The sequence below is a fragment of the Salminus brasiliensis genome, chromosome 15 (assembly GCF_030463535.1).
Source record: "Salminus brasiliensis chromosome 15, fSalBra1.hap2, whole genome shotgun sequence".
Classification (NCBI taxonomy): domain Eukaryota; kingdom Metazoa; phylum Chordata; class Actinopteri; order Characiformes; family Bryconidae; genus Salminus; species Salminus brasiliensis.
The window spans coordinates 31,150,492-31,220,995 of NC_132892.1; the positions used below are offsets into that span (position 1 = coordinate 31,150,492).

Below are 70,504 nucleotides of genomic sequence, written 5' to 3' on the forward strand. Positions count from 1 at the left end.
TCTTTTTTTTTTTTGGCACATGTACTTTAAAAAATATTAAATATTTCAACATTTATATTTTGTTTTTTTGTTTTCTTGTGTTTTTTTTGCACATCTATTCTTTTTTTATTATTATTTTAGGGTTTTTTTTGGTTGGTGTTTGTCATTTTGCAACACTTAACTGTTTAAAATAAATCTGTTTATTCAGACTCCCTACCTCTTATTTTGTTTTATTTTTTTTCTTTTGTAATTTTTTTTGTTTTGTTTTTTTGTCCCCCACTTTTTTCTTGTCCACTTCTAATCTCTACATTTAATTTAAGGTTTTGCTTTGTGTGCATGCATCTTCATGTATCCAGGCCATTCAGAGGGTGTATATCTAAACTGATCACATGCAGAAACACTGGAGCGATCCATTCTCAACACTGGGGAAAGTTGGTATGATGCCATTATCATGGTACGATTAGATATGTATCAGCTACCGTCACTCTTCCCCCACTTTGTTGCATTGGAACATCTGGGGTTTTTTGTTTTGTCTTTTTGTTAAATTACTTTTTGAAAAACAGGTGAATTACTTTTTTTTTTATTATTAACAGATGTCAACAGAACTGACGTTAACATGTCTTGTGGCGATGCACTGTATAATTTGTATGTAATGTATTTACTGATAAAAGATAAGCTATAACTGCACCATATTCAATTAAAACAGAGAAGACGCATTATTTTTTTTTTTCATCAAATAACAGTTTAATCAGGAATTTTGACAAACAGCACACAAATGTGTGTGAGAATACATCTTTTCAAACAACACAATGCAGGAAATAATCGACTGGTGATCTAAGGCATTTAATAGTGTTATTGATTTTACAACTGCAGCTACATTCCTTCTAGCTAATACTAGTCTAAGCTGTTTACAATACTTGCTCTTTTCAGAATGGCTAATTGCCCATTAAGGCAATTAACACTGTAAAGTGAAAGAACAAGAAAACTGATTGTTTTTTTTAATGCATATTTACCGTCCACAGATCCTTCAAAGTTATTTAGCCATTAATTGGATAGGCTTCATGATGCTGGAGCATATATTGCTAACATGCTACTGAGTTAAGACGATGTGCATAGCATCTCAAGTATTACCAGGCAGTCTGCCTCAAGCTGAACATTCTCACAATAACACCAAGTATCAGCTGACATTTTAACTAGAGAGTAAAAAGACAGGAGATGCTCAACGAGACCCCAGATGGACCCAGTTTTCACCTTACGCCAGATGTTAGATAGCTGATTGGCTAAGATTGGTTTGGTGCTTGACGTTACTGCTGATGTAGTTTTGCAATGGAGCGATAAAGCTAATCTAGGTAACTAATAGAGGTTGATCATGCAGAATTTTATATTTAAGCTCTAGGACTTAAATAAGAGGCCTTTGGAAACGTTCAGAGATGTCTTTGAACATTTGGGGTAAGATGGAGAACTGTACATGTTTTAATTTGGGAAGAACCTTTCTTTAAGAGAAATAATTACTGATTACTACACTACGGTAGTGTGCGATTGTGACCGCATGAGCAGAACTTAACCGAAAAAGGTCCGAAATTAGACTAAACAACACCTCCACCACTGGAAAGCCCTACTTGGAAGGTCCCAGAGTCAAAAATCCAAGATGGCCGCACCGTACGTCAACAGTAGTAAAAGCCGTAGGGCTGTACAGTCTATTAGCACTGCTATCTGTCTCTCCTTAAATCAGGCGTACCCACCGTACATGTGGACGCATTTGCATGGTGTTTGAATACGCAAAAGACAGCATAGCAATGCGTTATCAACTGGTATCGCTAACAATACTAACCTGGGACGTATAAAGTGGGCCATTTTTTTTTGTTGTTGTTGTTGGATTTGCCACAAAAGACAGGGCAAGGATCGTCAAACCAGACTCTTAAGTGTTTTGAAATAGTGTAAAAATAATAATAATGCTTAACTGAAACGCCATTAACTTCCGAGATAAATGGAACGCAGCAAAAGTATACGAGGCCCAGACAGAAATATTAGCGTGTGCTGGAGATCTGCTAGATTTAAATATGTCCCAAAAATCTGATTCGAAGTTCACAAAACATCTAAGAATCAAGCTAAATCTAATCTGCCTCAGAAACACTCAGAACCTTTACCACCACTATTGTAGACGAATCAGTGCAGTAGTGTAATATGGCTGTAGTGAACCGCTCAGGCTTTTGCACGAGCCATGCTAGTTAAACGGAGAGCTCAGCCCAAAAAAAGAAAATGGCTAACAGTAGCTAACAGGATGTGAAGGCCAGCAGTTGGTTGTTAGCTGAGAGCATGCTAACAAAATGCTAACTCCACTTTCCCCACTGATTAGAGATTGGACAAAATGCTAACTTGTATTTCTCAGGGAATGGATGCTAAAAACATGCCTGCTACTTTGTTTTTTAGTAAGTGGAAGCTAGCAAAATGCTAATTTTAGTTTTTTAGTGAAGGAAGGTTAACAAGACAATGCTAACTCCTTTTCTCAGTGATCTGAAGGACAAATTTGAGGAAAACCAAACCCAAAACCCTGTTTCTGACTGAACAGAAGCTAACAAGAAAATGCTAACTTAGTTTCCGTTCACAAAAAACTCTAATTCCAGTTTATCTTTTAATGAAAGCTAAAGGAATGGAAGCTGAAGTCGTCCATGTCTAGTTTCTCAGTGATTGAACACTGTTTTGTTAAATTCCAGTCTCATTTCTCAGGGAAGCTAATGCTAGCTAGTGTTTCTCACTGAATGGAAGCTAACATTTTAAACTCAATTTCTTAGGGACTGGAAGCTTAAAAAAAGGCAAGTTTACTTGTGTTTCTTAGTGAGTGGAAACTAACAAATTGGTAATTCCAGTTACTCACTGAATGCAAGTTAACAAGGAAATGCTAACTCTCGTTTCTCTGTGAATGGAAGCTAACAAATGCTTGCTAATTTGAGTTTCTCAGTGACTAGAAGCTAACACAGAAATGTTAACTCCTGTTTGTCAGTGAATTGTTTCTGGGTGAATGCAAGAAATCCTTTCAGTCCTTTCAGTTTCTCAGGGAACGGAAGCTAACAAGGAAATGCTAACTCACGTTTCTCAGTGGATGGAAGCTAAAAATGTCTAATTCTAGTTTCCCCATTTAAGGGACTCTTAAAGAAATACTTGCTATCTTGTTTCTTGGTGAATGATAGCTAACAAGGAAATGCTAATTCTTGTTTCTCAGGGAATGGAAGCTAAAAGAAATGCTAACTTGTGTTTTTTCAGGAAATTGACAACAACTAGACAATCCATCTTCTGTTTCTGACTGAATGCAAGGTCTCCTAACGAGGTCTCCTTCCAGTTTCTCAGGGAACGGAAGCTAACAAGGAAATGCTAACTCTTGTTTCTCAGGGTATGCAAGCTAAAAGAAATGCTAACTTGTGTTTCTCAGGGAACGGAAGCTAACAAGGAAATGCTAACTCTTGTTTCTCAGGGTATGGAAGCTAAAAGAAATGCTAACTTGTGTTTCCCAGGAAATTGACGACAACTACACAAGCCATCTTCTGCAAGCTAACGAGGTCTCCTAACGAGGTCTCCTTCCAGTTTCTCAGGGAACGGAAGCTAACAAGGAAATGCTAACTCGCGTTTCTTAGGGTATGGAAGCTAACTCGCATGCTAACTCGCGTTTCTCAGTGGATGGAAGCTAAAAATGTCTAAATCTAGTTTCCCATTTAACGGAATCAAATAGAAATGCTTGCTAACCTTTTTCTTAGTGAATGGAAACTAAAAAGTATGCTAACTTGTGTTTCATCAAATTGAAGGGAACTAGACAAGCCAACTCCTGTTTCTCAGGGAATGGAGGGGAACAAGGAACACCATGAGCTAACTAGGCCGGGGTAATTCCAGTCTCCTCTTGAATCCCAGCTAACTGCTGGCTTTCATGATCTGCTGGCATTCATTTTTAGCTACGTTAGCCTTTTCCTTTTCTTGCAAACCTGCTCCAAGGAGGGAGAGGAGGCTAATCCTAGAGCAGCTGGTCTTGGGTTGTGTTTCATAAGAAAATGAGAAGATCTCTGTGCTAACACAGGTGGGTTAGCAGTCTCTAACCCTGTAGTGCCTCTCCAGTTTAGTGTTCAAGTTTCCACGCTCTGAAGAGGAGGTGTTGTATCCTGCTCCTTTGTGAGGTCCATTTCTTTAGTTTCTCAGGTGTCGTATGGTCCATGATTTATAGCGTTACTTCAGTCCACTTTATGAGACAGGAGAACCGTCAGTTCACAATAACTGACTGTAGCCCAACTGTTGGATGGTGGACCTTCTCAGTAGACCTTCTCAATGACCAAACAGATGGGCTACACTCAGCAACCTACGCACCTATATGGTAGGGATTGCTCATAAAGTGGACAGAGAGTGTAGATACCAGGTAGGTGTTTCTAATAAACTGGCCACTCAGGTTATATTGAGTGAGTATGTCCTGCTGTGGCCTGGTTGACCCGTACAGGGTTGGCTATCGGATTATTGTCTAATCCCATTCTCTCAGCCGCCGTTAATCCCACAATGTCCCGCCTCCGCCTGCCTGGTGCCACCATCAGTGTCGAATGCGGTGGAGGTAGCGTTCTGGATCCTTCTCCGCAGCACCGTTTCGGCTCCAACCACCCCGTGCCTCCGCCTCTTCTTCATACAGGATGTCCCCAGAGTCGCGTGACCCAGCCTTGAGAGGGTCCTGCCCCCCGCAAGCTCCCAAAGCAGCGTCTTCATCATCAGCTGTGGCCTCGGATGATTGTCCAGGTGACCGGTCTCTGAATCTAACGGAACATGGAAGTAAAACAGGGACACTTAAAAAAAAAAAAAAAAAAACACGACTTCACATGTATGACTACACTGAATGGTCAGAAGTATTGGGACACCTGCTCATTCTTCTGAAATCAAGGGTATTAAAAAGTTGGTTCTGCCTTTGTTGGAGTAACTGTCTCTACTGTCCAGGGAGGAAAGCTTTCTACTTGATTTTGGAGGAGCATTGCTGTGAGGATTTGGTTGAGAAACCAGGATGTTGGATGATGATGATCACCACCCCACCACATCATCCCCAACTCATCCTAAATGTACTGAATGCAGCACCACCATCATTCTCCATTCTCCAGACAGTCCAGACAGACAGTACTTCTTTACGGGGCCTAGACAACGTTGGTTGACCGGCTTAACTACTAGCTTGGATAAGCTGGTCAACCATCTTAACCAGCTTGCTTACCAGTACAGGGCATGTTTTCGGGTGGATGACCGGCCTGTCGACCAGCTTGTCAACCCCCTTGGCCATCAAAGACTAGCCAAAACCTTCTAAAACCAGCTATGAGCATCAAGCAGCATAAGTGGGCCACCTTATAGACACTGTTGATGGGTTGACTTTCCCAATCCTTCAGGCTGTCTCATGATATTTTATTTAGGCTTGAAGAATGGAAGCTAGAATGGAGATAAGAGTTGTTAACACTATAAGGACAAATGTTTGTGGACACCTCTACTAATGCATACATTCAGCTACTTTAAGTTGCACCCATTGCTGACACAGATGTACAAATGCACACACACACAAAGCTTGTCTAGTCCCTGTACAGAAGTACCGCCAATAGAATAGGACTCTCTGGAGCAGATCAATTAGGTGACCCTAGTGGCACCATACTGCTTAATGCCAGGCGTGGGCTAGAGGGGTATAAAGACCCCCAGCATTGAGAAGCTGTGGAGCAGTGAAACAGTGTTCTCTGGAATGACGGAGGGGCTTCATCCAGTAGTTTGGGAAGTTAGGATGAGGTGGGATGGCGATCATCATCCAACATCTTTACCTGCCTAACGCTCTTGTCCTTGAATGCAATCGAATCCTCACTGCAATGCTCCTCCAAAATCTAGTAGAAAGTCTTCTTAGCTGGACAGCAGAGACAGTTATGCCAACAAAAGCAGGATCAACTCTTTTTTAATACCCTTGTTTTAGAAGAAGCAATGAATTAGCAAGTGTCCAAATACTTCTGTCCGTATAGTGTAGCTATAGGTCTATGGCCGGAGTCATTTTAAAGAGGGTTTTAAAAGGGACGTTTTCAAGAATTCTTTATAATGCAGTGTTTGAGGGGTCAACACAAGTCATTCAGAGTGGTTTGTTCTGGTATAGTATTAAAACATACCAACACCAGTGAATCTACACACGTATTCTGAGTTTTATCTCCTCTCCAACATGACTAGCTTTTAGAGAATAAGCCATTTTCATGGCATCAGACATCAGTGTAAATGTTACTGCTATATCAAATACTTTAGCTTTACTGTAGCTTTTAGAGTCTCAGTTTCTTTAGAGTGGAGCATTTCACACCAAACCCACTCTAAATGACTTTGTTTACATCTGAACCACTTAATTATGCAGAAGCTGAAATATGTGGACTTCCCCTTTAAGGTAAGATGGAGTACAGATATGTCAGCTGGATGAACGTTCTGATAGGCTGCTGTTCTGTTGTGAAAGCAAGAGATCAGGAGCCCGATCTGTTTGGACAAGTGTCAAATACAGGTCACAGATTTAAGACACATTTTGATATTTACATTTTAAGACTTAGTTATGTATTAACCACTGATTTTTTTATTGGCTATAAATTATTCAGTGTCCACTACTAATTATTCCATATATACTCTGAATCATTCAGTCTCCACTATCAATTATTCAGTCTCCACTATCAATCATTCAGTCTCCACAATGATTCATTCGGTATCCACTATCCACTATGAATCATTCAGTGTACACAATAAATCATTCAGGGTCTACTATGAATCCTTCAGTATCCACTATGAATCCTTCAGTATCCACTATATACTATGAATCCTTCAGTATCCACTATGAATCCTTCAGTAGCCACTATCCACTATTAATTGTTCATTATCCACTATCCACTATGAATCCTTCAGTAGCCACTATGAATCCTTCAGTAGCCTACTATGAATCCTTCAGTAGCCTACTATGAATCCTTCAGTAGCCTACTATGAATCCTTCAGTATCCACTATGAATCCTTTAGTATCCACTATGAATCCTTCAGTATCCACTATATACTATGAATTATTCAGTATCCACTATGAATCCTTCAGTATCCACTATATACTATGAATTATTCAGTATCCACTATCCACTATGAATCCTTCAGTATCCACTATGAATCCTTCAGTAGCCACTATCCACTATTAATTGTTCATTATCCACTATCCACTATGAAACCTTCAGTAGCCACTATGAAACCTTCAGTAGCCACTATGAAACCTTCAGTAGCCACTATGAATCCTTCAGTAGCCACTATGAATCCTTCAGTAGCCACTATGAATCCTTCAGGGTCTACTATGAATCATTTAGTATCCACTATCCACTATGAATCCTTCAGTATCCACTGTGAATCCTTCAGTGTCCACTGTGAATCCTTCAGAGTCCACTGTGAATCCTTCAGAGTCCACTGTGAATCCTTCAGGATCCACTATGAATCACTGAGTGTTTACTATGAGACTAATATGTACTGTATGTTGTTTGAGTGTGAGGAGCTGTGGGCCTACATATGGGCCTTTAGGGCTTAAAGGGTTAAGAAAATCAGATGTGGGCCACTTAGGCCTGCAGTGTGAGCAGTGTGTCCCTTAGTAAGGACAGCTCTAATGCAAGGACTCTCTCTCTGCCAGTGTCTCTCTGCCAGTGTCTCTCTGCCAGTGTCTCTCTGCCAGTGTCTCTCTGCCAGTGTCTCTCTGCCAGTGTCTCACCTGGAGTGTCCAAACGCCCGAACCCCTCTGGTGGTCGAGACAACGTCACTGCGATGAGGTTCTGCACGGATTCCGCTGCGGTTTCGGGCCCGGACCCTTAAACCCACCAGTGCCTGCGCCAGCCTTTCTTCATCTTCTCCTTCATCTTCTTCTTGCCCGCCGTCCTCCCCCTCCCCCTGCCCCGTTCTCCAGTCGCCCCACACCATTCGCGCCCGTTGCTCAGCATCCGGTTCTCCAGCCGAGCGGAACAGACGCCGCAGCTGCCGCAGGTTCACACCCTGGAAGATGTTGGCTGAGCCGGACTTGCGGATGCGACGCTCAGAGGCTGTGGGCCGGCAGAACGTGGGCTGGGACGGGCCGGGCAGGGCCGGGGGTGCAGCTGCGACATCCTCCATCTTCAGCACCTCTGAGGGGTCAAAAGAGAAGGTAAATGAACAAAGTTAGACAGCCTTTTCCAAACTAGCCTCTTACCATGAATGCGTGAGTGCTCTACAGTGGAAGGCGGAAACCTGGTTACCATGGTTACAGACCTGCACGTTGTAGCTGAGCTGTCATCATGGTCTGCATTGAATTTTATTTCTAAATGTATGCGTGCATGGAGAGAACACTACCACTACCAGCTCCCACCCCAAAAATAAAGGTCCTGCAAAGGGTTCTTTGTAGAACAACCAATAGGGGAACCATGTTGGGTTCTATAAAGAACCATTTCTGTGAATAACCTATAAATTGGTAAAGAACTTCTTTAAACCTTTATAAAGTTCTACCCACATACACTATATGGACAAAAGTATTGGGACACCACCTTTTTCCTTCTAAAATGCATCATCCCCAACTCATCCCAAAAGTACTGGATTTGGGTTGGGTTAAAAAAAAACAAAAAAAAAAAAAAAACAGGATACGCAAGCTTATCTGAGCATCACGGCCCCTCATTACGGATTTTCCAGACGCCAAAGCACTGATAATGCTGGGAAATGTGGGTTTTCTTCAGATTTATCATATTTAGGCCATACATTAGCTCATGCAGACAACCACAGAAGCCGTTTAGCAGCTTTATAGCCAACTGCCTTATTGCAGTGTGTGTGTGTGTGTGTGTGCGCAGCCACTGGAAGGGTAGACGTCAGTGGAAACATCTCATTAAGATCGTCCTGCAGCATCACTAATCATTAACCTACTGACCTAGACACAGTGCCAAAGCCTTTTGCCTGGAAAACAACAAGTCAAGCCCAAGATTAATGCTTCCCCCTAAAACCACACACACACACACACACACACACACACACACACAGTCTGCTGGCCCTCATGTGACCGTGTCTGCCTGCACCGAAACCAAGAACATTCACTATTCCAGAAGAGAATCCAAAACTGGAAAAATGAAAACACATGAATGAAATATGAATCTGATACATTTTGCTATCGTGGTACAGAACATGCTTTTATGAGTGTATCGTGGATATCGTCAGTACTTAAAGAGCACTGATTAACTGCACCTTTCATTATAAAAAGTGTCATTAGTATTATGTAATTCAGTGGAGTGAAGCATAATTGAGTTAAAACCATGGTATTCAGTATGGAAGAGCATTTGGAATGCAGTTTTAAAAGAAATTACGCTGTTGGTACATTTTTGTCTACATAAAAAATAAACTAAACTAAAATAAACAAAATATTGAGATAAATATCGTAAAAAAATGTCTTTAAATATCGTGATATAAAACTGTAAATATAATAAATGTGACATGATTTTGGACTTAACTACAACAGCTCGAAGATCCTGACGATTGGTTTGGGCGTCACGTCATCAGTAACACAGAAACCCCCACGTCACACAAAGCCAACAATTTACATACACGATACGGACAAAAGTATTGGGACACCTGCTCATTCACTGTTTTATCCTGCTTTTGTTGGGGTAACCGTCTCCACGGTCCAGTAAAGAAGGCCTTCTCCTAGATTTTGGAGCTGGAGCACTGCTGTGAGGACCAAAGCCTTCTGGAGCTCCACCATCCATCATGCCAGAGAACACAGTTAGTCTTCCACTGCTCCACAGCTTCTCAATGCTGGGGGGCTTTATTATACCCCTCTATCCCACGCCTGGCATTATTAGGCAGCATGGAGCCAATAGGGTTACAATAATCTGCTCCAGAGAGTCCTATTCTACTGGCAGTACTTCTTCTCTACAGGGACTAGACTACAAGCTGTGTGTGCTTGTCGTCTCGTAGCTGAAGGCATCCATTAGAAGAGGCGTCCACAAACTTACAAAGGGGAACTAAACCTTCCCCTCTTTTTTTTTTTGTATGTGCACCCATTGCTGACCCAGATGTGCAAATGCACACACACACACACACACACACACACACACACACACACACACACACACACAGTACTGCCAATAGAATAGGACTCTCTGGAGCAGATAGGAAGGGGTATACGAAGCTGTGGAGCAGTGGAAGACTCACTGTGCTCTCTCTCACTGTGTTCTCCACCCAGTACTTCTGGGATAAGCTGATGAGTCTTCCTCTCTGGACAGTAGAGACAGCTACTCCAACAAAAGCAGGATCAGCTCTTTTAGTAGCCTTGATTTCAGAAGGAACAGTGAATAAGCAGGTGTCCCAATACTTCTGGCCACATAGTGTGTATGTAGTACAAGACATGTATGCTTTGATTTGATCCAAATACTTATTGCATATGATAACATCTATCCAACACACACACACACACACACACACACACACACACACACACACACACACTGCAGCCTGCAAGCTACAAGTCTGGGGTCCCTGCAGCCCCACATGACACGTCATACCTCTACCTACTTGTTTGTGGAGTCACAAATGAAGCTGCATCGCTTAATTAAACGATGCATGCATGCATACACACACACACACACACACACGCACACACACTCCACAGTCCTGCCACTGCATGCGCGAGCCTGCATGCTGACCTGTGCTCCATTTAACTGGCTAAACTACGGTCTGCCTAATCATCCACCGACCAGCTAAAAACACACACCCCAGCCCACCTTCCCGTCCTGTGCGCGGATGATAATCCTCCTTAACTCCTCGGAATCATCTGTGGGCTGATCTATTCGCCTGTAAAGCTCCCAAACGTGCGGAGTTTCACACGATCGCTGTGCTTCTGCCTCGCCGGGCGACAAAAACACACAGTAGTTTCGCTATGTACACGCACAGCACGGCGCTGGCCAATGGGAGAGCTCGGTTCGACGCTAAGGCCCGCCTTTTGCGCGGGTCTGCCCAATCGGAGCGGAGCTGCGTGAAAAAAAGAGAAAATCGCGGTGTCGTTTTTCATTGACGTCAATGCTGTTGTTCGGCGCAGTGTGCGAGAACGTCAGAGCCGTTTTGGGAGGGTAGAGACACGGACAAAACCACGTATCTGATGAAATACTTGTTTTTAAGTAGGTTAAACAGGTTTAAACGCTTCTAATTAGACTTTGCTAAGCATTTTTGTTTTCAACGAGCTGCCAAGGACACGAAGTAGAGCCTAAATGGTTGTTTATCTCATTAAATAAAGCAATAAAACGTTATAAATGCTGATATAACTGCAATAAAATCCTGTATAAGCTTCGTTTAACAGTCCAAAAAAACACCCTCGTCTCCTTATAGGTTATGCAAGGTCATGTGCTAACGAGAAGCACCGCCAGGTGGCACTGTGGTGTCCACTCTATATAGTCAACAGACTGTATAGAGAATTACTAACAGTAGGTGAATCCCCTTAGAGATACACAACATTTAGAATATAGAGATACACCCCCACGAAGAAGGGTATAGGGCGTGGAAGTGGCTGAGCTCCATCCAATACCTTTGCGATGGACTAGGACTAGGAATAGGACTAGGAGTGGAGTTCGTGATCCAGAACTAATCATCCTTCATCAGTACCTGACCTCACTAATGCTCTTGCCTTGACCCGAAACGCATCAGATCCTCACAGCAGTGATACGGCATCTAGCGTAAAGCCTTCCCAGAAGAGTAGGAGCTGTTACTGGAGCAAATGCCAGACAGACCATCTTCCCTGTTCCATCTTACCCTTGATTTTGGAAATGCAGTGCATTCTGGTAGTCCCTGTAAGGCAGGAGGGAGGATTAAACAGGGTGATCTCATTATTTTTGCCTGGAGGCTCAAGGTTGACTAATGGTTCGTTCAGACGGTTATATCTCCTTTCTGGAACAGGGAGCTTTAATTCAGATCAGCTGACACGTCAGGCGCCAGGTCACAGTCTAACATGTTTATGACATTAATAACTTTAAGGGTTATGTGGTGATACTGAGATATGATTTACTGCTGATTAGGTGAAGCGCAGGCCTTTAATGCCCGGCATGTTTCATCACTGGCTGTGTGGTTCGGTAGCATGAAAACATTCAAAGATCAAGCACAAGCAACTCGACAAGCTTTCCGACCTAAATTCACTCAGATGAATCATAAATATGATGAAAAGTGGCTGCGGTTGGCTACTGCCAAACTGCTCACATTGGTGACACTGGGACACACACATGATTGGTGTTTATTTAGGTTTGCAGTCAGGCTTTTTTAGGCTGTGGCCAATCAGCTGTGATGGGAAGCAGTTTTACCAATGGTTGATGTAGATGCAGGTACATGTAGAACAACAGTAGCGATGAGAAGGTGGGACTTGAGCAGTTTGACCAATGGTTGATGTAGATGCAGGTACATGTAGAACAATAGTAGCGATGAGAAGGTGGGACTTGAGCAGTTTGACCAATGGTTGATGTAGATGCAGGTACATGTAGAACAATAGTAGCGATGAGAAGGTGGGACTTGAGCAGTTTGACCAATGGTTGATGTAGATGCAGGTACATGTAGACCAATAGTAGCTGTGAGAAGGCGGGATTTGAGCAGTTTGACCAATGGTTTATGTAGATGCAGGTACATGTAGACCAATAGTAGTGGTAAGAAGGTGGGATTTGAGCAGTTTGACCAATGGTTGATGTAGATGCAGGTACATGTAGACCAATAGTAGCTGTGAGAAGGTGGGATTTGAGCAGTTTGACCAATGGTTGATGTAGATGCAGGTACATGTAGACCAATAGTAGCTGTGAGAAGGCGGGATTTGAGCAGTTTGACCAATGGTTTATGTAGATGCAGGTACATGTAGACCAATAGTAGCGATGAGAAGGCGGGATTTGAGCAGTTTGACCAATGGTTGATGTAGATGCAGGTACATGTAGAGCAATAGTAGCTGTGAGAAGGTGGGATTTGAGCAGTTTGACCAATGGTTGATGTAGATGCAGGTACATGTAGAGCAATAGTAGCGGTGAGAAGGCGGGATTTGAGCAGTTTGACCAATGGTTGATGTAGATGCAGGTACATGTAGACCAATAGTAGCGGTGAGAAGGCAGGACCTAAGCAGATTTAAGTGTTTAAAGCTGTAAAAACCTGCATACTGATCGTGTGGTGACTGTAGAAGCAAATGCTGATGTGAAATCAATGAGAAATCCCGATCAGGCACATTTATTACATCCCACAAGGAGGATACGTCCAGGAATAAGAGGACATATGGCCACAGTGTAGTATGTTTCTGATGATGCTGTGTATGGAAACGTTAATAATAATATAAAATATTCACATGTTAACTGGCCAATTTCTGTCGTGTTTGTTAATGTAAATGTATTAGGGGCAGTGGTTAGAGCTCCAGACTCCTAATGACAGGGTTGTGGGTTCAATGCCCGGGCTCAACAGGTTGCCACTGTTGCCACTTTGCCCTTCCATTCATTCGGCTGTGTGTTTCCTACCACACTGTACATAGTACAGTGACAAATACATGCACCTTAACTTTTTTACTTTATAGTAAAACTTTACAATGGTTACACCGTGCCTTTAAATCCTCTGGGACCAAAGCAGTCAGTCACATATTATTAGAGAAATGAAATTCACATCGTTTTAAAGGTCTAAATTCTACATTTTCCACATGTACACTATCTTCACAAAAGTTTTGGGACACCTGCTTATTCACTGTTTCTTCCGAAATCAAGGTTATTAAGAAGAGTCTCCTGCTTTTGTTGGAGTAACTGTCTATACTGTCCTTGGAGGAAGACTTTTTGCAAGATTTTGGAGCTGGAGCATTGCTGTGAGGATTTGATTGTATTCGTTAGTGAGGTCAGAATGTTGGATGATCACCTTCCCACTTCATCGTCCCAAATGTACTGGATGGAGCTCCAGAGGACACAGTTCTTCCACTGCTCCACAGCTTCTCAATGCTGGGGGGCTTTACACCCCCCTCTAGCCCACGCCTGGGATTATTAGGCAGCATGGTGCCAATAGGATCAAGATGTTTATTATCTGCTCCAGAGAGTCCTAATCTATTGGCAGTAGTTCTTCTCTACAGGGACTAGACAGTCTGTGTACATCTGTGTTAGAAATGGGTGCAACCTAAAGTAGCTGAATGCATTCATTAGAAGGGGTGTCCACAAACATTTGGACATATAGTGTATATCTTTATTAGAAGACAGACTGGACACTCAGCTTTTATTTTAATATCATTTATACATGCAGTTTAGATACCGGACAACAGAGAGCTTAGCAATTCCTTTAATGTACAGTAAATAAATGAGCTCAGAATGGCATTGTGTCTTAACATTGAGCAGATATCTCAGACCCATCAATGTTTGACTCCACCTGATTCCACCTGGGACCCCCTCAAACGTCTGTGTTTATTAGCTCGGGGTCATGGGCGCTCGCCTAGGGCCTAATATCTCAGTTCTGCAGTATCAGCAGCGTCATCACTGTTTCATCAGCTGCTGGTGACAGACAGGGACTGCAGGGGTGTTCTGTTAATGCAGCTGCAACCATGTAAAAGAGCAGATTCAGCGACCTTCAGAGTCTGTCCGTTCCTCACTCAACACTCTGAACTTGACCCTGAGCGAGTTTACATGCACAAAATAATCTGATCACTGCAAAAATAATCAATAATGCCATTATCACATTCACAAGCACTTAAATCGTCTGATAGTGAGAATAACTTTATGTATGTGGAATGAGGATTTCACCTTGGTGGGACTTTCCCTAATTCAATTAATCAATCAATCCATAAATAAAACTCAGACAATCGCTAAATCCACCAAATAACCAACCAATAAATCAATCAACACAGACAATCAATCAACTCAGGAAGTTAACTCAATCAACACAGACAATCAATCAACTCAGGAAGTTAACTCAATCAACTGAGACAATCAATCAACTCAGGAAGTTAACTCAATCAACTGAGACAATCAATCAACTCAGGAAGTTAACTCAATCAACACAGACAGTCAATCAACTCAGGAAGTTAACTCAATCAACACAGACAATCAATCAACTCAGGAAGTTAACTCAATCAACTGAGACAATCAATCAACTCAGGAAGTTAACTCAATCAACACAGACAGTCAATCAACTCAGGAAGTTAACTCAATCAACTGAGACAATCAATCAACTCAGGAAGTTAACTCAATCAACTGAGACAATCAATCGACTCAGGAAGTTAACTCAATCAACACAGACAATCAATCAACTCAGGAAGTTAACTCAATCAACACAGACAATCAATCAACTCAGGAAGTTAACTCAATCAACTGATACAATCAATCCACTCAGGAAATCAATCAATTTATGCAATCAATCAACTAAGCCAATCAACCATTAACATCAGAAAAACAATCAACCAACTTAGACAATCAATAAAGCAAGCAAGTAATCAATCAACTCGAACAATCAAGCAATCAATAAACTCAGGAAGTTAACTAAATCAACTTAGACAATCAACTCAGACAATCAATACACTGAGGCAATCAATTAACTCAGGCAACAAATCAATCAACTCAGAAAAACAATTAATCAATCAATCAACCAACTCAGACATTAAATAAATCAAGCAAGCAATTAATCAACTCAAACAATCAAGCAATCAACCCAAACAACCAAGTAATCAATCAACTAAGGCAATCAATCAACTCAGAAAACAATTAATTAATCAATCAACCAACTCAGGCAAGCAATCATTCAAGCAAGCAATTAGTCAACTCAAACAATCAAGCAATCAACTCAAACAATCAAGCAATCAATAAACTCAGGCACTCAACCCGGACAATCAACTCAGACAATCAATCAATTCAAACAATCAAACAATCAATAAACTTAGGTAATCAACTCAGTCTATCAACGAAGACAACCAAGCAATCAATAAACTCAGTCAACTCAGACAGTCAATTAACCCAATCAATTAACTCAGACAATCAATGAACTCAAATTTAAAATTCATCTTGAGTTAGGTAGGTTCAGAAGGTTCTTGCACGGTGGGTCTCTCTCCACTGTGAACAGGATGTCTTGGATATTATGGGATATCTTGATCATCATAGGATCTTCCTTCAAACATCATCTATCCATGGCACCTCGTCAGGCAACCTTTCACACAGATATTGGACTTGAACTTCATGGCTAGCAACAAGCCTCGTATAACAGATCCATTCATCCTGCATCAGCTCCTCCGGTCACTAGAGGGCAGTGCTCACATGTTCTACAAGTTCTGCTTCAGCTTCAGGCTGAAAAACCAACGTCAGAGAATCTTAACATGTGATTAAGAGAGAGAGAGGAACTAAAGCAGAGCCACAGAGCCAGAGCCACGGTCATGCTGCTCCATCAGCATGGTCATGCTGGTCATGCTGGTCCATCAGCATGGTCATGCTGGTCATGCTGGTCCATCAGCATGGTCATTTGTCAACCCCATTTGACCCCATTAATAATATACCTAGTAAAGGCCGGTACTCACTTGGCCTGGTGTTTGGACCCCTGGAGGTGGGCGTGGTACTGTTCTACAGAGTTCAGAGACACTGTACACACACTGCAGGAGTAACTGCCTCTCACACCTGCGGGTCAACACACACACACACACACACACACACACACACTATTTATTACTGCCCCCATAAGTGTGTACTTCTGTCTTCTGTATGAGTGTGTGTTATACACTATTGGGATAGTGTGAGTGGTCTAGGCCTTTGACCTGTGGTTGCCATGGTGTCCGGTGCCAGGTGTCCGGTGAGTTGCCGTAGTAACTGTGCTCTGGCTGTGTTCCTGCTGTGTTTCTTCCCTCTGTAGTGCTGTCGGGCCATCAGAGGGTTATTAAAGCATGCTCCACACAGACAGCAGAAACGCACCTCCTCCTCCTCTGCTGTGCTGCTACTGGACCGGGGAGGGGGCGGGGCTACAGGAGAATCAGAGATGAAGGTGGTCCCAGGGGTGGAGTCTGCTAAAAACAAGGCACAAGTAAACAACAGATGTGTTTATTATTGTATGAAGTATTTTTAATTATTCAGCAACTGCTGTAAAACTAAACATGATATATATATATATATATACATATATATGTATATAAATTATTTAGTGTGTACTAAAATTTATTTGGTACGTCGTATAACATTTTCAGTTCCTAATATAATAATTTCAGTATATACTATAAATGATTAACTAAATATGCTATAAATAAATATGCTATGAATTATTCACTAACTACCATAAAGTACCATGAAGTATTCAACTGTCAATTATTTGGTGTCTACTATAAATTATTCAGTATTTGCTATGAATTATTTAGCATCTACTATAAATTATTCTGTATTTATTATACATTATTTAGTACCTACCTAAGAATCTACTACAAATTATTTAATATCTACTATTAATTATTCAGTAACTTTATTTAATATCTACAACAAAATATTTAGTAACTAGGAGATTCCTTTCAGAATACACTAAAACTTATTCAGTTATTACTTTAAATAATTCAGTACCTACTACAGATGATTCAGTATCTACTGTAAATTATTCAGTATCTACCGTAAATGATTCAGTACCTATTATAAATTATTCAGTATCTACTGTAAAATATTCAGTACCTACTACAGATTATTTAGTATCCACAGTGAATTATTCAGTATCTACTGTAAATTATTCAGTATCTACTATAAATGATTCAGTACCTATTATCAATTATTCAGTATCTACTGTAAAACCTTCAGTGCCTACTACAGATTGTTATGCAGTACCCTCTATCAATTATTCAGCATCTATTATAAAATATGCAATACCATCTACAGATGATTCAGTATCTACTGTAAATTATTCAGTATCTACTATAAATGATTCAGTCTCTACCATAAATGATTCAGTACCTATTATCAATTGTTCAGCATCTATTATAAAATATTCAGTACCTACTACAGATGATTCAGTATCTACTGTAAATTATTCAGTATCTATTGTAAATGATTCAGTACCTATTATAAATTATTCAGTATCTACTGTAAAATATTCAGTACCATCTACAGATCATTCAGTATCCACAGTGAATTATTCAGTATCTACTGTAAATTATTCAGTACCTATTATCAATTATTCAGTATCTACTGTAAAACCTTCAGTGCCTACTACAGATTGTTATGCAGTACCCTCTATCAATTATTCAGCATCTATTATAAAATATGCAATACCATCTACAGATGATTCAGTATCTACTGTAAATTATTCAGTATCTACTATAAATGATTCTGTCTCTACCGTAAATGATTCAGTACCTATTATCAATTATTCAGCATCTATTATAAAATATTCAGTACCTACTACAGATGATTCAGTATCTACTGTAAATTATTCAGTATCTATTATAAATGATTCAGTACCTATTATAAATTATTCAGTATCTACTGTAAAATATTCAGTACCATCTACAGATCATTCAGTATCCACAGTGAATTATTCAGTATCTACTGTAAATTATTCAGTACCTACTATAAATGATTCAGTACCTATTATCAATTATTCAGCATCTATTATAAAATATGCAATACCATCTACAGATGATTCAGTATCTACTGTAAATTATTCAGTATCTACTATAAATGATTCTGTCTCTACCATAAATGATTCAGTACCTATTATCAATTGTTCAGCATCTATTATAAAATATTCAGTACCTACTACAGATGATTCAGTATCTACTGTAAATTATTCAGTATCTATTATAAATGATTCAGTACCTATTATAAATTATTCAGTATCTACTGTAAAATATTCAGTACCATCTACAGATCATTCAGTATCTACTGTAAATTATTCAGTATCTATTATAAATGATTCAGTACCTATTATCAATTGTTCAGCATCTATTATAAAATATTCAGTACCTACTACAGATGGTTCAGTATCTACTATACATTATTAATTACCTACCATAAATTGTTCATTACCTATTATCAATTATTCAGTATCTACTACACACTACACACTTGTACTGGTAATGGCAGTGAGTAACCGATCTATCCAGGTTCGGCCTACAAATGAGGTCTTTTGCAGCTCAGTTGTTAAGTTGGACAGATTTTCTTAAATCTATTAGAATTTGTAGCACTCCGCTGTGTTGTGGTCTGTAAAGTCTCTCCAAGTTGGCAACTGTGTTTACTAAACCCACACATTATAGAACAGAGCAAACTGACGGCTGGGGTAGTCTGTGGTGAGGCTGTTGTCCAGGGCTGGGGTGTCTTCTTTATCTGCTAGGAAACAGAGAACAGACATCTGGCCCACTGCCTGCTCTGCTCCGCAGTACCTGTGTGCTGGTGCCGGGTGCTCTCTGCCTCCCCCTGCACCAGCCGAACTCTCTTGGCGTGTATTTTGCCGCGGTAATGCGACTGAGCCACCACCGGAGAGGTGAAGAACATGTTACACAGAGTACAGCACTTATTAACATCCACCTCTTCTGTACTGTCCTGAGAGAGAGAGAGAGAGAGAGAGAGAGAGAGAGTTACTACCACACTGATATCCACAGGATTCGGTATGGACAAAAGTATTGGGACACCTGCTCATTAACTGTTTCTTCTGAAATCAATGGTCTTAAAAAGAGTTTCTCCTGCTTTTGGTGGAGTGACTGTCTCTACTGAGGGGGGAGTGTATGAGCCGATGTGTCAAATCACACACACACACACACACACACACACACACACACCTGAAAACACTCAGGATGAGGACAATGTCTCTCAGGCTCAGGTGTGATTTGGACCCACTGAGACTTTGTGGGGGAACTGTCAATCATTTTGTACCCTGTTAGCCTCCCTGAGGGCAGCCATGCTAACAGTAAAAACAACATCCAGCTCGTAGCTCCAGGCTAACCAATGCTCCCCACACAAGCTTCAGTCCACAGGCACAGCGCAGCGAGAGCAGTGAAGACAGCAGCTTTCTCAAAACCCAAAAACTTTTCACTGACTGAAGACCCTCATGGGCCCTGCAGGAAGCTGCAAGAACGTCCTAAATGATAAATAATATAGTCTAATTATGGAATTATAGTATTTGTATTATACAGTAGTAAACACATCATTTTATCACCATGTTTTAAAAATGAGGCATTCCAGATAATACCTTTATTATTTAAATGTATTTATTTAAATGTACCTAGTAAAGGCTGGTACTCATTTGGCCTGATGTTTGGACCCCTGGAGGTGGGCGTGGTACTGTTACATATAATTATTTACATTTATTTATTATTTAAATATTGCACAAAGATAACACAAGTAAACACAAAATGTCGTTGAAGGTTAAATGAAGGTTTTTATTATTAAGGGGAAAAAATCCAAACCTGTGTGAAAGAGTGATTGTCCACTAAACCTAATACCTGGTTGGGCCACCCTTAGCAGCAACTACTGCAATCAAGTGTTTGTGATAACTTGCAATGAGTCTTATACAGCGCTGTGGGAGAATTTTTTGCCCACTCCTCTTTGTAGAATGATTGTAATTCAGCCACACTGGAGGGTTTTTGAGCATTAACCACATTTTTAAAGTCATGCCACAGCAGCTGAATCAGATTCAGGTCAGGACTTTGACTAGGCCACTTGCTGGTGTGTTTTGGGTCATTGTCCTGCTGCAGAACCCAAATGCGCTTCAGCTTGAGGTCTCGAACAGATGGCCAGACATTCTCCTTCAGGATGTTTTTGGTAGTCAGTAGAAGTCTTCCAGGTCCTGAAGCACAGTGTCATGTAGGTTTGGACCCCCCCCCCCTAATAATAAAAACCTTCATTTAAAACTGCATTTTGTGTTTAATTGTTATCTTTGTGTCATGTTTAAATTTGTTTGATGATCTGAAACATTTAAGCGCAACAAACTTGTAAAAATGTAACTTAATGGCATTAATATCGCAACAATATTCTGTGATTAATTCATTCTGATTATTCACGAGTTAAAATGCTAGCTAGCACCTCCTTGAATTTTTGGGCGGGAGAACAAGTAAACGTGCCTAATAAAACATCTGGGGTTTTTTTCTTTTAATATCTGAGTGAAGTTTAGAGAATTTTAGCTCCAACACAAAAGCTTTAACAGAGAAAAAGCTTCACCAACTTTTTGAGAGATACATGAATGATCAGTGATTGGGAAGAGACTAGGAAGAGCAGCAATGTGTGTGTGTGTAAATATATATATATATATATATATATATATATATATATATATATATAAAAGAATGAGAGTTATTAGTTATGAGATTGAATCTATTTTCCAGCATTAATAAAGTGTAATCTACCCTCTAAACTCAACAGTAGGGACGCTGCGTTTACATCGCTAAGTAAAAGCGCTAATCCGTCACTAGCCTCTGTAACGAGAGAGATAGAGGCCTACGGGAGGAAGTTGGGGCCCAACTAAGATTATTAATTTGCATTAAAAAGAAAGGTTAACACATTAAAGTTCGCAAATTAATCAATAAATATAAATATATATATATAACGTGTCTCAATAATGTACATGCACACACACACACATGCGCTCTTACAGGGTTGTCTGGTCTGAGGCGTTTGGAGGGTGGGCCGCCGTCCTCAGGGTGCAACATGTAGAACAAACGGACTTTACTGGCATGCTTCTTACTCTGCAACACACACACACACACACACATTTATTTAGGCAAACCACTGATAAATTATTATTATTTACAATGGAGAACACACACACCATGGTGTTAATTCTGGGTATAAAATAGTTAAACACACAACAAATCTGGTCGATCTGCCAAGATCTGGGCTTGCGAGGCTAATTTAGCTAGCTAGCTAGCTAACAACTCATGGAAGCCTATACCCCGCCAACTAGCATGTTGCTAACTGCATGTGTAAATGATCACACACTCTCCTCAAACCCCGTGGAGGTGTTCAGTCATCTCTAATAGACTTGCTTCTGTGGTTTCTGACACTGTAGGACTCTATCTAGAACTGCTATCTAGAACCATGGACTACAGTGGGGAATACGCAACACACTAAAACCCAGAGGACAGACAGTCCGAGTGTGTGTCTGACCCGGTAGTGTGCGATGCGCTGTGACGGGGAGATGAGCTGAGCGTTACAGATGCTGCAGTACGTCTCTGTGAGCAGAACACCCTCACACACTCCCGCAGACTTCATCTGGAGAGCACAGGTGAAGGTTATCAGGTGCATGCAGGGGGTTTACAGCCAGGCTTATTGTTCTTATAGCTTCACCAGTGGTCATCACCATTACACACAAAACCTACACAAACAAGTTCAATGGCTATAAATGTGTTGTAGGCATGGTGACCCCTGGTGACCCCATTCACCACCAGGTAAAGAAAGCTGAACTGGTAAGTTTCTCTACAGTGAACCACTACAGTCTCCCATCAGTCCTGCAAATCTACATGCTACTGTAAATACATTAGCATAATAACTCAATATTAGTATTATACCAGTATATATATATATATATATATCAGTAATCCATTAAATCTGGTTCCCTTAAGGACATTTAGTGTGTGGATAATGTGAATATAAATATATTTTTATAAATAATTGTTTCTGTTGATAAAATAATTAAAATGATTTCTTTTCTTTACTGTTTATATTAACACTTGTTTTTTATTTGATAAAAATTCAATAATTTAAAAAGTTATTTTAAATCATATTTTTTTTATTATTATCATTTTTTGGATCCAATTTTAGAGCCATCTACCCAACTCACTCAGTTGTTAGTACCCCGTACCCCCATCACTGGGACAGGGACTCATGCAGGCCTCTTCCCTCATATACATCGGCCAGCAGATGCCTGTGCCTGCCAGCTAATTGTGTTCTCTTAGGCTCTAATTATTATTATTATTGTTGTTATTATCATTATTATTATTATTATTGTTGTCAATAATAATCATAATAAAAACTCGTTATTATTCTCACAACCCATGCAATATGAGTTGTTTTTTTTTAAATCAAAGATTTAATTAAGTTTTTAAGTATTATTTAATTGAACACATTAACAATCCCAGGGTCTATCGAACATTCCAGGTGGGTCCAAACATTGATTACACACTTTAATACCTTATTAATTAATCAGTCCGCTGGTTTGCACTGCGGTCACTGTAGTTAAGGAATGATGGGTCTAACCTCTTACACTGTGACCTGTGCTCACTCTATATGGTGACTCTACATTAGACTCTACATAAAGACTGTAAACCCGTCTTACCTTTCGCTGTCTTCTTCACACTCACTTCACTACACACACATCTCCTCCCTCCTCTCTGATGCACACACACACACACACACACACACACAGCACTCGTAGTTGGAAAATTAAATTATAATGAAGAAGCTGCTCGTGTTTCACATGTTGCTCTCCTCTATAACACGGCAGACGAGCCCCTGCTTTTATAGCACAAGCATGAGAGGGGTGTTATGATGGGAGGGGCAACTCTGGGTGGGATCTGCAGCCCCTTGTGAGATGGTAAACAGTGTTGCAGGAACACCTACTCTGTTAAAGGGACGTCTACAGTGTTGAAGGGACATTTACAGTTATGAAGGGACACATATAGTGTTGATGGGACACCTACTCTGTTCAAGGGACACCTACAGTGTTTATGGGACATCTACATTGTTAAAGGAACACATACAGTCTTGATGGGACATCTATAGTATTAAAGGGACATCTACAGTTATGAAGGGACACCTATAGTGTTGATGGGACACCTATAGTATTAAAGGAACACCTACAGTATTGAAGGGACAACTACGGTGTTGAAGGGACATCTACCATTATGAAGGGACACCTATAGTGTTGATGGGGCACCTATAGTATGAAAGGAACACCTACAGTGTTAAAGAGACACCTACAGTGTTGAAGAGACATCTACAGTTATGATGGTACACCTACAGTGTTAAAAGAACATCTAGTATTGAAGGGACACCTACTGTGTTAAAGGACAGTGTTGAAGGGACATCTACAGTGTTGAAGGAATACCTACAGTGTTAAAGGACAGTGTTGAAGTGACACCAACAGTGTTGAAGGGACACCTACAGTGTTAAAAGAACATCTAGTGTTGAAATGGACACCTACTGTGTTAAAGGACAGTGTTGAAGGGACATCTACAGTGTTGAAGGAATACCTATAGTGTTATAGGACAGTGTTGAAGGGACACCTACTGTGTTAAAAGACACCTACAGTGTTAAAGGGCAGTGTTGAAGGGACACCTACAGTGTTGAAGGGACACCTACAGTTTTAAAGGGATACCTACAGTATTAAAGGACAGTGTTGAAGGAACACCTACAGTGTTGAAGGGACACCTACAGTGTTAAAGGACAGTGTTGAAGGGACACCTACAGTGTTGAAGGGACACCTACAGTGTTAAAGGACAGTGTTGAAGTGACACCTACAGTGTTGAAGGGACACCTACAGTGTTAAAGGACAGTGTTGAAGGGACACCTACAGTGTTAAAGGACAGTGTTGAAAGGACACCTACAGTGTTAAAGGGACACCTACAGTGTTAAAGGACAGTGTTGAAAGGACACCTACAGTGTTAAAGGGACACCTACAGTGTTAAAGGACAGTGTTGAAAGGACACCTACAGTGTTAAAGGACAGTGTTGAAAGGACACCTACAGTGTTAAAGGACAGTGTTGAAAGGACACCTACAGTGTTAAAGGACAGTGTTAAAGGGACACCTACAGTGTTAAAGGACAGTGTTGAAAGGACACCTACAGTGTTAAAGGGACACCTACAGTGTTAAAGGACAGTGTTGAAAGGACACCTACAGTGTTAAAGGACAGTGTTAAAGGGACACCTACAGTGTTAAAGGACAGTGTTGAAAGGACACCTACAGTGTTAAAGGGACACCTACAGTGTTAAAGGACAGTGTTGAAAGGACACCTACAGTGTTAAAGGACAGTGTTAAAGGGACACCTACAGTGTTAAAGGACAGTGTTGAAAGGACACCTACAGTGTTAAAGGGACACCTACAGTGTTAAAGGACAGTGTTGAAAGGACACCTACAGTGTTAAAGGACAGTGTTAAAGGGACACCTACAGTGTTAAAGGACAGTGTTGAAAGGACACCTACAGTGTTAAAGGGACACCTACAGTGTTAAAGGACAGTGTTGAAAGGACACCTACAGTGTTAAAGGACAGTGTTAAAGGGACACCTACAGTGTTAAAGGACAGTGTTAAAGGGACACCTACAGTGTTAAAGGACAGTGTTTAAAGGACACCTACAGTGTTAAAGGACAGTGTTGAAAGGACACCTACAGTGTTGAAGGGACACCTACAGTGTTGAAGGGACACCTACAGTGTTGAAGGACAGTGTTGAAGTGACACCTACAGTGTTGAAGGGACACCTACAGTGTTAAAGGACAGTGTTGAAGGGACACCTACAGTGTTAAAGGACAGTGTTGAAAGGACACCTACAGTGTTAAAGGGACACCTACAGTGTTAAAGGACAGTGTTGAAAGGACACCTACAGTGTTAAAGGGACACCTACAGTGTTAAAGGACAGTGTTGAAAGGACACCTACAGTGTTAAAGGACAGTGTTGAAAGGACACCTACAGTGTTAAAGGACAGTGTTGAAAGGACACCTACAGTGTTAAAGGACAGTGTTGAAAGGACACCTACAGTGTTAAAGGGACACCTACAGTGTTAAAGGACAGTGTTGAAAGGACACCTACAGTGTTAAAGGACAGTGTTAAAGGGACACCTACAGTGTTAAAGGACAGTGTTGAAAGGACACCTACAGTGTTAAAGGGACACCTACAGTGTTAAAGGACAGTGTTGAAAGGACACCTACAGTGTTAAAGGACAGTGTTAAAGGGACACCTACAGTGTTAAAGGACAGTGTTGAAAGGACACCTACAGTGTTAAAGGGACACCTACAGTGTTAAAGGACAGTGTTAAAGGGACACCTACAGTGTTAAAGGACAGTGTTTAAAGGACACCTACAGTGTTAAAGGACAGTGTTGAAAGGACACCTACAGTGTTGAAGGGACACCTACAGTGTTGAAGGACAGTGTTGAAGGGACACCTACAGTGTTAAAGGGACATATAGCTATAGTGTGGAGGGTGTTAATGGTACACATTTCAGGACCGTCTCTGGAAGACATCTGGACAGGCACTCAACCCCAGTTCATTAAATTCAGTGACGGACTCCAGCGACACCTACCGGCCGACTGTGAGCGTGTCTCTGCCGCTTTGCCTGGAAGGAGATGACATAAATCATTGCAGGCGTCTCTCTCAAAAACATCCACATTTAATATTAAACACGAAAAAACATCAAAAACTAAAATAAATCAAAAGAAAACAGACAGAGGGATCAAAACGACTCCATCGGTGTTTAACTCCACGCCCTGCGCGCGCTCTGATGCGGCTCTCGGCGATCTGCTCGTCGGCCTGCGTGCTACGGAAGGAGCTCGGAGCAGCGGCTTAGCGACAGTTTCTACAGTTTAACTCTAATTTCAGTTCGATTTTAGTGGATTAATTTAATAATTACAACTCTGCAGAAGAGGCAGACCCGCCTGGATGGAGCCGGGCGTGTTAGGAGCTCAGTAGAGGCCGTGTTGAGCAGAATTAGCTGCAGTTTCAGGTGAGTCAGGAGGGACAGGGAAGGTCGCTGTTGTTTACTCTTCATTAATGTCCATTATAAAGTTGTTTATCTGCCTTTTCTGAGATTCCTATGTTATTAATGAGGGCTTATTATTTTAACTGTTTAATGAGAGGTGATGTCATTAGTCTTGGTGTCCTCCTGGCAGTGAAGGGGGGCATGGGGGGAGGTTTAGAGAAGCTGTTCTGGGTTATTAGTGAATTACAGAGGAGATTCAGTGCATTTGACTGTATTTAGATATTAATATTGAAATATTTTAATATACATATACTAGAAGTCATTTATATAATTCAATTGATTTGACAATACATTTTCTGACTCTTGAGCAAAAATCATTCATAAATGACATAATAATAATAAACATTAATCCATAATTATGATGCTTATCATTTCTGTATCCACGTGTTGTCCGGTCCTGAGCACAAATCATGAGACGTCCAAATCGGTCAAACTGCAGAGTGAAAATGTTAAAATGCCTAATCAGTGTAATCTTTTGACAAGACACATTGGACACAGATTGGAATTTGGCTTCAGTGCAGTGAAAACACACACACACACACACACACACACACACACACCAGTGAAACACACACACACTCAGTGGACAATGAGCACACGTGCCCGGAGCGGTGGGCAGCCATTGCAGAGAGGGTGAAGGGCCTTGCTCAAGGGCCCAACAGTGGCAGCTTTGCTGAGCCCGGGTATCGAACCCACAACCCTGTCTTTAATAGCCCGGAGCTCGAACCGCTGAGCCACCCCCCCCACCCCCCCATTAGACTGTAGATTTAATAGTAATCAGACATATTTCTGTAATTTCAATAATGACAACATGCAAAACGTCTAAATTAGACGTTTGCATTTACATGTAAATATTTAATTACATGTGTTGTGAATAAACAGGTTCTGTGGCATCTCTTCTTATCATACTCAATTGACCTGAACTCACCTATGTAGAGCATTAAAGAACTTTACAGTAAGAAATACATGCTAATGGAGAGACTTATTATTATTATTATTATTATTATTTATTTTTATATCTATATTTTTTTACTGTCCTCCAGGGCAAACTGAAACTGTCCCGTCGCTGAGGATGCAGGAGGTTGTGCAGGGCAGTGGGGATCGGGCAGATGTGGCCCAGTCTCCCGTGAAAGACACCCAGTCTTTGGACTCCAGCTCCGAGCTGGGAGGCCCCCGAGCGCTGACTTTTGACCTCCTCGACATGGTGGTCTCCTACAAACGGATGGCCATTTTTCTAGAGCCGGTGATGGACGCGCTGGAGGTGTTGCGATACCTGCTTGGGTCAGTAGCCTGTCTGTATGGCCTTTTTTTTTTTTTTTGGAGTCTTGGAACACTGACCTCATTGACCCATATTATTATTATTATTATGCATTTATGATGACTGAATAGAGAGCTAATGTTGTTATGCTGTAGTTAGCACTAAGCTTTTGTGTGTGTGTGTGTGTGTGTGTGTGTGTGTGTGTGTGTGTGTGTGTAGATGGAGGATACCTCTCTGTTCTCTGCTCTGTTGCATCCTCCTGAACATCCTCTTCATCACCCTGAGTGAAGGTAAGTAGCTGTTGTGTTTATAGTGCTTAGATGTTCAGTTTTCGTTGATGTAGCTTCATCAATATCAATTCTATTGTTCTATGAATGATTATGGACAGCTAATTAATAAATATAAATTAATAAATAAATTATTATTATTATTAATAAATAATAGTAAAAATTAAGCATCTCTCTATCTTTCTCTCTCTCTAGTGGCTTGGTTCTCCCTGTTCATGTTGGTGGTGTCTGTCCCGGCTGTGCTGGGGTACCTTGGCGACCGTTGCCAGGGTGTTGCCAGTGATACGGCCGTGCAGAAGAAGAAGCATTACGCCGTTCAGCGCAGAGAACTGCAGACCGTCCACATAAGCCGGCAGGAGGCCATGCTGGAGGTCAAGGGCCTGTGAGTGGAACGTGAAGTCAGGCTTTGGTCAGATTTGGACGTCACACGTTTCTGAAAGATATGTCTGACCCGGCTCTGCTTGGGTTCAGGTTTCACATCAGGGATTCTCTCCGCCTGTCTCCCACCTTTAACACCACACTGATGCACCTACACCCACTTCAGTTCAGGGACTGATGGGATCATTGACTCTGAACTGTCACACTTCAGTCTTCAGTATTACAGTGCTGTGGGTGCAGCTACCCAGAATCCTTTACTGAAAAATAAGAAGCTTATTTTCCATCAGTTCCCTCATACTAAATTCTGACCACGGTGGGAGTCCTAATGTTGGCTATATTGAGCCCTGAAATGGACATCTTGGTGGGCTCAGAGCTAACGGTCATATGTCAAAGACAAGACATGTTAGAGACATGTGATACCAGAGAATAATAGGAGTTGTAATTCATTATGGTGGGTGTGTGGGTGTGTGTGTGTTGCAGACTGAAGCGACTGGACGAGCTCCTGACCCAGGCATGTGTGTATGCTGAATCTGTGTACAAGATCTTATACTGGGAGAGTCATGCGACTTCTTCTGTGTGAGTAACACACATGCACACACACATACAAACTTAACATCAAAGACTTGGTCAAACATATATATTTATATGATATATAAAACCTTTTATATACACATTAAATGGACAAAAGTATTGGGACACCTACTCAACTTTCTTCTGAAATCAAGGGTATTAAAAAGAGTTTTTCCAGCTTTTGTTGGAGTAACTGTTTGGAGCATTGCTGTGAGGATTTGATTGCATCCCAACTTATCCTAAACGTTTCAGATGGAGCACCATCCACCATCCCAGTTCTTCCACTGCTCGACAGTTCAATGCTGGGGGGCTTTATACCCCTCTAGCCCACGCCTGACATTAGGCAGCATGGTGCCAATAGGTTTATGATGTTGATCTGCTCCAGAGAGTCCTATTCCATTGTCAGTACTTGTTCTCTACAGGGACTAGACTAGCTGTAGGTGTGTGTGTACATTTGCACATCTGTGTCAGCAATGGCAAACTTAAAGTAGCTAAATGCATTATTTAGAAGGGCTGTCTACAAACATTTGGACAGAGTGTATATTAGCTTGTGGTTAGTGCAATAATTCAAATAGAATTATGAAATTATACGTGTGTGTGTGTGTGTGTGTGTGTGTGTGTGTGCGCGCGCGCAGGTTTTACGGTTTTCTGCTGATGATGGTGTGTATGCTGTACACCGCACCTGTGGGCTGGAGCCTATCTCTGATCAACAGCGCCCTCTTCCTGTGGAACCGAGACTTCTGCAGAGGTCAGTCTACACACCCTCTTTAGAAACAATAAACAGTCATTTAAGAGTGGGAGTGTCTAAAGCGTAAGTCCCGCCCCTTTTTCCTGCTCATTTTTTTAGGGCTTTACTCAGCCAAGGTTTTCCTGAGACAGGTGGAAAATCCCTCACATCTCTTGCGTTACTATAGTAACGACAACACATCCGTCCAGTTTAGACTGTAATCACAGAAATAGGAATCAGGGAAATGGGAACAAACATACCAACAAACAACACCTCAAAACTCTTAAATAGAAAAGGCGGTTCTCTGAAGAACCACAACAACTCAAAGAATCATTTGGACGCTTAAAAGGTTCTTCACATCGGTGGAATTTCTTTTAGACAGCACCAGAAGGTTCCAGTATCGGTCAGGTTGTCAAAGAAGCCTTTTTTCAGAACTATATAGAAGCCCTACTGGTTATTGAGAGACTGCTGTTCCCAGGAAAGACAGTAAATGAGAGACACATAGAGGAGAGTGAGGGACGTCCCGGCAGGGGTGTTACACTCTAATGCACTCACTCATCACTCTCCTCATTGATCTCGCACAGATTGACATACTGTGGACTCCCCCCTCCCCCCCCCCTCTCCCTGCAGTTGTGCTGCAGCTGAAGCGGGTTTTACACTCGTCTCCATCACAGCCTGCAGAGGGAGACACTGAGAAGAGTGAAACAGAACCGGGCAACTTACCGGACCGGACCCCCACACCCACCAGTCTGGAGGTGAGAGAGAAAACAAGGACAACAATGGAGGGAGAGAGAGGGGACATGGGAAATTGAGCATGAGGACAAGGGTAAAGTAAAGTAGAGATGGAGAAAGAGGACAACATGATAGCAAGAGAGGAGACAAGGAAAGAGAAAGAAAGAGAGTGTGATCAAGTACAAATTGAAGGGGACAGAAAGGGGGACAAATTAAAGAGACAGAAGACATAGAGAAATGAGGGCGGGAGGAGACGAGAGAGAAAGGGGACAAGGAATGAGAGAGACAGGTGGGGGGAAGGGAGAGGACAAATTAAAGAGACAGAAGACAGGAAAGTGAGGGAGGGCAGAGGGGAAAAAGGACAAAGGAAAGAGAAGATAAAAGGGAGCAAATGGGCAAAGAGGAAAGAGAAGGAGACAGAGGTTAGAGAGGACAAAGGAAACAGAAAGGGACAATGAAAAGAGAGAGGACAAAGGAAAGGGAGACAAAATTAAAGAGACAGAAGACAGGAAAGTGAGGGAGGGCAGAGGGGAAAAAGAGGACAAAGGAAAGAGAAGATAAAAGGGTTGCTCCCTTTTATCTTCTCTTTCCTTTGTCCTCTTTTGGCCAAAGAGGAAAGAGAAGGACACAGAGGTTAGAGAGGACAAATGAAACAGAAAGGGACAATGAAAAGAGAGAGGACAAAGAAAAGCAAAGGAGAGCGTGGGAAGAAAGAAGGGACACTAGAGAGAGAGAGTGATCGAGTGGTGAGTTCTGTCTCTTTGCAGGATCTCTCACCTGGAAGTGTTGAAGAGGCGGAGGAGGCGGAGCCTGATGACGAGTTTAAAGATGCCATAGAGGTACACCTGCCCCTCCCCCTTCTCTCTCTTTCCCTCTTTTCCTCTCTCTCCCCATCTCTCTCTCTCTCTCTCTCTCTCTCTTATGTGCTGTGTCTGACTTGTTCTCCTATCTCTGCTGTCTGCCTGCGTAAGGAAAACCAGCTGGCCCTGCAGGTGAGTAGCTCCCTCTAGAGGATTGGAGGAGCACTTCAACCTCGAGTGTAAACCTCCCAGTGTTCTAGATAGGTTTTAATGTTTTTAATATAATAACAATGAGATATAAGAAATAATCGAGACGCTGAGTTTCCCAAAAGCATCGTAGCACATAGCTGATTCTCACAGGGTTAAGCGAGCATCACATTGAATACTTTCACTTTCTCTCTCTCTCTGCCTGTTAAGAGGATCCTAAAATAAAGAAGCTTTGGGGAAACTGGGCCCTGATTTGTAGCGACTTCAGTCACTAATAGCAGCCACTAACTCCCATCCTGCCTAGGTCATAGCTTAGCATGGAGTGTGTGTGTGTGTGTGTGTGTGTGTGTGTGTTTGATGTAAAATAATGCATTCTTCTAAGCTGGAGAAGCTACAAAAACAGATTGCTTCTTTGATTTGATGAGAACCAGCTTCTTTATCTCCACCTATTCAGCCTACCACAGTTTAGCCACGCCCACTCACACGGCAGTCCTCAGGAGTGGTTCAGCTCTGGGTGCTTTTTGAATGAGGCACAGTGACAGGGCAACCAATCAGAATAGAGCCGTGCTAAAGGTCCACCTCCAGACCCTCTGATACTACCTTTCAGTCTCTGAAGGACTCTGATTAATTGATCAGTTGATAAATTAATCCATACTAACTATCCAGTACTTATAGTAGTAACAGCACTAGGTTAAGTGTGTGTGTGTGTGTGTGTGTGTAGTTAAGTAGCTCACCTCTTTGCTTTGCTCTCAAATGAATCACAGCTGGCTTTTGTGGTGAGTAGCTGCTGGTTCAGTCTGATTTGATAATCTTTTCCATTCATGTAAATGACGATACGAAAATCTGCACTCTTGCATGGTTTAGTGTGTGTGTGTGTGTGTGTGTGTGTGTGTGTGTGTGTGTGTGTTTTCACCTGCACGTAAGTATTCTACCTATTCTGAGCATGTGCACCAAGTTGCAGAGAATGATGATGAGTGATCTTGGTGAGTGAAATCTGGTCTAAATATCTGATATTTATTTGAATGCTGTTGATCCAAAAATCTGCTGAATTTTAAATATTATTCTATAATATTCTAGATTTAAGATCATTTCACTTACTGAAGTGTGTTGTTTGCAGTGTGTGAGTGTGTGTACTGCATCTGTGAATGGGTGTCCATGTTTAAAGTTGTTATTCAACTCACGGAGGCACTTCTCATTTGTGTGCATGAGTGTTGTTTGTGTGTATTTATTTTTTAGAATTGTTTATTTTGTGTGGATTATTTTGTAATAGGAAATATTACAAAATATGTATTTTAAAAAATCATAATGTTCAGTCATTTTAAACGTGATTTAGATATTTATGTATATATTATTTCATTTTATTTATTTATTATTATTTTTAAGACATTTGCATTTCCCCTTTAAGTGGTTTATATAATTGACATGTCCTTGCCCCACCCACAAATGCATTGTTACATTGTTTAATAGCAACTGTTGCTACATTAGACAAGCTTTACAGATCTCTGACCCGAATCCCATTCAACACATTTTTTTGGGTTTTTTGTATTCAAATATGCCAAGAAAAATAGTATATTTAATTTAATTGGTATTTATTTATTTATTTTTGGTGTGTAAACAGAGTGAGTGGTTGTTTTGTAATTGTTTTTTAATCTGCTTAGTTTCGATTAGCTACGTTAGCACAGTCCAGTTTCCCATTAGTCTCAATAGACTTTTTGCTGACGTTCTGTAAAGCATGTCTTAACCCAGCTGCAGTATTTGTGGGCGGGGCAAGGACAAGTCAGTTCCATATGTAAACGCCCCCCCCCCCCCCCCCCTTTTTGAATATAGGTGTTGCCTGCAGTAATCGGGCTGACCAAAGCCCTGTGGAGACGCATAGCTCATAAGGTGCCCCTCCCACTCCGTCAGTCATCTGTTCCGGGTGTTCTAACTAAGCCTCTTCCAAGCCTTTCCCTCGTTTTATTGGCTAAAACTCACAATGATGTCACAATGGTGGTGGCTTGGTAACCCAGGAATACCGGGCTCTAATTGGTCCCCATGTTCCACCTCTTTGGTGTAGAGTTCATTGCGAGAGCTACGATGTTACATGGGTTGTGTGAAGAAAACTGAGAAAATCATAACGGGCGGTGCCATATTTAGTGGGCTAAAAGCTTCTTTTAAAGGAATACTCCAGCAAGTTTCAACACAGCCTCCATGCGCTGTAGAGGTGGGCAATATGGCGGTACTAATGAGCGGTATGCTCTTCTGGACGTGTTGTGGATATTGTCAACACTGGCCAATTGTTTCCTGTTTGATTGGACGCCGGGCAGCAAATTCTGAATGAAAACAGCTGGCTGATGTGCATTGATTTAGACATGTTGTTAGCACCGTAGCACCATGCTAATTCCTTAACTTCTCAGCATTAACCTAAAAAAGCAAACTTTAGACACCAAATATGACAATCAGCCAAGACAGGTTTAGGGCCTGGAGTTTGCTTCGTTAGTTTTACACTGGTGCTACAAGGCTAACGTAGCTAAGAAGTAATGGAAGATTAGCATCCAGCTAGCCTTATATTAACTGCAACTGCGAGGATGTCGGCTACATGAGCCAGGGTCAAAATGCCTTAATAAAATAAAGTCCCTGTAGAGAAGAAGTACTGCCAATAGATTAGGAGCACTCTCTGGAGCAGATAATAAACATCATGACCCCATGGCACCATGCTATAGAGGGGTATAAATAAAGCCCCCCAGTATTGAGAAGCTGTGGAGCAGTGGAAGAACTACTGTGATCTCTGGAATGATGGATGGTGGAGCTCCATCCAGTACTTGGTGGGGTGGTGATCATCATCAACCAACATCCTGACCTCACTAACGCTCTTGTTGCTGAATGATCAATCAAATCCTCACAGCAATGCTACTCCTAAATGAGGTAGAAAGCCTTCTTCCTTGGACAGTAGAGACTGCTCCTCCAACAAAAGCAACTCTGATGATTATTATTACAGTATAATAAATAAGCAGGTGTCCCAATACTTTTGTCCATATAAGACAGGCATTGTTTTATTGTGGAAATGTCTATAACAACTATGAATATAATATTGGTGCCATATCGCCCACCCCTAACATTTGGTGTCAGGGGAAAGTTGAGGGGGTCGTTCTCTGCACAGCACAGATATAAAATCAGAGATAATGTTGAAAGATGAATATTCCTTTAAGTTTTTACAGTTTATATTAATTTAAACAGCTAATACAGACATCGCCCGCTACATATGGTGCCTGTAACACAAACGCTAACATCCGAAATTGATCTCTCAGTTAGAGGAACCTCCACACTGCCTTGGCTTGAGCTTTTCAGTTTGGTGCAGTTGCGCTGTAATGGCGGCAAGGCTGGATGTTCGCAATATTACTTTAATAAATTCAAATATACATAATTTTCCTCCCTCACTTCAATGCAGTCGGTCATTAAAATCATATTTGGTTTCTGAAGTTTTGAAGCTTCTTTCGTTTTACACTGATGCTACAAAGCTAATGTAGCTAATGCATGAGCTGAGGTTGTTGTTAGCAACATTAGCTTCTCAACTAAAGAAGCAAACTTTAGACACCAAATTTAACCAAACGGCGTCTGAAAGTAGCTTCTTTAGTTTTACACTTGAGCTAAACCGCATGATTGATTAAAGTATGCTAATTCATTGGTTGTTAGCTACATTAGCTTAATAGGTCCAGCACAAAACTAAAGAAGCAAACTTCAGACCTAATATGACCAACACAGGCTAACATCAGCCAAGGCTAATGTTGCTAACATGCAATAGAAGCTCATACCTCACCAATGATGCTAACTGTATGATTGAGGTGTGCTAATTACATTAGCTCTTAGCTAAATTAGCTTCAAACTCAAGCACAAATCTAAAGAAGCTAATTTTAGTCACCAAATTTGACACACAAACACGGTCAGCCAAGTCCAGTTTTACACTGGAGCTACGAGGCTAATGTTGCTAACAAGCAATCGAAGCTCATACCTCACCAATAGTGCTAACTGCATGATTAAAAGATGCTCATTTCATTAGTTGTTAACTACATTAGCTTTGTTGCTCCATTATAAACCTAACAAAGCAAACTTCAGACACTAAATATGACCAAATATGATCTGCCACATTTATTATTATTTAATTATTCATTTTTGAACACACCAACACAGTTTAGATGGAGTGTGGGATTGGATATATTGTTAGCACCAAGCTAATTCCATTACTATGTTAGCTACGTTAGCCATGCTGCTTTAGCATAAAACAAAACAAGCTTCAGACACCAAATATGATATTATTGAGGTTTGAGGTTTGCTTCCTTAGTGTAACACTGGAGCTACAAGGCTAACGTAGCTTACAGGTATTGGAAGATTAGCATGGTGCTAATGCCTAAATTATCACACACTCTCCTCAAGCAGTGGAGGTGAGCGGTAGTCTCTAATGGACTCGATTATGTGGTTTCTGACACTGTATGACTCGCTGTTATCTAGAACCATGGGCTGAAGTACAAGCTGAAGGGATTGTTAGCTGTTGTTAGCTATGCTAATGTACCTCAGCCCTGAGCTCAACTACATAGGCATGTTTTGGCTGATCGACTGGATTTGAGGGAGTAAAATGTGTAAATATGATATTTATGTTTATATATATTTATTTATGACCAGTAATGACCAGAAGACACAAAATTAGCCGTTAACTAAAGGCTGTTGGACAGACTTTCTTCTCGAGCCTGTATGCAGTTGGTGTGTGGGTTCCTCTGTGCTAAAGACTAACCGAAGGATGCCTCTAAACGGACCCATTCAGAGAACTATACTGGATGTGGGTGCAGGACGAGCTGTTTCTGGAGGTTCTTTATTATTGGACTAAGTGGTCACCCTCTAGTGGTCACTGTCCGAACTGCACTGCATGAGTTAATATTCAAGTTGTTCTCTCTCTCTCGCTCTCTCTCTCTTTCTGTCTCCCCCTCCCTATCTCTCCAGGACGATGAGGAATCGGTGTCCGTGTGCAGTTCTGATTATGACTCCGTATCTGATAACGGCCTGTTGAGCAGGAACGAGCCCATACGCAGCAAGGTGTCCAAGCTAACGGAGAAACTCCGCAAGCGCGTGCCCACCAACTCGACTGGTCAGAACTCACTCACTGTAAAATGCTACATGTCATTGGACAAGCTAATCTACTCACTAATTATTATATTTTCATAATTACTTTTTTAATTAATGCATTCATAAATGAGTTCAATGAGAAACCGGGCACTGCTAATCACCTGCCCAATTCCATCCCTACAGTGAACCCAATGGTCACTCTTGCTAAGCTCCAAAGATCCTGTGTGCAGATGGGACAAACTTTCAGAAGGTCAACCATCACAAGCTGGGCTTTGCTGTAGAGTGGCCAGACAGAGGCCTCTTCTCAGTAAAAAAAAAAAGGTCTCTCAGACTGAGAGAAACCAGATTCTCTGGTGTGATCAAACCAGGTTTGAGCTTTCTGAAGCATGGTGGTGGTAGAGTCATGCTGGGAAGGGACGGGGAGACCTCCATGCTTCAATGTAAGGATTATTTTTGGGTTTCCTCCAGACATGACGCTTAGAATTTAGGCCAGAAAGTTCAAACCTGGTTTGATCAGACCAGAGAATCTGGTTTCTCTCAGTCTGAGAGACCTTTAGGAGCTACCATGTGTCTTTTACTGAGGAGAAGCTTCTGTCTGGCCACTCTTCCATTAAGTGCTGCAGGGATGGTTGACTTTCTGGAGGTTTGGAGTGAGCTTTGTGTTCTGGGTTTTGGGTTCACCTCTCTTACCAAGGCCCTTCTACCCTGATTACTTGTGCTTTAGGGAACTTACAGTGCAGTAGCCCTCTCCAGATCTGTTCCATCACATAATCCTGTCTCTGAGCTCTTGGCATGGTCAGCTGTGAGATCTTATATACGGGTGTGTGTATTTTCAAATCATGTCCAGTCAACAGAATCTACCACAGGTAGATTCCAAACAGGATGTAGAAACATCTTAAAGACGATCAGGAGAAGTGAGAGGCCCTTGGAGCTAAATTTGAAGTTTCATATCAAAGCGTCTGAATACTTATGTCCATGCGAGTTTTTCCTTTTTGATACATTTGCAAAAAAATACAGTTGATGGAAGAAAGAATGTATTGTATAAAAAATAATAACTAGGTAATACATGTTCTCGTCCTCTCTAGGTAACTGCTCCAGCTGTTGTGCAGCGTTCTCTGTGCTGAAGAAGAGGGTAAGTTGAACCCACAGTAAGAAACTACAGAAACTTCTGCTGGTTACCTGCTGCTCTGGCACTGCTGTGACTGTGTGTGTGTGTGTGTGTGTGTGTGTGTGTGTGTGTGTGTGTGTTGTGTGTTCTGCAGAGGTACTGCACTAACTGTGGCGTTAGCTTCTGTTCTCGCTGCTGCTCCTACAAAGTATTCAAGTCTACTATGGGAGCCACAGGTGAGGCCAGCATCTCCTTCTAGAATTAGCACCATGATGAGGTTCTAGCATCAGTAATGATTATCCTGAGATTGTAAACATTTGGATGCTCAAATAGTTCTTTGCCTGGTTAAAGGGTTCTTCTCACCCTTGAGGCAGTCTAATATTAGGGGTTCTTCACAACCTTGGGACAGTCTAAAATAAGGGGTTCTTCACATGTTTGGGACAGTCTAAAATAAGGGGTTCTTCACATGTTTGGGACAGTCTAAAATAAGGGGTTCTTCACAACCTTGGGGTAGTCTAAAATAAGGGGTTCTTCACAACCTTGGGGTAGTCTAAAATAAGGGGTTCTTCACAACCTTGGGACAGTCTAAAATAAGGGGTTCTTCACATGTTTGGGACAGTCTAAAATAAGGGGTTCTTCACATGTTTGGGACAGTCCAAAATAAGGGGTTCTTCACAACCTTGGGGTAGTCTAAAATAAGGGGTTCTTCACAACCTTGGGACAGTCTAAAATAAGGGGTTCTTCACAACCTTGGGGTAGTCTAAAATAAGGGGTTCTTCACAACCTTGGGGTAGTCTAAAATAAGGGGTTCTTCACATGTTTGGGACAGTCTAAAATAAGGGGTTCTTCACATGTTTGGGACAGTCCAAAATAAGGGGTTCTTCACAACCTTGGGGTAGTCTAAAATAAGGGGTTCTTCACATGTTTGGGACAGTCTAAAATAAGGGGTTCTTCACATGTTTGGGACAGTCTAAAATAAGGGGTTCTTCACATGTTTGGGACAGTCTAAAATAAGGGGTTCTTCACAACCTTGGGGTAGTCTAAAATAAGGGGTTCTTCACATGTTTGGGACAGTCTAAAATAAGGGGTTCTTCACATGTTTGGGACAGTCCAAAATAAGGGGTTCTTCACAACCTTGGGGTAGTCTAAAATAAGGGGTTCTTCACATGTTTGGGACAGTCTAAAATAAGGGGTTCTTCACAACCTTGGGGTAGTCTAAAATAAGGGGTTCTTCACAACCTTGGGGTAGTCTAAAATAAGGGGTTCTTCACAACCTTGGGGTAGTCTAAAATAAGGGGTTCTTCGCATGTTTGGAACAGTCTAAAATAAGGGGTTCTTCGCATGTTTGGAACAGTCTAAAATAAGGGGTTCTTCACATCCACCAAGAGGATGTGTCCAAACTTTTGAATGGTTTGGTATTTCCACATTTGCATATTTTATCTCTCTCTCTCTCTCTCTCTCTCTCTCTCTCTCATTAGCTCCAGAGGCTCAGAGAGAGACAGTATTTGTGTGTGCTATGTGTAATGCCACACTCAGCAGCAAGTAGGACCTGCGTCCCATAATAATCCATCCCCTCCATCGCGACTCAGCAAAAATCTCCTCGGCAACAGGAGCTGTGGGTGGAGCCAGACGTGCACCGACGCTGTAATGAAACCCAGATCTTTGCTTCCTGCTTCCATCCTGCCTGGTTTCTTCTGTTCCTTCTGTATTTCACCCTAAAGCCCCATCAGTGATTCTACGATCCTGCTACAGCTGCTTTCAGAACTAAGCCTTCCAGCAGAGAAGGGTCTGTCCAATCCTCAAAGGACATGAGGGGACCTGAGAGAACCTTATGTTTTTGACCACTGCAATATGGCTACATGTACCATTAGCATGCTCTCTGTTGATCAATGCAAGTATGGTTCTGGAGGGCCTCCAGAACACTCTTTTAGCAGAACTTTTATTTGTCCATATTTATTGGGTGAAGCCCACCAGATCAGGTGGTCTTTCAGGTGGCTGGGAAGTCTTAACCCCTAGAACTTCAAAGCTCCCTTTTAATCAGTCCTAATTGTAGCCAGACCCTGGCATTAACAAGTGTGGCTACCTTGTCCTACCACCACCTACTCCTATTGTGATGTTCTGGAACCATCAGCTGCTGTTGTGATGTTCTAGAACCACCATCTGCTGTTGTGGCTTCATGTTCTGGAACCCTCAGGTGTGATTGTGACATCATGTTTTAGAAACATCAGTTACTACTGCAGCGTCATGTTCTAGAACCACCATCTGTTGTTGTGGCATCATGTTTTAGAACCATCAGTTACTACGGCAGCATTATGTTTTAGAACCATCAGCTGCTGCTGGGAGTGTTCTAGATCCAGCAGTTACTGTTGTGACATCAATTTCAAGAACCATCAGTCTCGTCTGTGACAGCATGTTCTAGGTCCATAAGCTACTGTCGTACATCATGCTCTAGAACCGCCAGCCACTAATGAAACATCATGTCCCAGAACCATTCCGTCAGTTGTGACTGTGTCACATTTTAGAGCCCATGAGGTACGACTGGAACATCATCAGCTGCTCCTGTGTCATCATGTTCTCGAACCACGGACTACTACTGTAACATCATGATTGAGACATCATGGTTTGTGGAGTCCTTGTTGCAGTGCCTGAGGTGAGACGTCCAACGGTTGTTCCTCAAGTGAGAACATTTTGATGGTTTCAGGAGGTTCCACAGCTTTTTGTGTGAGATCACTGGTTTGCTACTGTTTTATTGACCTTGATTCTCCAAGTGGTTTAAGAAGATCTACTGGTTTTATTTATTTGGCTTGTGCTATCATCACTCACTTTTAATAGAGCTAGTTTTTTAAATTGGGGACAGGCTTTAACAGATATTCGGATTTCCTTTCGTACGGATTTGAGATCATCGTTTCTAATTTAGATATTTTTTTTGTGTATTTGCTTTCTTTTTTTAAAACTATATAGGCAAAACGTATTGGGACACACAAACATTACACCTCCCACAACCCATAGGCTGTATTAATATGGAGTTGGTCCTTCTTTGCAGCTCTAACAGCAGCAGCAGGTCTGGAGCTCTGCTGCAGTTACTGAGTCAGTTGGAGGCTTTTCTGCACTCTGCTCTGAGCTCAGCACTCGGCCCTGACCCCGCTCTGTAACTTTACGTGGTCTGACAGACACTCGGTGGCTGAGCTGCTCTCTGTGAGCTGTTCCTCCTAAACTCTTCCACTGTTCAATAATAACACCTGATGGAGCACAGCTGATGGAGGAAGATCTAGGAGGGAGGAGATTTCACCAGCTGACTTCTTGTAGTTTGTGCAGTTGTGTCTCCTATTACATACAGAACCACGCTGAAGATTAGTGGTGCTCGGGGTGTCCAAACTTTTGCATGTCACTCTTTATATACACCAATCAGCCATAACTTACCTAATATTATTCCAGCCCAATATTACCCCCCCACCCATGGACCCCCCAGTTGCCCGGCCAAGGCATGGACTTCACAAGACCTCTGAAGGTACCAAGTCTAACATTAGCAGCAGATCTTTGAAGTCCATGAACGGTTGTCCTTCCTCTGTAGATACCGACCATTTTTGGTAGGTACTGACCACTGACCACTGGAGTATTCTGGGCCAGTAGACCTTGAACATCACAGCCATCACAGTTCCTCAGGCTCCTCTGGTCAAAGTTGCTGTTCACTTATATGTCTAATATCTCCACTCTTTGACAGGAGCCATTGGAACCAGATCGGCAATGCTGTTCACTTCACCTGTCGGTGGTCTTATTGTTATGGCTGATCTGTGTGTATGTTTTGCTGTAGGTTTATTTTTTTTCTCTTTCTTTCTACTGTACTAATCATATGGATGACTGCTGATTGGTCGTTGTCGTTGTTATTGGTTCTTATCAGCCAATCAGGATTCACGAAAAGGTCACGTTCGAGTCATCATGTGGATTCTGGTCAAATCTGATCAAGTCTTTGTGTGTGTTGATCTAATCATTATCTGTCAGTGGATCACTCTGAGTGATGTCCTCCTTCTAAAGCTGCTCGTGATTGTTCTGATCCTTCATATCAAGGTATTTTATTGAAGCGCACACAGATGGATTATGAGAGGCACAGTCGAGTCGAGTGTTTTCTCATGCGTGTTCGTGTTTTTGTTTAAAGCAGAGCTGAATGTAAGACTTGCGATATTTTACCTGCTGTTGTTCAGTGTGATCTGTCTGTACTGTAATACAGCTGTGTTCCAGCCATCCTCACTGTAAATCTCAGTCTTTCACCGATTCAGCAGGCCTGTAGCCTGAGCCCATGCGCTGTTTTAATCGATTCAGTAAACACAGTTACGGGAATAAGTCTGTCTTGCGTGGGAACTTTCTTCACTCGAAATATATAATAATATAATATGTTCGCATTTCTGAAGCGGAAAACCTGTCCTTCAGTGAAATATTTAACCCACTGTGAAGGAAGCAGCCCAGCTGTAATGCATGATTCATGATCTGTCTGAATAATTAATGAACTCCTCATTATCTTCAGAATTGGTTAAGGGGCAGTATTATGGGAAACTGAATTATCCTCTTAAACAGAACAATTTCATATAAATCTAAATACTGGGTTTTATGTTTATTTACTGTTTATTAATCAGAGTGTTTGAAGGTTTTACAGTGTCACTCACTTGTTTTTATTTAATATAATAAATCTCTTATCTTTCAGCATTAGTGTTTTTGTTCCCACCCTTTTAAAAGACAACTTTATTTTAATTATAATGTCATATATGAAAACCAATCACCATATACTATGCAGGCAAAAGTATTGGGACACCTGCTCCTTTACTGTTTCTTCTGAAATTAAGCTTATTAAAAAGTTTTATCCTGCTTTTGTTGGAGTAACTGTCTCTAGTGTCCAGAGAAGAAGATTTTCTATTAGATTCAGCGAACAGCAGTTTAGCCCCGCCCCCTCACATGGCTTGTTTAGCTCAGGCTGCTTTTTTCAGAGGTACAGTCCACCACGGTCAAGCAGAACAGAGCTTATTTACATGATTAGTGTAGTAACATTATCATTATCACAGTGACAAAAACAGCCGTGTCATTTGACTGTTGAATATGAACTACATGGAGACGGTTGGATGAATGAATGGATAGATAGATGAGTTGATAGACAGATAGATGAATGGGTGGATAGATAAATGAGTAGATGGATGGAAAGATAGATGAGAAGATGGATGGATGGATAGATAGAAAGATAGTTAAGTAGATGGGTGGATGGATAGAAAGATACATGAGTAGATGGATGGGTGGATGGATGGAAAGATACATGAGTAGATGGATGGGTGGATGGATGTATAGAAATTAGATGAGTAGATGGATGGATGGATGGATAGATACATGAGTAGATGGGTTGATAGATAGATAGAAAGATAGATGGATGAGTAGATATATAGACAGATAGAAGAATGGGTGGATAGATAACTGAGTAGATGGATGGAAAGATAGATGAGAAGATGGATGGATGGATAGAAAGATAGTTAAGTAGATGGGTGGATGGATGGAAAGATAGATGAGAAGATGGATGGATGGATGAAAAGATAGATGAGTAGATGGATGGGTGGATGGATGGAAAGATAGATGAGTAGATGGATGGGTGGATGGATGGAAAGATAGATGAGTAGATGGATGAATGGGTGGATGGAAAGATAGATGAGTAGATGGATGGATGGGTGGATGGATGGAAAGATAGATGAGTAGATGGATGGGTGGATGGATGGAAAGATAGATGAGTAGATGGATGAATGGGTGGATGGATAGAAAGATAGATGAGTAGATGGATGGAAAGATAGATGAGTAGATGGATGAATGGGTGGATGGATAGAAAGATAGATGAGTAGATGGATGGATAGACATAGATAGAAATATAGATGAGTAGATGGATGGATGGTTGGATGGATGGAAAGACAGATGAGTAGATGGATGGATGGGTGGATGAATAGAAAGATAGATGAGTAGATGGATGAATGGGTGGATGGATGGAAAGATAGATGAGTAGATGGATGGATGGGTGGATGGATGGAAAGATAGATGAGTAGATGGGTTGATAGATAGATAGAAAGATAGATGGATGAGTAGATATATAGACAGATGAGTAGACAGATAGACAGATGAGTAGACAGACAGATAGATAGGCAGACAGACATATAACTACACATACAGATAGAAGGCAAATGTAGGATGTGTCTTGGCTCAGTTCTCCAGGTCTTATGCCTACATTTGCATACACATATATAAACACACCCTCCATCACAGCTCTGCTCCGCCTCTTTCCAGTCATCATCACGGCCTCCCCCCAAGCCTCTCCCTTTCTAATTTATTTTCCCACCCGTATTCCGAAAAGCCACGCCTTCCTGCATTAGGATAGGTTGGAAATAACCGAAACTACCCCGCCTCCCGCGCTCGGATTGGCTAGTATTTCACACTCGGGACACTACAAGCCAAGCCCAGCTAATCCTAGGGCGGGGGGCGTGGCTTTACTAATACGGGTATGAAAAGATAACGTCCATCAATCCTGCCTGTAATCCGTCTCTCCCGTGTCCTGTGAAACCGATTTCGGCCACCGAGCCAGAAACATGGCGACAGAGGTGAGAACCTGCTCTTCTTCTAGACCGGCTCGTGTTGTAGCCTGTTGTGGGCTGTGTTTTCGGTGGGGCGGAAACGGCGTGCTGACCGCCTCGGTTCTCTGAGAACTCCTCGGTGGAAGCTCTACTGTGTCTTATCGCTGAGAGAACGGCTGAACTAGCATTGTAGCCGCGCTCTGCGTTAACGGCAAAGCTTACAGGCGATACCGGGGAGCTAGCACCTCTCTCAGTTACAGCATGTTCACAGTCCGGGCTGAAACTTAGCCGGGCGTCGTCTTTTCACGACGAATTCAGCGTTTTTAAACGTTAGCTGTCGCAAGAAAATAAAAGAATGAATAAATTACAGCGACTCACTCCTTAAAAAATCCCATTTCGACGTTAAATTGATGAGTTTCCAGTCAGAACAGGTGGACATCGTGTCCACAGCCGTTCACACCGCCTCAAAAACCAGTTTCGGTTAAAAAAAATCCGTTAAGATTTGAAAATCCGTTAAGATTTGAAAAAATCGAACGCGTGCAGTCGGTGCAGGCGCGCGCACGGGTGACGTAGCAACAACGTGGCCGAGATCAAAGCGGGCAGAAACGGCTCGCTACGCTCTTCACGTTCCCTCGCGCTTTTTGCTTGTTTGTTTTTGAATTTCTTTGGACCAAAACAAGTCACTTTTCCCGCCGTATCAGAGGGCAGTGATGATTCCAGCACCGCGGACAGCGACCGGCCGGACCGCGCTGCCATACTGTCACCAGTCTGTGAGCGAGCTTCTGATTTCCTCTCTTATGATTATGATTATTATTAAGGTGAAAAGTGACCGCGCTCGTGACGCCCTTGACCGCGTTCGCACTTTCCTCGCGCTTAGTTTAATTCTGTAGAATAACTTGTTTGTGGTTTATTTCGTTTACGAGACGTCACGAGACGTCACTAGAAGTAACCTTGAGCGCGCGGTTGTCTCGAGGCGCCCCGTGAGTGTTGCACCGACTGGTCAGAACAGCTGGGGTGTTTTATACAGTTACAGGGTGGTTTATATAGTGTGTGTGTGTGTGTGTGTGTGTGGTGTTAGGTTACTGATGTTATTATAATAATAACAGTTTTAAAAATCATAATAGTTATTGTTATTATTGCTGTTATTGTTATTATTGCTGTTGTTGTTATTGTTATTATTGCTGTTGTTGTTATTGTTATTATTGCTGTTGTTATTGTTGTTGTTATTATTGTTATTATTGCTTTTGTAATTATTGTTATTGTTGTTGTTATTATTGCTGTTGTTATTGTTATTATTGCTGCTGTTATTGTTATTATTGCTGTTGTTATTGTTATTATTGTTGTTGTTATTGTTATTATTATTATTGCTGTTGTTATTGTAGTACTGACAGAGGTCCCATTTGATCACTGTTTCATTAGAATCTATAGGGGAACCCTTCCCTTTTTGGGTGCTATATAGAACCTTTTAAAGAACCCTCGCAGAACCTCTTATTTTAATACAGAATGGTTCTATGTAGTTCTGAAAAAGGGTTCTGTGTAGCCCTCATTAAGGAGTTATTTGATTTATAACAATACTTTTGGTGCTATATAGAACCTTTTCTCAAGTTCTCATGGTTCTATACTGGAGAACACCTTATTTTAAAGTGTAGCACCTTTCATGCTACAATCTAAGGAAAACGTGTTCTATATAAAGGGGTTCTTTAATGTGGAACCAATTTGCTGATATGAAGGATAATGTTTTTTAAAGGTACTTCAAAGAACAATCAACCCTCATCATCCCATCACCTCATCCCAAAAGTACTGGATGGAGCTCCTCCATCCATCACTCCAGAGAACACAGTTCCTCCACTGCTCCACAGCTTCTCAATGCTGGGGGGGTTTATTTATACCCCTCTAGCCCACGCCTGGCCTGGCATTATTAGGCAGCATGGTGCCAATAGGTTCATCATGTTTATCTGCTCCAGATGGTCCTATTCTATTGGCAGTACTTCTTCTCTATAGAGACTAGACAAGCTGTGTGTGTGCATTTGCACATCTGTGTCAGCAATGGGTGCAACTTAAAGTAGCTGAATGCTTTTTTTAAAAGGGGTGTCCACAAACTTTTGGACATATCTATACATTCTCTAACAGTGACATAGGAAGACAGATGGACAGAGTAAAGGTCAGGTCAGATGGAGCACAGCAGCATTTACACACACTCTTAGAGAAGAGTGGAAATAATGCACAAGAGTAAGTGTGTGTGTGTGTGTGTGTGTGTGTGTGTGTTAGGAACACGGCTCCCTGTTGCATTATCGATCTGCTGTGTTGTGTAGAGGGGTTGGCTGACGGCAGCACTGCTGTGCATCCATTATTAATGAAGCGTTCAGTGTCAACAGCCCAGAGCGTTTAGTCACGCCACGACGCGGAGGCTCAGTCTGCCCACCCAAATACACCAGAGACGCCCGGGAGACTTACACACACTCCACTGGTCTGAAACGTGTGAGTTCATCAGACGTGATGATGAGTTTAATATTGAGACAGCGGCTATACACCGACAGTCCCACCTGAGTACAGCACAGGTTTACACTCACCTAGAATTGATCCTGGGCAGTGACACAGGCTAATGTGTTAATGAAATGAGGTGCTGTGTGTGTTAGTGTGTGTCATTACATTACACAGTAAAACCCCCAACCTCAGCTTGTTACCGTGTTACAGGTGACTGAGCACTGCACCTCATTGAATACACACCTCCAGTGTAAATTGTCCAGCTATCTGTGTTCATTATACTCCCTGGTGTTGATTCAGTACTATAAGTATTCATTCAGCGCTGTGTTCTTGCATTCAGTACTGTACCTGTTCATTCAGTACTGTATGTATTCATCAGTACTGTACCTGTTCATTTAGTACTGTACCTGTTCATTCAGTACTGTATGTATTCATCAGTACTGTACCTGTTCATTTAGTACTGTACCTGTTCATTTAGTACTGTACCTGTTCATTCAGTACTGTAGATATTCATTCAGTACTGTACCTGTTCATTTAGTACTGTAGCTGTTCACTCAGTACTATACCTGTTCATTCAGTACTATACCTGTTCATTCAGTGCTGTAGATATTCATTCAGTACTGTACCTGTTCATTCAATACTATACCTATTCATTCAGTACTATACCTATTCATTCAGTACTATACCTGTTCATTCAATACTATACCTATTCATTCAGTACTATACCTATTCATTTAGTACTGTAGCTGTTCACTCAGTACTATACCTGTTCATTCAGTACTGTAGATATTCATTCAATACTATACCTATTCATTCAGTACTATACCTATTCATTCAGTACTGTAGCTGTTCATTCAGTAGTGTACCTATTCATTCAGTGCTGTAGCTGTTCATTCAGTAGTGTACCTATTCATTCAGTAGTGTACCTGTTCATTCAGTACTGTAGATACTCATTCAGTACTGTACCTATTCATTCAGTACTATACCTGTTCATTCAGTACTGTAGATATTCATTCAGTACTGTACCTGTTCATTCAGTACTGTAGATATTCATTCAGTACTGTACCTGTTCATTCAGTACTATACCTGTTCATTCAGTACTGTAGATATTCATTCAGTACTGTGCCTGTTCATTCAGTACTATACCTGTTCATTCAGTACTGTATGTATTCATCAGTACTGTACCTGTTCATTTAGTACTGTACCTGTTCATTCAGTACTGTAGATATTCATTCAGTACTGTACCTGTTCATTTAGTACTGTAGCTGTTCACTCAGTACTATACCTGTTCATTCAGTACTATACCTGTTCATTCAGTGCTGTAGATATTCATTCAGTACTGTACCTGTTCATTCAATACTATACCTATTCATTCAGTACTATACCTATTCATTCAATACTATACCTATTCATTCAGTACTATACCTATTCATTTAGTACTGTAGCTGTTCACTCAGTACTATACCTGTTCATTCAGTACTGTAGATATTCATTCAATACTATACCTATTCATTCAGTACTATACCTATTCATTCAGTACTGTAGCTGTTCATTCAGTAGTGTACCTATTCATTCAGTGCTGTAGCTGTTCATTCAGTAGTGTACCTATTCATTCAGTACTGTATGTCTTCATCAGTACTGTACCTGTTCATTTAGTACTGTATGTATTCATCAGTACTGTACCTGTTCATTCAGTACTGTATGTATTCATCAGTACTGTACCTGTTCATTTAGTACTGTACCTGTTCATTCAGTACTATACCTGTTCATTCAGTACTGTATGTATTCATCAGTACTGTACCTGTTCATTCAGTACTGTATGTATTCATCAGTACTGTACCTGTTCATTTAGTACTGTACCTGTTCATTCAGTACTGTAGATATTCATTCAGTACTGTACCTATTCATTCAGTACTGTAGCTGTTCATTCAGTAGTGTACCTATTCATTCAGTGCTGTAGCTGTTCATTCAGTAGTGTACCTATTCATTCAGTACTATACCTATTCATTTAGTACTGTAGCTGTTCACTCAGTACTATACCTGTTCATTCAGTACTGTAGATATTCATTCAATACTATACCTATTCATTCAGTACTATACCTATTCATTCAGTGCTGTAACTGTTCATTCAGTAGTGTACCTATTCATTCAGTACTGTAGCTGTTCATTCAGTAGTGTACCTATTCATTCAGTGCTGTAGCTGTTCATTCAGTAGTATACCTATTCATTCAGTGCTGTAGCTGTTCATTCAGTAGTGTACCTATTCATTTAGTACTGTAGCTGTTCATTCAGTACTATACCTATTCATTCAGTACTGTACCTGTTCATTCAGTACTATACCTGTTCATTCAGTACTGTATGTCTTCATCAGTACTGTACCTGTTCATTCAGTACTGTACCTGTTCATTCAGTACTGTAGCTGTTCATTCAGTACTATACCTATTCATTCAGTACTGTACCTGTTCATTCAGTACTGTACCTATTCATTGTCAGTGAGGGTGAGAGTGCAGAGTGTTCATTCTGACGAGGTTAGGGTGGATGTAGACCAGCTCGATCTGCCAGGCCCGTTCAGCATCAGTGCTACGACTACAAGCCGTTCACCAAACACCCATGGAGCTCTGTTGGGTTCCTGCCTCGTTTCCTCACGTTCGGTGTCGCTGCGGTTTAGCAGAACATGATTAATGACCAGGTCCAGAGCGGTGGATCCAGGTGCAGCTGCATCAGCTGCAATTCAAGGTTAATGTAACGGAGATCGTGAGACACCTGCTGCTCCAGGGTGTCTTCTGAAATCAAGGGTATCAATAGAGAGTTTGTCCCGCTTCACTGCATTAACAGCCCCCTGTCCTTCAGGAAAGACTTTACACTAGATGTTAGGATTTGGTTGCATTCAGCCACAGTAGAGCATCAGTGAGGTCAGGTCAGGTGCTGATGGTCACTCCACATCCCAACGCTGGGGGGGTTCATATTCCCTAGAGGGGGTTTGTACTCTAGTCAACACTTGTCATTGGGCAAGGTAAGCGCAAGCTCATGGGCAGCTGCTCCAGAGCATCCTGTTCAGCAGAAGGATCAGTAAGTAAAGGTCACCTCTCAATCCCAATCCGGATTTCCTTGATGACACTGTGTATTCATCCTATGTGTGTGTGTGTTACAGTTCCATAACCTGCAGGAGCTGAGACACAGCGCCTCACTGGCCAATAAAGTGTTCATCCAGCGAGATTATTCAGAGGGAACCGTCTGCAAGTTCCAGACCAAATTCCCCTCCGAACTGGACAGCAGGGTGAGTCAGTGCGAGTGTGAGAGAGGGAGAGAGAGACTTATTTAATCGTATTATTTAATTATATTATTGATTATTAGTATTTATTGTCCAGTTCCCTTCAACTGTTGTTTAACTACCTTTATTGATCACTTATAATCCTGTAATAAACTCAGGTTCCAGCTCCCTGATCAGTCTTAGTTTAGACTTAGTTTATATGATTCTATGATATATAATCAATATCTTCATTATTAACATGTTAATGAACTGTGTTGGTCAGTGTATGTGTGTGTGGTTCTGTTCATGGACACAATGGGGGGGGGACATGAAGACAGCTACAAAAACACAGTGAGAGAGAGATAGAGAGAACGAGGCAGAGAGACAGTGAAAGTAAGAGAGACAGAGACAGTGTGAGAAAGAGAGGCAGACAGAGAGAGACAGTGAAAGTAAGAGAGGCAGACAGAGACAGTGTGAGAAAGAGAGGCAGACAGAGAGAGACAGAGACAGTGTGAGAAAGAGAGGCAGACAGAGAGAGACAGTGAAAGTAAGAGAGACAGACAGAGACAGTGTGAGAAAGAGAGGCAGACAGAGAGAGACAGTGAAAGTAAGAGAGACAGACAGAGACAGTGTGAGAAAGAGAGGCAGACAGAGAGAGACAGTGAAAGTAAGAGAGACAGTGTGAGAAAGAAAGGCAGACAGAGAGAGACAGACAGAGACAGTGTGAGAAAGAGAGGCAGACAGACAGAGACAGTGTGAGAAAGAGAGGCAGACAGAGAGAGACAGTGAAAGTAAGAGAGAGAGACAGTGAAAGTAAGAGAGGCAGACAGAGAGAGACAGTGAAAGTAAGAGAGGCAGACAGAGAGAAACAGTGAAAGTAAGAGAGACAGACAAAGACAGTGTGAGAAAGAGAGGCAGACAGAGAGAGACAGTGAAAGTAAGAGAGGCAGACAGAGAGAAACAGTGAAAGTAAGAGAGACAGACAAAGACAGTGTGAGAAAGAGAGGCAGACAGAGAGACAGTGAAAGTAAGAGAGGCAGACAGTGAAAGTAAGAGAGACAGACAGAGACAGTGTGAGAAAGAGAGGCAGACAGAGAGACAGTGAAAGTAAGAGAGGCAGACAGAGAGAGACAGTGAAAGTAAGAGAGAGAGACAGTGAAAGTAAGAGAGGCAGACAGAGAGAGACAGTGAAAGTAAGAGAGAGAGACAGTGAAAGTAAGAGAGGCAGACAGAGAGAGACAGTGAAAGTAAGAGAGACAGACAGAGACAGTGTGAGAAAGAGAGGCAGACAGAGAGAGACAGAGACAGTGTGAGAAAGAGAGGCAGACAGAGAGAGACAGTGAAAGTAAGAGAGACAGACAGAGACAGTGTGAGAAAGAGAGGCAGACAGAGAGAGACAGTGAAAGTAAGAGAGAGAGACAGTGTGAGAAAGAGAGGCAGACAGAGAGAGACAGTGAAAGTAAGAGAGACAGAGACAGTGTGAGAAAGAGAGGCAGACAGACAGAGACAGTGTAGGAAAGAGAGGCAGACAGAGAGAGACAGTGAAAGTAAGAGAGACAGTGTGAGAAAGAGAGGCAGACAGAGAGAGACAGTGAAAGTAAGAGAGAGAGACAGTGAAAGTAAGAGAGATAGTGAAAGAACGAGAGGCACCTCCAAAGAGAGACAGTAAGAGAAAGAGAGATAGTGAAAGAACGAGAGGCACCTCCAAAGAGAGACAGTAAGAGAAAGAGACAGAGACAGACAGACCGTGGGAGCAAGAGAGGCATATTTAGTAGTCAGAGAGAGAGAGAGAGAGAGAGAGAGAGAGAGAGTGATGTTGAGTAAAATAGATGGGGCTTGTCAGTCTGTTCTCGGATTGTGCTCAGCTGTATTGGAGGGTTTAGAATTCCCCACAGTGTCAGCAGAGCTGAGCTCTCACACACACTTACACACACACTCACACACACACACACACACACTCACACACTCACACACACTTACACACACACTCACACACACACACACACACACTCACATAGGCATTAAATGAGCTCTGGGGAGCGGGTATTAAATTATGACTGTTATCTGTAATGAGGCGTTTAAACGTGTTTGAGCACAAAGGGGTACAGTTACGGGGGGGGGGGGTAGAGGCGGGGTATCTGACTTTGGTTGTCCTCCAAGAGCAGTTGAGCTGCTGGGGAGCAGATCCTCATTACAGTAATTAGACTGTCAGTCATGTTGTCTCAGTGCTGACTGGGTTGTTTTACTGATTGGTTCAGACCTTAAAACCTCCAGACTTCCAACGTCAGCTGTCCTTCACACTGCCCAGACGCTTCACGCTGAGCGGACCAATAAAAACAGCCCAAAATTACGCATGGACAAAAGTATTGAGACACCTGTTTGTGGACACGCCTTCTAATGCATGCTTTCAGCCACTTTAATTTGCACCCTTTGCAAATGCACACACACACACACACACACACACACAAACAGCTTGTGTAGCCCCTGTAGAGAAGAAGTACTGCCAATAGAATAGGACTCTCTGGAGCAGATAAACATGAGCCTACTGGACCATGCTGCCTAACGCCAGGCATGGACTAGAGGGGTATAAAGATCCCCTGTATTGAGAAGCAATGGAGCAGTGGGAGAACTGTTCTCTGGAATGATGAACGGTGGAGCTTCATCCAGTACTTTTGGGATGACTTGAGGGCTGGATCCAACATCCTGACCTCACTAATGCTGCTTTTGTCACTGAATGCAATCAACTCCTCACAGCAATGCTCCTCCAAAATAGTAGAAAGTCTTCTTCCCTGGACAGTAGAGACAGTTACTCCAACAAAAGCAGGAGAAACTCTTTTAATACCATTGATTTCAGAAGAACCACTGAATGAAGCAGGCGTCCCAATACTTTTGTCCATATAGTGTATAACAGTAAAGTCAATAGGGAAGTGAACAGTTTCCCTTCTTGTATAAATTTACCATTCTGGAGATTCTTCAGAATTCCCTCCTGTTGTGATGCATCCTGATTGGCCGGCTGATCTGATATCTGCTATGTGATTGGACAGATTGAGAAGACTCTGTTTGAGGACACGGTGAAGACGTTAAATAACTACTACGCGGAGGCCGAGAAGATTGGAGGCCACTCCTACCTGGAGGGCTGCCTGGCCTGCATCACCGCCTACCTCATCTTCCTGTGCATGGAGACACGCTACGAAAAGGTAGATGTATAAATTGGCGCATCTCGGAAGAACAGGAGCTGCGTCTGTGGCCCAGGCGTCTAGACGTCTGCTCCAGCACCAACACCAGAACGTCCTCACCCAGAGAAATGGCTCGGTTTTGCAGCTTTGTTGAAGCAGAAACATTGGATTCTCTTGGCTAAATTAGCTCCTAAGCTAACACCTTATCTGATAGTCTCGCAAATACCTGATGCGTCCGCTTCACTGAAACCTCATAACCAAGTTTAGCAGACGTCTGGACGTCTGATTCAACGCCTTCAACCACAGACACAGCTCCTTTTCTTCTTTGGATGTGGTTAAGGTTACATAGCCTGTTATAATGTTGGGTTAGCACAGCTAGCTTTTGAAAAGGGGTGTGGCAGAATAAGGTGGATAACATGATTCAGGTGTAAGTGGACTGTAAATGTAAATGTGTGTGTGTGTGTGTGTGTGTGTGCAGGTCCTGAAGAAGATCTCACGGTATATTCAAGAGCAGAACGAGAAGATTTACGCTCCCAGAGGCCTGCTCATTACTGACCCTATAGAGCGGGGCATGAGGGTTGTATCCTTTCACTCAGTGTGTGTGTGTGTGTGTGTGTGTGTGTGTGTGTGTGTGTAGCTGTACTGTGATTGTCACTGTGCTGCTCTTCATTAAAGCCATAGTTTGGTCGATCAGCCAGGTTTGTTTGAGGTTTGCTTCTTTAGTTTTGCACTGAAGCTACGAGGCTAATGTAGCTCACAAATAACAGAAGCTTATAGCCCCCAATTAGCGCAGTGCTAACTGCATGTCTAAACCATCACACGCTCTCCTCAGACCATGTGCAGGTGTTCAGTAGTCATAGTGGTTGCTATGGTGTTGCTTGGTGGTTGTTAGGTAGTGGTTATGTTGTTAAGTGGTGGCTAGATGGGTATTATAGTATTGCCAGATGGTTGCTATAGTATTCTTAGTGGTTGCTAGATGGGTACTATAGTATTTCAAGATGGTTGCTATGGTATTCCTTAGTGGTTGCTAGAGTGTTGCTCGCTACTTGCTTTGATATCCAGGTGGTTGCTATGGTGTAGCAATGTAGTTGTTAGGTTCATCCTATAGTATCCCAAGTGGTTGCTAACTCATTGCTAAGTTAGCGTTAAGTGTTTGCTATGGTGTTGCTAGGTGGTTACTAAATGGGTACTACTACAGTATTTCCAGATGGTTGTTATGGTATTTTAGTTGGTTGCTATGGTGTTGCTAGATAGTTGGTAGGTTGTTGCTATAGAATTCCTAGTGGTTGCTAAATGGTTGCTAGGCGATTGCTATGGTGTTTTTAAGTGGTTGCTATAGTATTTGCTAGGAGGTTGCAAAATGAGTACTATATTGTTGCATTGGTATTTTAGATGGTTGCTATGATGTTGCTCAGTGGTTGCTAGGATGTTGCTAGCCGGTATCCAAATGTCCTATGGCCGGTCACATTCCTGAAGCCGGATTCTTATTAGTGCTTTTATCTACTACTGAAATGTCATTTTAAGTCCCCTATAGGCCTGATGGTGTGTGTGTGTGTGTGTGTGTGTGTGTTTGTGTGTGGGTGTGTATTGCCTTGACTCATGTGTGTCAGATTGAGATCAGTATCTATGAAGACAGAGGCTCCAGTGGGTCCAGCTCAGGCAGCAGCACCACTAGCAGCAGCGGACGATGATCCACACACTCTCTCTCACACACACACAGTCACACATGCATACAGGCTAGGGCCTGGCTGATATACATATCTTATGGAAAATGACCCGGTTGGACCCCAAATTCAATTGTGCTGTAAACAGTGATCGGATATATCAGCCGGGCCCTAATGCACATACCCAGACAGACAGTATCTCTCCAGGACACACACTTACACACAAACACACACACATATGCCTTTTGCCTTCATGTTCCACCTCTATGAATGGTTTTGACCAAACCATCTGACCACCGCCATTCACAACGCAAGTCAAAAAACCGGACTGCACCTTCAGACTGCTCAGCGCCAGATTCTCCACAGATCTCACACTCATCAGGACTGGAGTCATCACACGATCACAGTATTACAACCGTCCGTCCTGCACACGTAGAGATCTACAGACCACGCGTCAATCACTATAATAACTACAGTGTCTCATAAACCACGTTTACATGCGTTTACTTCCATCTCACCCTGCACAGGTGAAGAGCAGTAACTATGGCAACAGTGGAACTTCAAGGCATTTTCAGAGTTCTGTGGTTGCCAAGCAACCTGAAAAAAAAACAGTGCTTTAAACTGGCATGAATGGAAAAGCTGTCACGCTAAACCTTTTCTGGCTGTGACCGAAATAGATCCCTACTCCCTTATTAGTAGCACTAATTCAGACTCTTCATCATCATCATCATCATCATCATGGGTCAGCACCGTCCACATTAACATACACCCCTGAATGTCTGAACCGTGTTTAAATCTCCACACACACTCGAACTGAATTCTGAAGTAAAGTCGGTAAAGCTTCGAGCCGATCATGGACAAATCTCTGACTGTGATGTTGCTGAGCAACCTAGACCTACTGTTAATGTAGTACATGGGAGAATATCTGAACTTCATGACATCCAGTGACTCGTAACCATCACTGCTTAAATGAACAAATGCCATCGTCTATATTTTCTTTTTACTGTCTGTTTCTTAGTAAAAAAAAAAAGACTTGCAATGCATTCTGGTCCGCATTCAGCTCATGTATTGCGCAACACTGTTTACTAGAAATTTCCAGTGCCGTGTGGGAGATGCCTCAAAAAATGTAGTGCCTCAAAAAACACGCTCGGATTCCACTTTACTGTTCAGACATTTAGAGAAAAATGATATACTGATATACTCAGTAGTGCTCTAAAGCGTACATAGGGAGACATTTCAGTCACAGCCCTGTATCCATAATTAAAACATCTACATTGACTTCCATTGAAAGTTCTCCTGTAAAGTTGCCATTTAGGAAACACATTCTTTTAGTTTGACAGCAAAGATGTCCTTGGACACATGTTAATCCTTTGAAGTCTAAACTGTCAAAAATATTTTAGGAATTTTAGTGTTTATTTGACCTTCTGACCAACTATTTAAAACTAATAATTATTATCATGATATTGGGTACAACAGGACTTTATTGCTTACAGCAGTTTTTAATTTATTCCCTAAAACTCTGAGCTTTAAAATGTAACTCAGATACGTTCAAACTTAGAAATCTGTATGTATGTTTCTGGTGCATGCACTGCACAGATAATCCAGCAGGGGGTTTTATTTTCTCTTTGTAATTTATTTAATCAAATATGATTTATTTCATTTTATACACTGTTTATACAAATAGGTTTGCCCGTTCAACCTTGAAAAAAATCTTAATTAAGTTTATTCAACTCAGATAAATATAATAATAATAATAATGGTTCATTCAATGTATTTTTTTAATTGATTAAACCTAGTTTAATCGCTTGTTTCCAGATGAACCACGTATTCGAGTGTATATTATTGTTATATATATATTTAAAATAATGCATTATTTAATTATCACACTGATGTTGCAGAGGTCTCAAGAATGTATTCTCTTAAATATGGTGCATTTGGCTTTAAAGGGTTAAAAATGTAAATTTACAAAAAAAAAAAAGAAAAGCTCTGTTTAATACTTGAGCTTTGAACCCTTTCTCAGCTTCACTGTTGCCATAGTGATGACTTATTGCCTTTGCAGGGCAGCACTGTATGCTCAATTATGCAACTCCATGTAGTTGTTTGTTGTTTTCTTTTTGTTGTTGTTGTTGTTGTTGTATGTAGCAGCCTGTAGGGCCTAGACAGAGGAGTCCAGAGGAGAGTCTTCCACAGCAGGTCAGCAGTTGGCCATGTTTGCACTTTTCCCATTCCGTTCCTTTTGTTAATCCAGTTTGAGAAGGCTGGTGGAGGTACTGTAGCCCGGAGAGAGGTCCTTCTCTCCGATTCTGTGATTTTTGTACTGTTTTAGAGATCAGGGCCCAGAATGCCGGCCTGATTAGCGCCTGTAGCGTTCACACAGTGGTGATTAATAGGTGAAGAAATGCCAAAATTAGATCAGAATACATTTACCTTAATTTTATTTAAAATGTGTATATTGTCCAGCAAAAGTTTGGGGACACCTTGCCTTTTGGAAAATGGTTATTTTTGGTTGCCTTTAGGGCAGCATGATGGTGGCGTAGATAATATGTGATAATGAGTGTGCTGCACATCAATTCTCAGTCTGGTGCATGTCTGGGAGAGCTAGCTCCACCTGGGTCTTCTTTCCACCTCCCAAAAACACATGGTAGGTGAGCTGGCTATGCTAAATTGCCCCTTACATGTATATGCAATACTGTGCCAAAAGTTTAGATAACTTAAAAGCTGCTGATCTGGTCAGTAAGTGTTCATTAGCTCAGTAAAACATTGATAGTAGAATAAACACTAATAAAAGTGGAGGAGGTTCTCCATCACTGTGTTCATCATTAGAACATCTCCAAAGTTCTCCTCTCTCATGGAGTCTAGTATTCTTTAGAGTTCTCCTCAGATCAACACCTGGTTTGATGGTAAATCAGGGCTTAATGATGGTAAATCAGGTGAGCTGCTGCTGCTGATGATGATGGAGGTGAACACATCCTCCACGCTGTGCTGGCTGGACTGGGGGGGGGGCGTCCAGGAGAACCCTGGAGGAGCCGAGCTCTGTTCTTCAGACTAGCTCACCGACAAGATCTCACTACTTTCTTTCTCCAGAATGAGAAACTCTTGTTTCTCCTTTTTACTGGATTTATGTTCACCTGCTTTATCTGTTCTGATGAGATCTGGAGCTTCTACTGTAAAAACTCACTGCTGAGAGACGTGACTTATAATAATGTGATTTGGTACCTAAAAGATCTGCACAGTGCTGTATATGTATATACGGTCACTCAGCTTTGAGCTCGTTTGTGTCTTCCTTGTTATAAAGGGCAGATTTTGCCTAAATAATAGGAAGTGAGGCCTTCCATCTGCTATTTCCTTTTCTTTTTGGATTTGGGCAGCTTTCTGTTTAGTATCTTGTCAGTGCTATGCTGAAAGGCTTGGTGTCCCCAAACTTTTGATTTCAGTGAATATAAAGGTGTATACAGATAAAAAAACACTTCTGACTGACTGGCTGTCTTGTTAGACCCCCATGTCGTAATTCATGGTTACACTCACCAGCCACTTTATTAAAACGCCCACCTATATATATGGTCAGAAAGTAAGTAGTGATGAATGGGGGAGGGGGCACTGAAAAAAATTGATTGACAGCAGTTTTTTAGTTAACTCAACTTAGTTTTTACTTCTGCATCTCAACTTGGTCAACAGTACACACTGAGCTGATCCTCAAAATCATCCATCGTTAAATACTATGTAAGATTTAGAAGATTTAGAACTCTGTAGCTCCTCCCACTCAATCTGTTTACTGTTTATTCCCGTCTGCAGATTAGAGCTCCCCCTATCACATGAGAGGAAGGCCTCCTATGCTCCTGACTCCTGACCATGGAGTGCTGTTAGTGGTGTTTACGAGGTTTTGGACCTATGATCTCCTGAGTCTCTTGACGAGCAGGCAGTTAGACAGTCGCTCCACTCTAGAGCTATGAAGCGATGGCCATTTCTGTGTCTCAAATTTACTCAGAGCTGTGTTTGTATGTATTGTAATTCCACAGCTCTGGACCGGCCCTACGGTCTAACTGCTGCTTGTCATCAAGTGTGAGGAAATCATCAGTTCAAATCGCAGCAAGGCCTTTAGAGCGCCATTGTTAAGAACTTCCCAGTCTGAGGATGTCGTGTTAAAGGGGGTCTTTTAACCTGCAGATGGGAATAACCAGTAAACAGATGGAGGGGGCGATGTTGACGAGACTGAGATAAGACGTAAAAACGTGAGTTTTTGACCAAACTAAGTTGAGTTGACTCAAAAACGCTCCTGGCTTTACACAGGTAAGATGAGCTAGCAGGTGAGTGTTTGAACTGGACTGGATGGTGAGTGTATAGCTGTACACAGCTCAGTCAGATGTATTCCTCTACAGTGACTCGAAGGGAGGAAGACTTGCGAGTGTGTTTCCAAGCTAGGACACATCAGCCTCATACTAACGCCTCATGACCATAAGCTTCCACTGCCATGTCACACAGTCCAGAACGCATTCTAGTGTTTTTATATGTCTGGTTTTTTTTTTTTGGCTTCACGTTTGTAACGTAGCCCAAAGTAAAGATGCAAAACTGACCTCTACAGTGTCACGATATACTGCCACTCTGCCAAACCCTCGCTATGAGCTTCCATTCCTTTACCGGGGGAACTGGCTCATATTTATGCAAACATACTAGTAGAGACAGATTTTCATACAGCGTGCGCTCACTGGAATACCAAGCTTGTTTGTTCCTTTTGTGTAGCAAAGCAAATAAACTCCCAGCTGAAGCTTCTGTTAAACCACTGCCTTTTCCTTTTTGTTTACACCCCTTTAAAGGACAAGTAAACTCTTTAAATAATGGCTTATCTACGAGCACGTCATCACTGTCACACCAAAGCCGTGTATTTTCACCTTTCAGTATAATGTGAATTTGGCCTTTGTTCTTTACAGTGTGTCAAATTGATGAACTGACCAATAGAAATGCTCCAAAATGACTTGAATTAAATATGTTTACACTGACTTCCATTGAAAGTTGAGAGGGCTTTTTCCTTCTCTTGTAAAGTTGCTGCATTTTAGGCATGCTAGTTGTTATGTTCTGCATAACAGCAGCAAAATTCATTTGGTTAAAACGTTGAAAAATTTGGATTTGTCCAAAATGAGCCGTTTTGCAAAGTGGGGACCACGCTTACTGTAGGCCGAGACAAGGGAGGAGTGGGGAACTCTTCTGAGAAACTGCTGGGGTGGTGGTGGGGTGTGAATATTCATCATAAGAAGGTGGGAGGAGAGGTGAGGGTTCTAAAGGGTGCGTAATACTGGAAATGGGGGGGAGGGGTACTGAAAAAAAAATTGATCTAAGCTGATCCTCAAAATCATCCATCATCAAATACTGTGTAAGATGTTTACTTTGTAGCTCCTCCCACTCAATCTGTTTACTGTTTATTCCTGTCTGCAGATTAGAGCTCCCCCTATCACATGGGAGGAAGGCCTCCAATGCTCAGACTCCTGACCATGGAGTGCTGTTAGTGGTGTTTACGAGGTTTTGGACCTATGATCTCCTGTCTCTTGACAAGCAGGCAGTTAGACAGTCGCTCCACTCTAGAGCTGTGAAGCAATGGTCATTTCTGTGTCTCAGAAAGAAAGGAAGGTAAATTTACTCAGAGCTGTGTTTGTATGTAGTGTAATTCCACAGCTCTGGACCGGCCCTACGGTCTAACTGCTGCTTGTCTCCTGTAGGAGAAGATTTGGGCATTGTCCTTCTCCCATACTTTTTATATTTATTTTATATTTCGTCTTTTTTCTACTGATAAACTAAGCCTGTTGTTGCTTTAAACCTGGTTAGTGCACCCCCTAGGGGTTGAAAATCCAGTCATTTTTCATTTTCATTCAGAGGATTTTTCCCTTTATTACGCAGTAGTGGGGAGGCGACCTTCCTAATGTTAATGCTCCCAAGCAAAAAAGCTTCTGATTGGCTGCCTTCTATCTTACCAGCTCCCTACTAAGCCCCGCCTCCACATACTCCCTATTAATCCTCTAATGTGGATTTTTCAAAGGTGCTGAGAGGGCAATATGACAATATTTTATCATATTGTGATAAATGTTGTTATCATTTTGTTATCGTGGTAAAAAATATGCTTTTATTAGTGTATCGTGGATATGGTGCTTTCTAAGCACTGATTAACTGCACGTTTCATTAGAAAAAGTGTAATTAGTATTATTTAATTCAATGAAGGGCAGCATATTTTGAGGAAATATCACGGTACTCAGTATGGTAGAGTTTAGAATGACAAAATATCGTATACCATAAAAAATGTCTTTAAATATCATGATATAAAAATGTTCCATAAATCACGTCATAACCCAGAAACACAGTTTTTTGATGTTCACTGTTTACAGAGTGTTAAGATTAAATCTGACAGATGCTGAGAAATGTCTCAGGTTGTGTTTGTTAGTTTGTTTATTCTTTATTAGGAAAAAAAGTCCAGCATCACTTCAGTGTTAGCTGATATCAAGAAACGTCAGTTAAATAAAAGCAAATGACGGACAAACATGAACGGAGCTTCAGACCATTTAAACAGTGTTTAGCTGTGCCACTTTCCTGGCTATGTCTGCTTCCCCGCTATTCCTCACCCTAGAGCCCTGGTCTGGAGCCAGGTAAACACTGGTGTGCTTAAAAGGCATGATGGCAGAAATAGAGAGGATACAAGGAAGTGAAGTGAGCGAGTGAACGAGAGAGAGAGAGAGAGAGTTACTGTACTGATTACTGTAAACCTCTTCCCAAAGAGGAGGATAATAAATACTCAAGCGCCTGGATATGTGATTTCCATCACTGTGTTCATATCAGCTGGCATAACAGGGCGGGTCAGAGTGCGGCCATCCGGCCAGTAGACTTCAACCTTGGTGGCCTGGTCAGATCCTGGAAACCAATGAAAGCAGAAGTGAGGATTAGAGCAGGTGTAGGTGTGTTATACCTGCATTAGAGCAGGTGTAGGTGTGTTATACCTGCATTAGAGCGGGTGTAGGTGTGTTTTACCTGTATTAGAGCGGGTGTAGGTGTGTTATACCTGTATTAGAGCAGGTGTAGGTGTGTTATACCTGCATTAGAGCGGGTGTAGGTGTGTTATACCTGCATTAGAGCAGGTGTAGGTGTGTTATACCTGCATAAGAGCAGGTGTAGGTGTGTTATACCTGCATTAGAGCGGGTGTAGGTGTTATACCTGTATTAGAGCAGGTGTAGGTGTGTTTTACCTGTATTAGAGCAGGTGTAGGTGTGTTATACCTGCATTAGAGCGGGTGTAGGTGTGTTATACCTGTATTAGAGCAGGTGTAGGTGTGTTATAACTGTATTAGAGCAGGTGTAGGTGTGTTAGACCTGCATTAGAGCGGGTGTAGGTGTGTTATACCTGCATTAGAGCGGGTGTAGGTGTGTTATACCTGCATTAGAGCAGGTGTAGGTGTGTTATACCTGCATAAGAGCAGGTGTAGGTGTGTTATACCTGCATTAGAGCGGGTGTAGGTGTTATACCTGTATTAGAGCAGGTGTAGGTGTGTTATACCTGTATTAGAGCAGGTGTAGGTGTGTTTTACCTGTATTAGAGCAGGTGTAGGTGTGTTTTACCTGCATTAGAGCAGGTGTAGGTGTGTTTTACCTGCATTAGAGCAGGTGTAGGTGTGTTATACCTGCATTAGAGCGGGTGTAGGTGTGTTATACCTGTATTAGAGCAGGTGTAGGTGTGTTATAACTGCATTAGAGCGGGTGTAGGTGTGTTATACCTGTATTAGAGCGGGTGTAGGTGTGTTATACCTGCATTAGAGCGGGTGTATGTGTGTTTTACCTGTATTAGAGCGGGTGTAGGTGTGTTATACCTGCATTAGAGCAGGTGTAGGAGTGTTTTACCTGCATTAGAGCAGGTGTAGGTGTGTTATACCTGTATTAGAGCGGGTGTAGGTGTGTTATACCTGCATTAGAGCAGGTGTAGGTGTGTTTTACCTGTATTAGAGCAGGTGTAGGTGTGTTATACCTGCATTAGAGCGGGTGTAGGTGTGTTATACCTGTATTAGAGCAGGTGTAGGTGTGTTATACCTGTATTAGAGCAGGTGTAGGTGTGTTATACCTGCATTAGAGCGGGTGTAGGTGTGTTATACCTGTATTAGAGCGGGTGTAGGAGTGTTTTACCTGTATTAGAGCGGGTGTAGGTGTGTTATACCTGCATTAGAGCAGGTGTAGGTGTGTTTTACCTGTATTAGAGCAGGTGTAGGTGTGTTATACCTGTATTAGAGCGGGTGTAGGTGTGTTATACCTGTATTAGAGCAGGTGTAGGAGTGTTTTACCTGTATTAGAGCAGGTGTAGGTGTGTTATGCCTGCATTAGAGCAGGTGTAGGTGTGTTATACCTGTATTAGAGCAGGTGTAGGTGTGTTTTACCTGTATTAGAGCAGGTGTAGGTGTGTTTTACCTGTATTAGAGCAGGTGTAGGTGTGTTATACCTGTATTAGAGCAGGTGTAGGTGTGTTTTACCTGTATTAGAGCAGGTGTAGGTGTGTTATACCTGTATTAGAGCAGGTGTAGGTGTGTTTTACCTGCATTAGAGCGGGTGTAGGTGTGTTATGCCTGCATTAGAGCGGGTGTAGGTGTGTTATACCTGTATTAGAGCGGGTGTAGGTGTGTTATACCTGTATTAGAGCAGGTGTAGGTGTGTTTTACCTGCATTAGAGCAGGTGTAGGTGTGTTTTACCTGCATTAGAGCAGGTGTAGGTGTGTTATATTTGTGTTAGAGCAGGTGGTGTGTTTTCTTACCCAGTCCAAAGTGAGCCACTGGTTCCATCTCACACAGGTATCCAGATCCTCCATCAATGATGCGTGTGTGGAGTCCGCTCTGTTTAGTGTGTATCACCACCTTGGCCCCGCGAGCAAATGCTCCGAATCGTGTCCGTGGCATCACCCGCAGCCAGTGATTACTGGAGGCCTGAGGAGAGGTCAGAGCAGTGCAGGTATGGTGATGTAGAGAAAGTGATAAGATGGGCAATAGGCAGCGTAGCACACCTGCTTGACTGGTTCCCTGTTAATCTACCAGGTACCAGGTTTAATAGCTGGTGACTGGCACCCTCTGCCCTGATTGGCTACCTGTGTAACTGATGTACCTGTTGGATTTTGTAGACAGAGATGGGCTGGGAGGCGCTCTCCCCGTGAGCCACCAGCAGGTCCAGGTATCCATCGCCATCAAAATCCACCACCGTGGCACCTGTTACTCAGATATGACCAGTGAAGCAGTTACATCTGCACTGTACTGCACCGGATATGGACAAAAGTATTGGGACACACATCTTAGTCACTGACTTGAGGTGTTTCAATAAGTCCTATTGCCAGAGATGTATAAAATCAAGCCCCTAGTCCTGCAGTCTGCCTCAACAACAACAACAAGTCAGCTGGTGAAATTTCCTCCCTCCTAGATCTTCCTCCATCAGCTGTGAGTGGTGTTATTATTGAACAGTGGAAGAGTTTAGGAGGAACAGCTCACAGAGAGCAGCTCAGTGTACACCGAGTGTCTGTCAGACCACGTAAAGTTACAGAGCGGGGTCAGGGCCGAGTGCTGAGCTCAGAGCAGAGTGCAGAAAAGCCTCCAACTGACCCAATAACTGCAGAGCTCCAGACCTGCTGCTGCTGTTAGAGCTGCAAAGGGTTTAGAATGGGATGTCATGAAAACTTGTGTAGGTGTCCCAATACTTTTGTCTTTATAGGGTATCTTGAGGCATATAACTGGCCTCACCTGTTCCCCGGCCCTGAGGCTCAGAGGCATCGCCGATGTTCAGCTCAGTGATCGTAGGTTCAGCGTTCTGCCTCCTCATAACTCTGAAAAAAACCCATAAACCATCATCAGGTCAGTCAAACACACAACAATATACCTACAGCCATAACATTAGGACCACTGAGGACATTGATTATCTTCATCTACAGTGGCTCCTGTGAAGGAGTGGACACACTGGACAGCAGGTGAACAGTCAGTTCTTGAAGGTGATGGAGGTGTTGAAGCAGGAACAATAGAGACACAATAGAGAACCAATGATGTTCTAGATGACTGGAGGGTCAGAACATCTCCAGAACATCTGGCAGGTCTTTTGGGATGTTCCTGGGGTGTATGCAGTGGTCGGTACCTACCAAAAGTGCTCCAAGGAAGGACTATCAGTGTGGTGGCAAAAGGGGGATCTACGTAATTTTAGCAGTGGTACTAATGTTATGGCTGATCGGTGTAAAGTGATTTTTCTCTGGTCCTTTTGCTATCTGTTGCTACGCTAGTTTCTGCTATGCTAATATCACTAACGTCCATGTTTACAGCTAACAGTGTCAGTAACCACTTTTATAGATTACTAAACACCTCCACGTACTTTGAGGAGAGTGTTTGATGGCTTGCAGTTAGCAACATGCTAATTAGCGGCCATAAGCTTCCATTGCTTTCTAGCTACATTAGCCTCGTAGCTCCTGTTTAAAACTAAAGAAGGAAACTTCAGACACCAAATAAATTCAGTGTGAATCAGAGTTAATGTAAATTTGTACTGTGACATAACGCTGGGTCCTTAAGTATTTGGACAGGGACTCAGTTTTGGTAATTCTACCTCTGGTATCTATGAAGAGCTACCAGGTGCAAACTCAAAGCTCAATATCAACTCCAGAGCTTTTATCTCTTTAATATTTCATGAGATGATGAGGGAACACGCCACACCAGCCCATGAAACTGCTTATCAGTCAACCGTCCAATTACTTTTGAGCCTGTAAAATCGGTTAATGCAATAGTTTTGTTCAACTCCTTGACTAAAAAGCTTAAAGTCTGAACTTTAATCGCATATTGTGTCATTTCAAAGCCATTGAGGTGTCCAAATATTAATGGACCTGGCTGTATTTGTGAGTGGAACATGGTTTCAGGGAGGGTTGAGATGAACCTGAAGATCCTGTTGGGTGCGTTTCCTCTGTAAGCGATGTTGTTGAAGAAGACCTCCAGCTGCAGGTCGTTGTCAAAGTCAGCAGCGATGACGGTGCGGACAGGGGACGGGACAGAGAAGGCCTTTGTGGCAATGTCCTAACACACACACACACACAAACACACACATTAATATTCAGCTTTTACAATACACATTTAATTACATGTCCAAATGTTTGTGGACGCCCCTTCTAATGCTACTTTAAGCTGCACCCATTGCTGACACAGATGTGCAAATGCACACACTCACAGCTTGTCTAGTCCCTGTAGAGAAGAAGTACTGCCAATAGAATAGGACTCTTTGGAGCAGATAAACATCATGACCCTATTGGCACCATGCTGCCTAATGCCAAGCCAGGTGTGGACTAGAGGGGTATAAATAAAGCCCCCCAGCATTGAGGAGCTGTGGAGCAGTGGAAGAATCCTGACCTCACTAACGCTCTTGTCACTGAATGCAATCAAATCCTCACAGCAATGCTCCCCCAAAATCTAGTAGAAATCCTTCTTCTGGACAGTAGAGACAGTTACTCCAACAAAAGCAGGATCAACTCTTTTTAATGTTCTTGATTTCAGAAGAAACAATGAAGGAGAAGGTGTCCCAATACTTTTGTCCACAGTGTGTGCTATTTTTGTTCATGTGGAAATAATTCAGTAGAAATGAGAGTGTTACTGTCCACCTCTGGTAGACGGATTCAAAACAACTCACTCAGGCCCAGAGTGGACAGAAGAACAGGACGTCCAGCTCAGTGTCTCACCTTGAATGTCTTCTGGTCGCTCTGCAGGTATAGGCGATGGGGGCCGTTCCAGTTTCCATAGACAATGTCAATCCTCCCGTCACCATTAAAGTCAGCCAGAGCCACTCCTCTGCCGTGCTGATAACGGTCTTCTACACCTGACAACAGAAAGAATGCAGATCAATCAATGATCAATACTTGACTGATACCTGAAAAGTCTGGCAAACACTCTTTAGAGCCACTGTGTAGAATTCAGCCTCTGTCTTGAATACACACACTAGTGAACTGGCGAGCAGCAGGGCAGCCACCTTAGAGCCTGGGGAGCAACTGGCTGTGAATGCCCCTTCACTCCTGCTGCCCTAACTTCATGCCAGTCAGGGGGATCAAACTGGCAACCTTCTGGTACCACGCTCTCCTCTCAAACCCTCAGACCACTGCTAAGTTTCTTCAGTTTTACTGTACGTTCACATCAGCAGCAAGCCTGCAGCAGCCTGCTCAGATCTCACTGGCTGTGGCTCAATTCTTATACAAGAGCATAGCCTTCAAAAGCTAAGGACTGGATAATAGATGGCTATGGATTGATAGATAAAGGGATCAATGGATAAAGGGGTTAATAAATAAAGGGATCAATGGATAAAGGGATTGATAGTTAAAAGGATCAATGGATAAAGATATTGATAGATAAAGGGATTGATAGATAAAGGGGTTAATAAATAAAGGGATCAATGGATAAAGATATTGATAGATAAAGGGATTGATAGATAAAGGGGTTAATAAATAAAGGGATCAATGGATAAAGATATTGATAAAGGGATTGATAGATAAAGGGATCAATGGATAAAGGGTCTGATAGATAAAGGGATTGACAGATAAAGGGATTAATGAATAAAGGGATTGATATATAACAGAATTAATGGATAAATGGATTGATAAATAACAGGATTAATGGATAGAGGGACTGACAGATAAAGGGATTAATGAATAAAGGGATTGATATATAACAGAATTAATGGATAAATGGATTGATAAATAACGGGATTAATGGATAGAGGGACTGACAGATAAAGGGATTAATGAATAAAGGGATTGATAGATAAAGGGATCAATGGATAAAGGGTCTGATAGATAAAGGGATTGACAGATAAAGGGATTAATGAATAAAGGGATTGATATATAACAGAATTAATGGATAAATGGATTGATAAATAACAGGATTAATGGATAGAGGGACTGACAGATAAAGGGATTAATGAATAAAGGGATTGATATATAACAGAATTAATGGATAAATGGATTGATAAATAACGGGATTAATGGATAGAGGGACTGACAGATAAAGGGATTAATGAATAAAGGGATTGATATATAACAGAATTAATGGATAAATGGATTGATAAATAACGGGATTAATGGATAGAGGGATTGATAGATAACGGGATTGATAGATAAAGGGATTTGATAGATAAAGGGATTGATAGATAGAGGGATTGACACTTCTCAACTGTAAGTTAGTTCCATCCCTCTCACCTGCTTGAGCAGCCATGTCGGTGAAAGTGCCGTCACCATTGTTACGAAACAGGAAGTTGGGTCCATTTTCATTGTCGCAGAAGATATCAGAGCGAACGTCATTAAGGATCGGTCCAACCACAACGCCACGCCCCCCTTCAGACAGAAAGACAGAGGGTTGGGAGTTTTGATTGAAAAGCTTACAGTAGTAACGCAGGTTGAAATGCTAATGGTGTCTGTGGATTTGACGCCCCGCCCCTCTGACCTGTGTACTTGTTGACCCTGGCCTGAGAGGCGACATCAGAGAGAGCGATGATGCCCTTAGAAACATCACTGGCAGACTCGTCCATCTCGATCAGTGCATGAGCCCCAACGTTACCCCGAGCGTAGTTAGCCACGTAGATGGAGTAGCGGCCGGTACCCTACAGCAGAGAGATAAAGGAGGAATGAGGCAAATAAACATGATTAGTAACAGATAATATTAATAATAATATATACAAACATTTTATTTATATAATAAAATAATTCAATATTAAATAGTGAAATAAATCATAATAAATAAATAACACACATTCCTGCAGAAACAAATAATATGAAATAATAATAAATGAATAACAAAAATAACAATATTTACATAGTGAATAATAAGTGCTAAAATTGAAGGGGTGGAGGGACCAATGGGTAAAAGGATCAATGGATAAATGGATTGATAAATAAAGGAATTGAAGGATAAAGGGATCAATGGACAAAGGGATTGACAGATAAAGGGATCAATGGATAAAGGGATTTATAGATAAATGGATCAATGGATAAAGGGATTGACAGATAAAGGGACTGACAGATAAAGGGATCAATGGACAAAGGGATTTATAGATAAAGGGATCAATGGATAAAGGGATTGATAGATAAAGGAATCAATGGATAAAGAGATCAATGGACAAAGGGATTGACAGATAAAGGGATCAATGGATAAAGGGATTGATGGATAAAGGGACTGATGGATAAAGAGATCAATGGATAAAGGGATTAATAGATAAAGGAATCAATGGACAAAGGGATTGATAGATAAAGGAATCAATGGATAAAGGGATTAATAGATAAACGAATTAATGGATAAATGGATTGACAGATAAAGGGATTGATAGATAAAGGGATCAATGGATAAAGAAATTGATAGATAGAGGGATTGACAGATAGAGGGATGGATAGATAGAGGGATTGATAGATAAAGGAATCAGTGGATAAAGGGATTGGTAGATAGAGTGGTTGACAGATAAAGGGATTGATAGAGGAATTGACAGATAGAGGGACTGACTGATAGAGGGATTGATAGATAGCGGGATTGACAGATAGAGGGATTGATAGATAGAGGGATTAATAGATAGAGGGATTGACAGATAGAGGGATTAATATATAAAGGGATTGACAGATAGAGGGATTAATAGATAAAGGGATTGATAGATAGAGGGATTGACAGATAGAGGGATTGACAGATAGAGGGATGGACGGATAGAGGGATTGATAGATAGAGGGATTGATAGATAGAGGGATTGACAGATAGAGGGATTGACAGATAGAGGGATGGACGGATAGAGGGATTGATAGATAGAGGGATTGATAGATAGAGGGATTGACAGATAGAGGGATGGACGGATAGAGGGATTGATAGATAGAGGGATTGACAGATAGAGGGATTGACAGATAGAGGGATGGACGGATAGAGGGATTGATAGATAGAGGGATTGACAGATAGAGGGATGGATAGATAGAGGGATTGACAGATAGAGGGATGGATAGATAGAGGGATTGACAGATAGAGGGATTGATAGATAGAGGGATTGACAGATAGAGGGATGGATAGATAGAGGGATTGATAGATAGAGGGATTGACAGATAGAGGGATTGACAGATAGAGGGATTGACAGATAGAGGGATTGACAGATAGAGGGATGGACGGATAGAGGGATTGATAGATAGAGGGATTGACAGATAGAGGGATGGATAGATAGAGGGATTGACAGATAGAGGGATGGATAGATAGAGGGATTGACAGATAGAGGGATGGATAGATAGAGGGATTGACAGATAGAGGGATGGATAGATAGAGGGATTGACAGATAGAGGGATTGATAGATAGAGGGATTGACAGATAGAGGGATGGATAGATAGAGGGATTGACAGATAGAGGGATTGATAGATAGAGGGATTGACAGATAGAGGGATTGATAGAGGGATTGACAGATAGAGGGATGGACGGATAGATATGTTACCCTTCTGTCCACACATGCTACAGAGCGCCCCGCCATGCGACTGGCCACTCCCCGGCGCACGTTGATGTCATCACTCAGCAGGTCCTCGAAGCGGCCGTTACGGAAC

The 70,504-nt window shown here is 41.9% G+C and overlaps 6 protein-coding genes across 12 annotated transcripts in view; 3 read left to right on the forward strand and 3 right to left on the reverse strand.

Moving 5' to 3' along the window:
• Nucleotides 1-695, forward strand: part of pi4k2a (phosphatidylinositol 4-kinase type 2 alpha) — a 15,340-nt gene extending 14,645 nt beyond the window's left edge. The window contains exon 9 of the mRNA XM_072656802.1: nt 1-695. This exon is cut by the window's left edge and continues 653 nt beyond it. The gene's annotated coding sequence lies outside the window, so the exon portion shown is untranslated.
• Nucleotides 696-701: 6 nt separating this feature from the next.
• Nucleotides 702-10,886, reverse strand: avpi1 (arginine vasopressin induced 1). Of its 3 annotated transcripts, none has more exons than XM_072656805.1 (3): nt 10,737-10,886; nt 7,715-8,120; nt 702-4,757 (listed from the first exon to the last, which is right to left on the reverse strand). In XM_072656805.1, exons 2-3 carry the CDS (start codon nt 8,107-8,109, stop codon nt 4,541-4,543), a joined length of 612 nt encoding a protein of 203 aa, XP_072512906.1. In that variant the 5' UTR covers nt 8,110-8,120; nt 10,737-10,886; the 3' UTR covers nt 702-4,540. The 3 variants fall into 3 exon arrangements, with proteins under 3 accessions (XP_072512906.1, XP_072512907.1, XP_072512904.1); XM_072656806.1 differs by having other exon boundaries at nt 10,727-10,886; XM_072656803.1 differs by lacking the exon at nt 10,737-10,886 and adding an exon at nt 8,245-8,471.
• A 3,402-nt stretch (nt 10,887-14,288) lies between these two features.
• LOC140535376 (zinc finger matrin-type protein 4-like) lies at nt 14,289-22,145 on the reverse strand. 2 transcript variants are annotated; one of them, XM_072656694.1, is made up of 6 exons: nt 22,041-22,145; nt 21,527-21,619; nt 19,322-19,481; nt 16,727-16,969; nt 16,493-16,589; nt 14,289-14,525 (listed from the first exon to the last, which is right to left on the reverse strand). In XM_072656694.1, the coding sequence occupies exons 1-6, from the start codon at nt 22,143-22,145 to the stop codon at nt 14,477-14,479; spliced, it is 747 nt and encodes a 248-aa protein (XP_072512795.1). In that variant the 3' UTR covers nt 14,289-14,476. The 2 variants fall into 2 exon arrangements, with proteins under 2 accessions (XP_072512795.1, XP_072512794.1); XM_072656693.1 differs by having other exon boundaries at nt 16,727-16,972.
• Nucleotides 22,146-26,219: 4,074 nt separating this feature from the next.
• Nucleotides 26,220-42,478, forward strand: zfyve27 (zinc finger, FYVE domain containing 27). Of its 2 annotated transcripts, XM_072656691.1 has the most exons (13): nt 26,220-26,586; nt 27,666-27,903; nt 28,100-28,170; nt 28,363-28,549; nt 29,026-29,121; nt 29,751-29,863; nt 30,473-30,597; nt 31,342-31,413; nt 31,546-31,566; nt 36,553-36,697; nt 37,761-37,807; nt 37,938-38,019; nt 39,262-42,478. In XM_072656691.1, exons 2-13 carry the CDS (start codon nt 27,695-27,697, stop codon nt 39,327-39,329), a joined length of 1,236 nt encoding a protein of 411 aa, XP_072512792.1. In that variant the 5' UTR covers nt 26,220-26,586; nt 27,666-27,694; the 3' UTR covers nt 39,330-42,478. The 2 variants fall into 2 exon arrangements, with proteins under 2 accessions (XP_072512792.1, XP_072512793.1); XM_072656692.1 differs by lacking the exon at nt 31,546-31,566.
• A 1,827-nt stretch (nt 42,479-44,305) lies between these two features.
• On the forward strand, nt 44,306-60,226 carry golga7ba (golgin A7 family, member Ba). Of its 3 annotated transcripts, none has more exons than XM_072656848.1 (5): nt 44,306-44,397; nt 50,006-50,131; nt 53,149-53,301; nt 53,759-53,860; nt 54,891-60,226. In XM_072656848.1, exons 1-5 carry the CDS (start codon nt 44,386-44,388, stop codon nt 54,969-54,971), a joined length of 474 nt encoding a protein of 157 aa, XP_072512949.1. In that variant the 5' UTR covers nt 44,306-44,385; the 3' UTR covers nt 54,972-60,226. The 3 variants fall into 3 exon arrangements, with proteins under 3 accessions (XP_072512949.1, XP_072512947.1, XP_072512948.1); XM_072656846.1 differs by lacking the exon at nt 44,306-44,397 and adding an exon at nt 45,044-45,140; XM_072656847.1 differs by lacking the exon at nt 44,306-44,397 and adding an exon at nt 49,772-49,923.
• Nucleotides 60,227-61,355: 1,129 nt separating this feature from the next.
• crtac1a (cartilage acidic protein 1a) overlaps nt 61,356-70,504 on the reverse strand; it is a 12,563-nt gene continuing 3,414 nt past the window's right edge. Inside the window, exons 4-12 of the mRNA XM_072657721.1 lie at nt 70,399-70,504; nt 68,394-68,550; nt 68,150-68,284; nt 66,644-66,780; nt 65,851-65,987; nt 64,683-64,765; nt 64,057-64,157; nt 63,713-63,881; nt 61,356-61,832 (exon numbers count right to left, since the gene is read on the reverse strand). The exon at nt 70,399-70,504 is cut by the window's right edge and continues 31 nt beyond it. Of these exons, the coding sequence (XP_072513822.1) occupies nt 61,717-61,832; nt 63,713-63,881; nt 64,057-64,157; nt 64,683-64,765; nt 65,851-65,987; nt 66,644-66,780; nt 68,150-68,284; nt 68,394-68,550; nt 70,399-70,504 (1,141 nt within the window). The 3' untranslated portion in view covers nt 61,356-61,716. The remainder of the gene's footprint in view (nt 61,833-63,712; nt 63,882-64,056; nt 64,158-64,682; nt 64,766-65,850; nt 65,988-66,643; nt 66,781-68,149; nt 68,285-68,393; nt 68,551-70,398) is intronic.

Bases quoted from the DNA above. Each gene is read 5' to 3' on its own strand.
- LOC140535376 (XM_072656693.1), bottom strand. From the start codon at position 22,145: ATGAAGTCTGCGGGAGTGTGTGAGGGTGTTCTGCTCACAGAGACGTAC. The intron at 21,620-22,040 runs GTCAGACACACA...TGTGTGTTGCAG, and splicing joins AGCGCATCGCACACTACCGG to AGTAAGAAGCATGCCAGTAA. The intron at 19,482-21,526 runs GTAAGAGCGCAT...TCTCTCTCTCAG, and splicing joins GCCTCAGACCAGACAACCCT to GACAGTACAGAAGAGGTGGA.
- golga7ba (XM_072656846.1), top strand. From the start codon at position 45,081: ATGATTCCAGCACCGCGGACAGCGACCGGCCGGACCGCGCTGCCATAC. The intron at 45,141-50,005 runs GTGAGCGAGCTT...TGTGTGTTACAG, and splicing joins TGCCATACTGTCACCAGTCT to TTCCATAACCTGCAGGAGCT. The intron at 53,302-53,758 runs GTAGATGTATAA...GTGTGTGTGCAG, and splicing joins TGGAGACACGCTACGAAAAG to GTCCTGAAGAAGATCTCACG.
- avpi1 (XM_072656803.1), bottom strand. From the start codon at position 8,281: ATGCAGACCATGATGACAGCTCAGCTACAACGTGCAG. The intron at 8,121-8,244 runs GTCTGTAACCAT...TTGACCCCTCAG, and splicing joins AGCTCAGCTACAACGTGCAG to AGGTGCTGAAGATGGAGGAT. The intron at 4,758-7,714 runs GTGAGACACTGG...ATGTTCCGTTAG, and splicing joins CGGGCGTTTGGACACTCCAG to ATTCAGAGACCGGTCACCTG.
- zfyve27 (XM_072656691.1), top strand. From the start codon at position 27,695: ATGCAGGAGGTTGTGCAGGGCAGTGGGGATCGGGCAGATGTGGCCCAG. The intron at 28,550-29,025 runs GTGAGTGGAACG...TGTGTGTTGCAG, and splicing joins ATGCTGGAGGTCAAGGGCCT to ACTGAAGCGACTGGACGAGC. The intron at 29,122-29,750 runs GTGAGTAACACA...GCGCGCGCGCAG, and splicing joins AGTCATGCGACTTCTTCTGT to GTTTTACGGTTTTCTGCTGA.